Genomic DNA, 58,385 nt, shown 5'->3' with positions numbered 1-58,385 from the left:
GAACACTGTTTTTACTGGCTGCTTGTTGGTTATAGTAACACTCTGTATTGTTGGAAAATGTCAAATGTTAGAAGTTGGCAGAAAGCATAGCGGCCTTGAAGAGCGTGCAGAGAAGGCCAGCCCACATCAGCAGCAGTTAAGCTATGCTCTGATGAACGGCTTTCACCCACCCACTGCTGACTTCATTAGGAAACAAAATTTTAATCAAAACACAGACGGGTCTGTTGAATGCATGAATTGGGCCCGCCGTGTGCTACTCCGGAGGAGACGCCCTGATGTTGCATTGGCAATGATCTAACTAACCCTTTTCTTTAAGAAAGGAGCCTAGTTCTGATGAGTTGACTCATGGGAGTGTCGATGCGTCAAGAGGAGGAATTCCAGGTTTAACATGAAACAATGTTTTCTGTGTTTTCCATGACGATTTTTTCCACGGCTTTTTACTGTGACTTGTGGGATTAACATGTTATGGACAGGTATTAAACTTCTACAGGTGATACACCCATGTTCGGATGAGTGTTTGAAAACTTATAAGTGAAGTTCACAAAACTGAAAGGAAAATGTGGATTGATGTTGGTTGATATATTTTCCAAATGGTTAGAAGTTTTTCCTTCTAGTAGGGAGATACAGGTGCAGTGGCCAGAGTATTGCTGGAAGAAATCATCCCAAGGGTGGAATCTCCAGAGATTGAGACTGGGTGCTGATCAGAAGTATTTAGAGACCCAGCGAGAAGTAAGAAACAGTCATGGCAGAGCTGAAAGCCCAGGCAGTAGTTAAGATCAAAGGTCGTGCGGTTTGGGGCCCTACTAGTCATTATGAGAAGGTTCCAGAACCACAGCAATAACCATAAAGCTGCACTGGAACGAGAGGGTGAGGGGTGAAAAGAGCGCCCTCCTCCAAAAAGAGCATGCCAAGCTCCAACTCAGCGACTGCAGAGCAGACTCTGTGGCACCTAAGAGGGATCATGAATGCAGATGACACCTTATTAAACAATCAGGCAGTTGTGCCGGAAGTAGTTCCGTGTGGTTTTGTGTTAAGGGGGTCGTTGGTGTGACATTTCTAATCATCTTATAACTGCATTTACATGACTCTGTGAACATCACAAACTCTGTTAGAGTCCTGAGCCTGAGCAGAAGTGACTGGAGTAGTTTTAGCATGCACGTTTTACAGCAACCTAACTAATAATTATTTGTGTATATTTTGTAGACTGATTTTCTAGCATGTCAGTTCCTGATGTGTAAGTGCATTAGGCCCTCACTGTCCGAGTAAACATAGTAACAACAGTTGTGAGTTCTTTTGACATGTGTACTCAGCTTTGACATGTTGTTTGACACCCTAAAGTAGGATTTTGGGTTCATCACATTTCAGTGAGTGATTTTGATAGGTCTCAAACATGCTGGAAGCACCTAAAGAATGAGGTTGTTCTTCTAGAGTTAAATGTGGTTGTTTTGGTTTCCCCAATCACTGATGTGAGGACAGTAAAGATAATTGCAAATGCCTTTGAGAGGGTTTACACTGTTTAAATGGGTCTACAGTAGTAAAGAGTACAGCACAATGCATAGATAGAGAGGAAAGATCGATCTCTCTGTTGTAAATTTAGCTCAGAAGTGTTTGATATATGTTGGCTGTGTGGAAATTCATGGCTACTTCTGGGTTTTACCCCAGACTTTGGGAAGCACTAACTTTGAAGTTAGTTTATGTTTGTGGTATTCACTTAGGTACAAATATAGTCGCTGTCCTTTATGGCAAACATCTGGACAGAGCAAAGCAAATGGCACAAAGGAGTGTGTGTGATGTTTGGTGATGCATGTGTGCTTCAATTCCTAATAACACTGGGGATGAGGGTCTTTTACAGAAACCATTAATAAATTGGGAAACATGGGTTGATGGATTTAACCCGCAGAGTTGAGGGATGTCATCTCTACAGTTTTAAGAGTGTTCAGCTCCAAATTGTGCTGACTGCACCAGAGTACCAGCCGCTCAACTTCCTGCCGGTATGCAGACTCATCACCATCCTGAATGAGGCCAATGACAGTGGTGTCATCTGCAAACTTTAGGAGTTTAACAGCCGAGTTCTTGGAGGTGCAGTCGTTAGTGTAGAGGGAGAACAGTAGTGGTGAGAGGACACATCCTTGAGGGGCACCAATACTGAGGGACCGAGTTTCAGAGGTGATCTCCCCCAGCCTCACTTGCTGCTTTCTATCTGTCAGGAAGCTGGTGATCCACTGACAGGTAGCTGGTGACACGCTGAGCTGGGAGAGTTTGGAGGAGAGAAGTTCAGGCACAATGGTGTTAAAAGCCGAACTAAAGTCCACAAACAGGACCCTGGCATAAGTTACCGGGCGGTCGAGGTGTTGCAGAATGTAATGCAGCCCCATGTTCACTGCATCATCCACCGACCTGTTTGCCCGGTAGGCAAACTGCAGAGGGTCCAGCTGGTGGCCTGTAATGTCCTTCAGATGGGCTAACACCAGTCGTTCGAAGGATTTCATGACCACAGACGTCAAGGCGACGGGTCTGTAGTCATTCAGTCCTGTGATGGTGGGTTTCTTGGGAATAGGGATGATGGTTGAGCGTTTGAAGCAGGAGGGAACTTCACACAGCTCCAGAGATCTGTTGAAGATGCAAGAAAAGATGGGAGCCAGCTGTTCAGCACAGGTTTTGAGGCAGGAGGGTGAGACACCATCTGGTCCGGGGGCTTTCCTGGGCTTCTGTTTCTGAAATAGTCGGCTCACATCCTCAGTGTGTATTCTGAGTTTCAGGGAGGAGGAAAGGGGGGTGAGAGGTGTGATGGAGGTTGTTGAGTCTGGATTGGAGAGGGTGGTGGTGGTCGTTGAGACTCGAATGGGGAGGGTGGTGGTGGTCGTTGAGACTGGATTGGAGAGGGTGGTGGTGGTCGTTGAGACTGGATTGGAGAGGGTGAGGGTGAAGGGGGGAGAGGTGGAAGATGTGTTGGGGGTCAATGTCTGAAGCGGCCATCTGCTCTGGTCGCAGCAGATGGCCGCCCCTCCCTGAGCCTGGTTCTGCCGGAGGTTTCTTCCTGTTAAAAGGGAGTTTTTCCTTCCCACTGTTGCCAAAGTGCTTGCTCACAGGGGGTCATATGATTGTTGGGTTTTTCTCTGTATCTATGAAGCGCCTTGAGGCGACTTATGTTGTGATTTGGCGCTATATAAATAAAATTGAATTGAATTGGGGAAGGGAGGGTGAGGCGGGGAGTCTGTCCGTCTCAAACCTGCAGTAAAACACGTACCATGGTCACGCAGTCTATTCTTGAAAATATTTTGTGCATCTTCATTTTTATTTACGGTTCCACATGTGGCAAAAGTTTTGTGTTGCCTTAACTTACACCCTGTAAATTTAATAATCTATACTTCAAACGTGGGGATGGGGACTACTTTTTGTTTTTATTTGCTGACATAACCAACTGTTTAAAAAATAAACCTCTGACATGTTTAAACATATGAAGAATGGGATGTAGTATCCTCTAACTACTTGGTTAAAATAGTGTTAGAGAAATAAACATATTCTTATAGCAATGTGCATCACTGTAGTTATAAAACATGAACCATCTAAAATGGTCCCACCAATGTGTAGTCCTACTTAGAATAATCCTTTAATTGTCCCACAAGGGGAAATTTGGTTGTTACAGCAGCCACTTGCACAATCACTTCTGCGTTATACTTATCCCTGCCCCACTGTTTCCGCAGTGGTTAAACAGTGGCGATGTTCTACACCCGCTGCCTACAAGAGCTCCCAAAATTGAACAACTGCCAGAAAATTAGATAAAGGACTTACGTTATATGCTGCATCACAGATACACAACTACGAGGGTAAGAAAACAGAAATTAACCGACAAAAAATAACGTTGGCTAACGTCAAATTTAAACATTGCGTTACTCCTCTCTGCTTTATCACACCTAATTTGACTGGTCAGATAGTTTAATCAACATGTGTTTGGGTGATCAGAAGCAAATATACATCAAGTTAATACTGCAAACATACAACATCTAAATGTCTGTGAATGACTGAGAACCGTTCTCAGTCACCCAGGTCATTGTAGTCAAAGGAGCTTTCAAAGAAAAGCGTCTGGACTTCTTTAAGTTTCTACATTTAATGAATTTTTAAAAAACATTTTACTGTTGTGTGAAACCAATAAACTCTTATTTTAGCAAAAATATCAAAAACATTTTACACATTGAATGTTTGCAGAACTTATTTACATAGTAAGTATTTAAAGCTCCATGCCTAGCATAAGTTACTTGCACTGGTGTCTTGGGACAACTCCATCTCGTCTCACTTAATCCGTTTTTTAACTAATGCTGTGTTCTGGTAATTTGACAGCATACATGCTACTGCAAACAGTTGGTTGATATTGTAAACAGGTGACATGGTGATGATGCCATCAAAAAGTTTGTTCTGTTTGATCCTCCTAATGACTCGCTCCACATGCAGCCTGAGTCTGACTGTGGCCTGCATCTCCTTAACCTGGTTCTTCTTCTGCTTAGATACAAAAGGGGGGCGGTACACTTTGCATTTACAACAATCTGTGATCAGGAAGCCCTTATCCACCATCACTGCCATGTCTTCAGTCAACTTCTCAGCAATGCCTGATTGTTTGAATAGTTCCTTGTCACTAACCGAACCTGCGTACAGATCAGAGATGAATGTGACTGGACCATGTGGAGCTATGCCAACCAGGGCTTTCATCGTGCAGTGGGATTTGTATGAAGAGTACGTTTCACTCTGGAGAAGTGGTGAGGATGGTGTCTGACACCTCAGCTCTGCACAGTCAAGGATCACCTGGGTGTCTGAGAAATCTTTGAATTCCTTAGGGAGGTAAGCTTGCACTTCTGCACGTGTAAGCCAGATGCACTGAGACCCCAGTGCAGTGGCAAGAAAACTTGTCCATGTTGCAATGATGCTGCTCACTGTGGACTGGTGTATGTTGAATCGATGAGCCAGGTCCCTCTCCTTCAGACCAACAGACAGGAAAACCAGGAAAAGAAAAAACTCGTCGACTGGCTGGAGCAGCTGCCTCTGAAAGGTTGAAACAAAAGGGAAAAGGTTACTCCTTAATCTATGAACTAGTACGATCATGCTTTTCTTGGCTAAATGTTTTGTAAGATAAGACAGGATAGACCCTTATTAGTCCCACACGTGGGAAATTTGTTGAGTTACAGCAGAAAGTGGCAAAAATTCAGAAAAACAATGGGATAGGATAAGAATAAGACACTGTGTACAATAGAATAAAATGCTACGCTGTCAATGTAATTGGTTGTTGTAATGGTTATGCATATCATATCGTACATTTTTAATTTTTCTACAAAATAGTTGTTTTTATTATCTTTATATACACACTGCAAATGTGTTCATATGAGTTGGCACTCCATCTCTTGAAGGTCAAAAGCGAAGTTCAACGTGACTGTCTGGACTGATTATTGTAGGAATGATGTAGAGTGCACAGGGTTGCTTGCAACACGCTCACACACACATGATTACAGGGATATTCTCTGGTTCACAGGGCCAAATAATATGTCTGCAAGTAGCAGTGGGACAGAATTAAATAATCAAGAAATAATCAAAACTGGGCGGGGAGGTGTTTTTCTTTTCTCTCTTACAGAGGAGAGAGCAGATACCAGAGGAGGTCACAAATGTACAAGGAAGATTCGCAGGGAGACAGCAGGACTGCCATCTCTGTGTGAGAGCACGATAGCCATGACAATCTTTGTCATTGTCTCACTATATAAAGTTGTGGAGGGTTATCCTTTTTGTGAACCAGATGCTTGATCTCACATAGAGGTCCACAGCACTGTGTAAACTTGTAATTTGAATTGCTAACACAAATTAAATCTTTTTAAATGACAGAACGTTCTCCTGAAATTCCTTCTGAACACACACAACAGTACCATGGAGTATGGAGCCCCGCAAGGAACATAGGGGGGGAAAAAAAATTAAGATTAACTTTTGCAAGATCTCACAAAAGTAACTCGGGATCTCTCAAAAGTAGGTAGCATTTGAAGGCCAAGTTGGCGTATCCTTCGTGACCCAACCTATCCGAGAACTCATACCAGCCAATCCGTTTCCAACAATTGCAGCAGCTACTTAGTTTTAATATGACTCTTTCTGGGTCACAAAATAAACTTTTAAGATATTTTCAGACGTGAATGTAGCTGTGTAAACTTCAAGTATCTGCTCAGTTTATCAAGACATCACATATTTGCAAAAGTGGTAATTTTTTTGTTTTTGAAGATGTCTGTTACCCACCAGCTGAAAGCTAACAGCAGGTCGAGGCCCACTACAGCCGGGGGGAACACCGCACTCCAGGCACATAGTGCCTCGACCTCCCGGAGGATGCAGCCAAAACATTTGCCAGATCTCGCAAAAGTTCATCTTTATTTTTTTTCTCCCATGTCATGAACACAACAGAACGATGGGGAAAACAGGTTCTGTAGTACACAGATTTAAGTATGCAAAGGATGCTGAGCCGTTTAGGATCTACATAAACACAATGCCATCGCACCTCTAGTTCCAACTACCAACAAAGCCATAGCCTACCGTTTGTGTGCGTGCAGGTGTCAACACTTCTTCGTCCGTGTTGGCAGCTGACTTGGCTCTTGAAGCCCGGATCATTTTATAGATGCAAGGCTCAATCAAAACCCAGAATGCCATCAAATGATTATAGCTTGGAAATCTATTCACAAGAGAGACAAACATCGTGTCAATCATTAATTAACATCACTCATGAAACATACAGTCAGCAGATAAAAAGTAAATATCTATGTTGTTTTCATGAAGACTGGAAACACTTGAACTTCGATGTACCTGGTATAGAATTGGATGTCAGTGTCAGAGCCAGCAAACCGCTGTAACCCAAACTCTCGCTGGACACGTAACTCCTGTATTTCCTTCCTCAGACTCTCCACGTCTTTGGACAGGTCTTCTGCTGATGGCTCAGGGACTGAGCAGTAGTCATGATCTCTTGTAACGCTGTGCTGTTGAGAGATATTTTCAGGCAAGAATGTAGCTATATGAACTTCAAATAGCTGCTTGATTTATCAAGATGTCACATATTTGCAAAAGTACTCTGATGTTTTCTGAGACATCTGTTACCCACCAGCAATAGCTGACCGGGAGGTCAAGGATCACTACAGCAGGTGAGATGAGTGAAATCCCAGCATATCATTTTTAAACCACCCGTGGTCTTTTGCTACTCAGGTTAAACATGATATTTAAGTCTCTTAGGTAACTTCTAAATTTTAATGTTGGGTTTAATTTAGTGTTTTATTTGTTCCTGAGTCAGTTTGGCTGAGATTAAAGTTCAGCTTCATAACTGGACAGTTTTATTTAATACTGAAATCTTACTTAGAGAGCTGTGATTGTATTTTGAACTACACCCGTCATATCCCCTGATGTAAAATGTTCTGTTTTTGTTTAAACAGCTGACTCTGAATTAAATACACTAAAAACTCAAGAGGAATCATTTTCACTGGGAGCAAAAGCAGCATGCTAATGCATGGAGATCCTGACTGCTCCAGTCAGCAGATTATATTTTAAATACTTGATTATATTTTGATTATATTATAAATACTTATATTTATAATATTATATTTTAAATACTTGCGGGGGAGAAGGCTTACTACAGAGGAGCTGTCGGTTATATTAATGGCAGTCGCGTTCTGGCGGATGGTTGAAAAGTGTTCACTCTTACTTGTTCTCTGAACTCTACATAAAGAGGGACGTTTGACAGTTTTGAATGTGATGGGAGGTGCCAGCACCGCTGTTCTTTCACCTTTTTCTAAACAGGAAAGTAAACTAACTTTTTCTCTTTTTTCTATTCAAGTTTGATATTCTTAATATTTTGAACTCTATTTTTGTTTATTTTTAATGCTACGCACATGTTTATCCTTTGTGTCGTTGAATGTTAAAGGTCTCAGGGATAACGTTAAAAGAAAAGCAATGTTTATGTTTATCAAAGGGCTAAAAGCTAATTGCACCTTACTACAAGAAACTCATTCAAGTGACGCTGATGCCACCTTCTGGTCAAATGAGTGGGGTGAAAAATCCTCTTCGGCCACTGATCCAACCACTCTGCTGGAGTAGCTCTCTGTTTCTACCAATGTCCAGGGAAGGTCGTGACTTTTCAGGCTGATGATTCAGGACACTGGCTGGTAGTTTTATTGAATATTGATGGTTCATTTGTGATTCTAGTAAATGTTTATGTCTAGATCTGTGGTTGGGCTCGACTTTACTATATAGATATGTTTCACATGTTTCTATCTCAGCAGCCCCGTTGACAGATCACAGTATTATTATTCTTAAACACCAATTTAAAGGAAAGGAATGCAATAATACATTTAAGGACAATTTTCCCTTCGCAACTAAAAAGAAAAAAAATGGTTAGAGACTATTATTTGAAGTTTTTGACTAAATATCTTTCTTTTTCAAGTCCACCTAAAGCAAAAGAAAATCACTTTAAAATTGTAAATGCCATATATCTGTCCAATGACTATCTTCACAAGAAATTAAATATAGATACGAACGCATGCACTTTCTGTAATACTGATATTGAAACTACTGCATCTTTTTTATTCATGTGAAAGTTCCAGATCTTTTTGGGATGATTTTCTGTACTGGTTAACCTCTAAAAACATTGACTGCCCTTCTCTAACCTTTCAAGTAATTAGATTTGGATTACAAACCGAAAAACCCCCAAAACTTATTTATAGTAGCAAAATTTTTCATTCACAAATGTCGCTTCATGAAAATTACTCCGATTTTTGTTGGCTTTAAAAATGAAGTCCTGCTGTGGAAGGCTTCATTAGACAAGTGTAACTTAAAGCTCACACCTTACTTGAATTTTTGATGCAGCTTTTCAATTGATATAGCTAGATTGTATGTGCGTACTTTTGTTTTTACTTTTATATGATAGGTCACCTTACTGTACTTTTATGCTGCTTTATGGTATTTCTGACCTATAATATTCTTTAAATGCTCTTTTTTTTGACGACTGCTTTGTTTTTAACCACTTATAACTGTATATAACTTTTTGTTGACATGTAAAATAAGCGCTGTATTGTAATTTTTTGACAATAAAGGGAAAAATTGTACTGCTACATCGGACTTATCTCAGTCTGGGTTGATGCATCAGTTTCACTTGAAGAACACTGAACACTCACGGATACTTTAGTAGCTTCAGCTGCTTCATTGCTTGTCTCCTCCATAACTGACACGGTGTCTGATTGGTCACCATCATCCACGAACATGTTGGCTACTGTAGAAGCGGGTTGTTGTTTACAACCATCCCGGAAACTGTTTAGCATCTCTGGTCTTATGCGTTTCTTAGCGCGGTTTTTACTCGCTTTTCCCAGACCCGTGGTCTCCTCATAGCGAAAAATTGTCGGGACTGCATTTGATTTTAGTCTTCGCTTATAACCAGAAGCACCTGTGAGCTCTTTTATCAACCGTGGTCGACTAAATGCCTCAAACGCATCAGGGCTAAAATGGCTAGAGCACAGCCGCGGGTCTTTGGGGAGTTGTACTCGACCGCAAGCATCTTCCCATTGCTTTCTTCTTGTTTTCTCATGAGGAAAGCTGTGCAGACTTACATCTGTTCCTTTGTTGAACTTCGACTGGAAATTACAACCGAAAGCTGCACAATGCGGCATAGTAGTTCCTCTCCTGCAACAACAGGTTAGCTGAACAAAAGCGCCTGCCCACAACCAATATACATCATCGTCCCAGAATGCATTGCGTGAACAAAAACATGGCCGCTCCCATATGGAATCAGAACGATGCCACTTTGAAACGAAACCGAAAAAAATATTGAAACCGAAAAAAAAATATTGTAACTGAAATAAATGTACTGAAAAATCTTGTATTGAAACCGAAAAAAAAATTGATAGTGAAAAACAATTAATTGAAACTGTAATTTTTTTGTTTTCGCTTACAATTTTTTTTTTTCGGTTTCACTCCATTTTTTTTTTCGGTTTCAATCCATTTTTCGGTTTCAATCCACTTTTCAGCTGGCACTGTTTTGGCGTGCGGGGGCGCGCTGGGGGGCGGGGATTCCGACCCGCATGTATTTGCATATATTATAATGCTGACGACGAGGCTGCGGTCACGGACAAACTCGCACGTGTCTGTTCGGGAATGGCAGGTGCCGAGAGGTCCAGCGTTTACATTACCGACTATTTCAAAGTGACAGCCTGAGGTGTTCTTCAGTAAATTGGACTACCGGACAGGAGGACCTGAGGCCCCACCGCATTATTTTTGGTAAGTTAAATGTGTTTGTAAACTAATCCGTAATTTAGGTCCTTAGCTAGCTACCTAAGGACCTAGCTAGCTAAAATGAGCACTCGGCTGTCGGGGAAACTTGTTTTGTAAAGTTCGTTTAGCTAACCCGTGCAGGTGAATGAATTTACCCTGACTAAAGAAATCAAGAGAAACGCACCGGGCTGCTCAGTGACTAACCACGGTTACTGTACTTTTATTATGAGTATTATATAGGGCTGGGTATCGTCACTGATTTCTAGAATCGATTCAATTCCGATTCACAAGGTCCCAAATCGATTCGATCCACGATTCGATTTAATTCGATTCGATTTAAATCTGGGAAATTTTGACAGTCAGAAATATTATAATTCAGATCAGTACATTTACATATTTTTGTATCAATAAAAAGGAAGCTGACACACGCAAGACTTTATCACAGGTGTGAGCGTCACAGCAGATGCCTTTGTGTCAAAGTAGCTGAAGATAAAACACAGAAAAACATGAAGGTGATTTTCCTGGCCTGGGATTTTATAAAAATATTCTGCAGTACATCAAAAACGAAAGAAAACCATTAATCAACATATGAACATTACCTCTGACGTTACAGCGGTTTTATTAGAGACACGGTTAAGTGTTTTGCATTTTGAATAATTTTAAAAAGTTTAAATTTGTTCAGTATTGAACAGCAGAAATGAGGTTTTCGGAAGAATGTAAAAGGGAAAAAAACAGCGGCTGACAGCGCTGTAAACAACAGTAGGCTTGTGCGTAACAAGCAAGCGAATAATGAGAAAGGGAAACTGTTCTTGAAGTACAGAGAGAGAGGGAGAGCTGTGCATCACGGTGGAAGCAAAACAGTAAAAGTCAGAGTGAATTCATGACGATGTTTATGTGAAGCGTAGTTTGGATCTTCTTTTGCTGCTGGTACGGTCAATATTGTTTGGAGAGACATCAAACTAACAGCTTTAGAATCGGCTCATAAAGGGTGTGAACACAAAGCGCGGACCCGCCGACAGATCAGAATCAGCGAGCTGTCGGCTTTCAGCCCCGACCGTGAGAAAGGCGACATCTAATGCTGGGCTTACACTGTGCGATTTTTGGCCCATTTTTGAGCCGATTTTTGAGTCGTGCGACCGTTTTGGCGATCGGCCCGATTTTGGCCTTCATCGTGCGTCGTGCATCTTGTAGTATACCTGGGGTAACGAGAAGCGATTAACACCTCACGACCAGCTCCCGATCATCAATCGCTTGGTCGTGAGGGTGTCACCGCAGTTTCTCACACTGCGCACGCGCAAACACAAATGTCAGCGAAAAAGACGGCGCAGCACAGCAGTGTAGCGTGTGATGTGGACACAAGCGATGGAGGCACAATTTGTAGAACTTTGGAAAGTTCATCCGAGCCTTTTCGGTGTGGCCTCACAAAATTATCACGACCACAACAACCGTGAAAATAGTTGGATTTACACTACTGCTCAATCACAGCTGCCTGATCAATGTTTTTCATTAGCAATTTAGCAAAGTTGATGGTGGTGGTGTGCGTGTCTGTGTGAGTGAAAGACGGAGAGGGAGAGCGAGCGGCAGAATTTCTGTTATAACCTTCATTTTATGGACGCACAGTGTGAGCACTCGGGTCGCATCAGAGCATCGGGCCGTATAGTGTGAGACCCTGCATCGTGACCTACCAACTTCTAACCCCTGCGAGTCAATCGTGCAATTTGAGCAGGAGCTGAATCGCGCGACTGAAAAAATCGCACAGTGTAAGCCCAGCATAACTGATTCTGATCCGCGGGTCGCGCTGTGTATTTAAGTCTATGTGCAGAATCCCTGTACCTGCTCTCATTTACTGTCTTAACTATTTGGTGGTTCTTGAAATTTTGTGAGATGTCACCAGAGATTCTGGCATTTCGGGCAAAATAAATTTATATTAAAAAAATCGATTCAGGATTTTAATGAATCGATTTTACGTTATCCAAGCCAGAATCGATTTTAATCGATGAATCGATTATAAAAACCCACCCCTAGTATACTGTAAGAGCAACAGGCTGGACTCTGCTTCTGCTCCTGTGCAGAGCTGATTATTAAATATGTGCAAACAGCAGCATGTTTTGTGTCGCTTTCCACATGTGGAAGGACATTAACGCCAACTTTTAAATTCCCCTCATTAGTCAATAGCTACGGATTAAATAGCAAAGCCCGATACTTATGTACTGAAACCAACTACTTCCGCTTGTCAGCTTAAGTTAAAATGTTACATTTTTCCCCTGATTATTTTTTTAGCTTTTTTTTTTTTACTGAGTTTGTTACAAATATTCAGGTTAAAAAACTGTCCACATTATTTTTAATGAATTATGTTCACAAAGTCACATGTGCAGTACTCTGTACAGCTTGCATCCTTTAGGACAAATAATTTGAAACATTAATATTTCTTGTTCAATACTGAGCTGATAACACCTCTGTATGTTGTGACCAGGATGCAGCAGCAGACTGAACCTCGACTGAAACCTGCTCCATCATCTCATCTTTGCAGATGTCCATTTATAAAGCATCAACAACTCAAAGGTAAACATAATAGAAAATGTGTTAGTATATAAGGCCTTTAAAACAAATAAAAAAAATAAACAGCTGTCGGCAGAACTGTAGGACTGAACAACTTCAGATCCCGAGTGTGTGAGGACAGAGAAGGATCAGCTCTATTTCAGTTTTGAGAGATAAACTTTATATTTCAGTTTGTGATGATTCTGTTCTGTTTGTGATTACAGGAGCTGACCTCAGATTCAGACCTCAGCACCACCCAGTGACAGCAGACAGATCATCCTATATCTTCAATCTTTGTAGTAACTCCAAAATTAACTGAAGAAAACAGTACAAAGGTTAAAGCACCACATGTGCTGTCAGTGAAAGCTGCAGTTGTTTTATTGATAAATTTAAAGACAAAAAGTCAAAAGGATTAATCACCCCTGTAACTGTGTCACAATACATCAGCATTAACAGTACCTCAGTTTGGTGTTTCAGAAAACTGCTGATCTCAGACCTGCACAACTTCTGATTTAAACACTGAATGTAATCAGCTACATGAAGAGCACATGATGTTTTCTCTGACACAATTAAATAAAACCTGATTAAAGTCAAAGGTTGTTACTTGTATTTGAACTAAAAACTTGTGATCTGGAATTCTTTCACTGTTTTTTGACAATAGTGTTATTTATCATAAAGTAATTCAGAGTCATTCATACCAGAGTAACCAGTGAGCACAACATATATTTAACTTTCTACAGGACTTAAAGCTATTACTATAGCTTATAGCTATAGCTATTACTTAACTGCACTACTGTATAGTTCTGTGTAAATAATCATTCTGTACATATGATGATTTTTAATCCTACAACTGTTTATAACTTGCATAGTTCACATTTCTGTATAACTTTATATCTCAGATTTCTGTATAGTTTTTTTTATTTCATATTTATATCCTGTTCATAGCCTGTACATAGTTTGTACTCACTACAGCCTGTACATACTTATAGAATATTCTTAACATACTTCATACCATGTACATTGTAACATACCATAATAGACCCATTTCTGTAATATACTTACATATCTATACTATTGCTAATATATATTGTAATATATCTATATCATGGCTAAAGCACTTCTGGATGGATGCAAACTGCATTTCGTTGCCCTGTGCATGTGCAATGACAACAAAGTTGAATTCTATTCTATTATATTATGTAAAAGTCCAGACCCTCTGAGGATTATCTGAGTACTTCTAACATTACACAAAGCAAAGGTCTCCATCAGTGTTCATGAAATGCTGGGTTTATCCTTCTTGTGAGGGAGCTGCTGGTGAAGATCACGAGCCCTGCTTGATCCTGGCGACGAGTTTCAGTCTTCCTGGTGTTTCTGAAATGATGCCTCTCACTGTGGGTCAACAGAACTTCTGGCACAGGACAGCTGTAATGAAAGAAATTGAAGAAGTTTTGAAAAAAAAAAAATCTTGGAAATGCCCTAAATGTGAGAAGCAGATTTTGTATTTACTTTTCTTTTGCCAATCAAGATAACAAAGTATAATTTTCACCATACAATTACTAACCTTGTCATGTCTGTTTTGGGCTCTGGGCTCGTCCTTCCCAGCGCTCATGAGACTGCTTTGCTGCACTGTGGTATGAGGTGCTAACCTGTTGACAGTGTTGGGAAGGTTAATTTTAAAATGTATTCCACCAAAGATTATAGAAGTAATGTATTCTGAATACTTTACAACTACATGAATGTACTATTGCTGTGTGATTTATTACTATTACTGAAGGCTACTCGCCATACCAATACCAACTAGATGTTAAAATCTTAATATAAATGAGTAACAGTAGGTGGACATTAGGTAAGGCTGCACTTTTTGCAGCGATCTCGTGTAGAAAACTATTCAGCACGTATATAAAACAGGTCAGCGGCTCCGAACCGCAGTAAAGGGACCTCTGGCTAATACGTCCGGTTCGTGTCAGGCTCGTAGCTGAAAACTAGCTTTACTTTGTTGTCTGGGTCAAGTTTGCTAGGAGAGACAGAGAGAGGCGTTGAAAGGCTGCTTATTGTTTCGGAGAAAAACACGAACACTGTGTACAGTCGAGTCTTAACAGCTTACTTACAGCTGGGCTCGTCAGGCACTCTTTTTGGCTTTAGTGGTTATTATTATATTTACATGCTTCCAGCTCCCGTTTCTGCTCCGTGACAGCTCGTACTTTTCCTTTTTCTCCCTCCCTCGCTCACAGACACATAACGTGTATGGCAGTCCATTCTCCCTGCAGCACGGACTACACTGCCCATGAGGCTACATTGTTTAGGGCGATGCCTGTAACACTCTGCTATTGCCTTCATATTAAATACTTTTTGTATAATAATTTTTAGAGGCTCTTATTGCGTGTTTTGTTTGGGTTTCCACTGGCGTGGAATTACCAAAAATAGAGAGACCATAGCCTAACATATGAAACAGGAAAATACCGCCATGTAATCCATTTATTTCAACAAACTAACTGTATTCTCAGTATCACCTATTGAACAGTAACTGTAACGGATACATTTACTCATATTTTGTATTTTAAATACGTAACGCCGGTGCATGTATTATGTTACTGCCCAACACTGCCTGTTGAGATCCTGAGATCCGCTCCTAGGGCCTCCAACTCCTGAAGAGACACGGGTGTCCCTAAATTTAGCAAATATTAGCTTCAGGCTAGCTTGCTACGACGAATAGGCTAATACCAGCATTTTACCACAACTTCACCAGATGTAGCTAAAAAAACTAAACTAATGTCCAGCCCAGTGGGACAGCAAGAAAAGATGACAAAAAATTATTACTTACTTGCGGTTTGGAGGTTCAAGCTGAAATTGAAGCAGCCATTGAAAGACGGGAAGAGAGAAAGATGGCAGCTTGGTCAGCACTAGTGGCCTCTATCCGGTTGTTCAGTGATGACGCGACGAATCCTACTTCCGGGTCTAAAGTAGTCTGTGTTTAATATGGCTTTTGTGTTGTTAACATGTTTAATGTAATGTATTTTCTTCTATTTGATCTCAAAAAGCTCCTAAAACAGTCAGTGATCACTGTTGACCTCCCTCGGCTTTTATTACCACTAATCATTTATTTAAGCTCAGTTTTTAAAACCTTAGGATGTAACTACAGCCCAGCCCATGCAGCAGTATATGAACGACTAACCTCGTATTGTGGATGGATTATCTCAGTTGTTCTCCTGGCTGAAGTTTGGTCCTTTTACAGCATCCTGCCATGCGATTACATTTGTTCCTGACCACCGAGAACACTCACGTTAACTTTTATCGAGTGGAAAAAAAGTTAGCTTGTTTATATTATGCTAACATAGCTGTGTCGCTAGCGGTCACGTAGCACATCATTATATACCAGCTAGCCCAACTTCAGTAACCCTACAAACGTCACTGCCGTTTAGTTTTCTGTCTTCATTTATGCTGGAAGTGATAACAGAGCTGTACGTTTTAATTTGTTTCCAAAACCCCGCAGTCAGGACATGCCATATTGTATTTAGATAGAAGCTAGCGAGCTAACTCCCTGCTAACTTCTAACTCCGTTAAATGTCATAAATTCCGTTTTCATGGATGCCTGGATGTTAAACTCAATTGTTACACCTGGTAGAGCAGAACGCTGATCATTTTATTAAAGATGAAAGACTTTAGACAGTTTTTCAACTCTCAGTAATGCCATAGTGATCGTTTGATATATGGACCTGCAGCGGAGTTTAGGCCCAGACACGGCTAGTGACGTCAGACTGAACAATCGGATAATGTATGCAAATACATGCGGGCCGGAAACCGCGCGCCCCCGGACGCCAAAACAGTGCCAGCAGATTGAAACTGAAAAATGGTTTGAAAACGAAAAAAAAAAAAATTGTAAGCGAAAACAAAAAAATTACAGTTTCAATTAATTGTTTTTCACTATCAATTTTTTTTTCGGTTTCAATACAAGATTTTTCAGTACATTTATTTCAGTTACAATATTTTTTTTCGGTTTCAATATTTTTTTCGGTTTCGTTTCAAGGTGGCATCGTTCTGATTCCATACTCCCAAGGCTTCAAAATAGTTTTAAACAACAAAGATTTAATGGATAACGAAAACATTTTAGTTATTTTCAACAATGTTTATGTAGTGGAGATAATTTGTAACATATTTAGAGTAACTTGACATAATAGTCGGGGTTCCTTTTAAGAACAAAGAAGGAAAAACTGTAAATGTGAATATTATCAAAGAAATCCTGTTTCTGACCAGAGCTTTCCTCCTGACACTCAGACGACCACATTTTATTCATACCTGATTTCACTTCAAGTTTCTCTTTCTTTTGATTTATGCAACACAGTACACACAGAGGCCAGCCAAGTGAAATTAACTGTGTGTTGTGACCACATGGGGTAATTGGGATTATTATTATTTTTTGTATTATGTTTAGTTGTTGTCCCTGTGGTTTTCCCGTTAGTTTTTAAAATGGTTTTCTCAGTGTCTCTATAGGCTCGGCTGTCTGTCATTTGGGGAGTTTGTTGAGTGATGATATGATTTTGCGAAGCATTATTTTTGAAGGAGTTCTGTTTAGCTGACCTCTTTTATGGGTCCACTTATTTCTTAAAATAGCTTATTTTTCGGTGATTGTGTATATTGACATTATTTTTGTCATTTTGGGGGTATTGCAAAAGCCACATTTTATAAATTACACCCGTACCTGTGCATCCTTGGCTTCAGGGTCCCTGAAAAGTAAGGAAAAAAAAGTAAGAAAAAACAAAACAAAATCCCATGTCACATTAATCTTTTGTTCTTTTTGTTGATTGTTGTAGAAAATCATCAATGACTGGACATTCAAAGGTGTCTCACATAACAAGAAAAATAACAATGATAAAACTTTCAGATACTTCACCTTGTTTTCTTAACAAGTTGAATGTTTTAAGTCATGTTAATTTAAATTTGTTAGTTTCAACAAATCTCTAATATTAACCTCACTTTTTTAACCTTTAACGGCTCTAATAGACTGTGTGCGCCTTAGCATTTGCTACTTCCAGTGGGGAAACTCCCGTAGAGCACTTTGTTTCCGGTGTGATATTCACGCCTTGTTTATGGTCGAACTTTCCAAAACAAGTTAACCCAATGGATGAATCATGCGGTGATTTACATATCTCGAGATGTCTTGGGCATTTACCATTTATTTATCTGTAGATGATGCTCATCGACTTGAACTCAATTATTCTACACTAAGAGCAGAACAATTAAAACCATATATTGGATTTGTGAAATGTTTAAATAAAGGTTCATTTAATACATTTTCATGCATCTGGACCACAGTAGAACAGATCTCATACTACGGTCCAATTTTGCTTTATTAGCCGTTCTTGCAACTTTAAACTTTGTGGGGGTTTTTTCAGTTGTTCTCACTTCCAGCTACTGTACATCTGACCTGCATCCTGTGTAGATACCTTCATAGAGAGGACATTAAGTTAAACTCCTCTGAGATATTAAATTACACATTGTGTAGGGGGCACTGCATTGTTTAGGGGTTTGTTTGTTTTTTTGCATTAATGCAATTAATTAAATCTATGAATGAGATACTTGGAAATTGGTCATAAAACCTGTGCAGAAAGCAAAGAAACACAAGATTAATCCAGGTTAAAAAAAGCAGTACAGAGAGGGGGGAAAGCAGTGGCCAGGATTATAAGAGAATATGCATTTGCTGTTTTGGTCAGTATTTTAATATATAGTCAAAGTTAGCAGCCCTTTTGCTTTATATTATCTGCTCTTGATGGATTTAAGCTGTATTCCCTGGACCAGAGATCTGAGGTGACTTCAATCAACAGCTGACGGTTTGTGTTATTGTTGATAGTTAATATCATCAACTAATAGGGTTCATTTGCTTCAATAAAGTGTATTTCATGTAATCAAATGCTTTTCGTCTGCTTTAAGGTGATCAGAATTTGAAATTTGAGATGCTGTATCATTTAAAGCAAGTTCAAAGAAAGTGCTGAAATCTGTCTTTATTGAAGTTTCACAAATCACAGAAAGTTTTCATAAAATCGTTGTTTTGTTGTGCTTTTGTTCTGCTATCAGTGTGGAATAATCAAGTACAGGTTTGAAATGTCAGGGTTGTGTAGTTTTTGCTCTGCAGCAGATCAAACATGCTTTATCAATTTCCCTAATCGGAGGTTACAAAGGCAAACCAACTTCAGCCTCGTATTAAAATGCACATTTGTGTGGTAATGTTATAAAGCTGTTGTGAAATCTGTTTATGTTGTCCTAGTAAGGCTACCATGAGGGCAGCCACTAGAGGTCGCTAGAAGACCGGTGTGTATATGTGTTTTCCAGAAATTGATGTAGCCACGTACACTGCTGCTTCAATTCAATTAAAAAGCGGTTCGTGCTTGAGAACACTGTGTCTTATTGCCTCCGAACATGACAAAAGCCATGGGTCACTAGTTGAAAACTTGAGGATTTCTTACCTTGTATAGTCCCGACTGTCATCAGCTGATGTGGCAAATCGCTGCAGTCCCTGAGTCGACTGATAAGACCCGAGCTGCAGCCTGAGCTCGTCGAGCTCCCCTGATATGGTTTCATATTTAACGCGATGTTCCAAAACTCCAGGTCGCTCTGTCTTTTTCGAAAAATTATTCCAGTGGAATAACGACGGGACAACTTTGGGCTGAAGACAACGCTTCCCACAGGAAGACACGAAGATGTCTCCAGTCTCGAAATGCCGACTACACACTCTAGAGCTGGTGGTAACAATGAAGCCGTGCCTTCTGATTTTCATCAGCCATTGTGCGCGCAATTCAGGATCCTTGGGAAAGCAGTGGAAACTTAACATCTTGTTGAACCTCCCCCCAGCGGTGCACAGCGGGACACAGCAGTGGTGGGTGTTCCCGCCTTCTGCTCTTTGTAGCTTAACGCGATCTTTCCGTTTTCGTGTTTTGGACATGATTTTGGTGTCTATCTTCTTCGCAGTAGCGGCAGATCGCAATATAAAGCTGCCGGAAATGTACAACTCTACATCCGGTCTTAAAACAGGAAGTTAGCGTTTTCTCGTTCACAGGGTCATTTCCTTTCCTCACCGATCTCCCTGCACCGAGCAGCAACAGGAAAAAACAAACCCTGAAAGCTAGCTTTAGTTCTTCGTTGTATTTCAGGTTTACTGGAGGCATTTTAATCGACCAAAGCGAGCGCGTGGAACACCTGGGTCCCTCCACGGACGGCGGGAGATTAATGGAGAGGTAAGTTTACACTGTTTGTCAAGATCAGCGCGGAAGCTTCCAAGAAAACATGAATCCGTGACATCTGGTTAAAAAACGGAATTGTAGACTGGCCGATGGTTTCCACACAGCCTACAGCAGATCTACTGCTCTAAAGAAAACAATCTCCCTTTGGTTGTGGTCACTAAATGACTAAATGGCCAAAGGCAAACAGGCGACCACGTGTCGTGTTCTCCACATACACAGAATGTTATTATGAGCCTCTTTTCTTTTTCTTCACACCCAGCCATAAATCTTCCTGTCGGCTGGAGATCTTTTCATAAAAGCTCTTGAGGTTTCAGAGCTGAGACATGAAGCTGTTGTTCCTGTTCTGATAAGAACAGGTGGGTGTGTTCTGCCAGTCAGTTTGAGGTGGGAGGAGGGGGATCATCCTCCCTACCCTTTTTATGTGAGTACCTAGAGAGCTGGTAGTTTAAATGACTTGGATGTTAACAGAGAGCGTCTGTCCTGATAGCCGGTGTCTTCGGACTTTGGATTTATATTTTCATTGTGCCATCTGCACACAGACAGCCCGACTATGTTGCAGTTGTGTTGTAGTACAGTCCTCTACATGCTGCTGCTGGTCTGTGTTCTGGTCAATGCCCATGAAGGTAAGCTGTGTAGCTGCATGCTTGTTGTAATGTATGGAGTAGTTTGGGTGCATTTCTCTAAGGGATGGTCATGTGTCATATGTGCTTACATTTGAGTGATATGGGAACAAATTCCAGATGTTATAGTTTCAGATTTCATATCCATTAAAAATTAAATTGACTTCTAGACCAGGCATAAAGACAATATGAGCCCTCAGTGAGAATTTCAGGCAAGAAAAAGTAAATAAAGTTCAAGTTTCCTTAAATGGGACTGTGCTGTTTATCAAAACTTCTGTCAGCTTATTATTATTAAGTAGTTAAAAACATTGGCACAATTTCTGGAGATTCTGGCTGTGAAACAAAAAGAACAGTGCTGATGTGAACTCAAGAAAACTTCCCCCCTTTTCCCCAGAGAGAGAGAGGAGAGGAGAAACAAAGAACTGCTGCTCTGCTGCAAATACAGCAGCCGCACAGAACTTAGGGGTTATGAATGTTCCACAGGAAGGCACATGAACACAAAACTGTAGCCTGACAAATTTGACCACAGAGCAAAAAAAACCCCAAAACACTGTCTCACAACATGATCACTGTTGAGAATTTTTTTCACTGTGCTGTGATAACTACTGTGAATCTGGAATTTTAAATATTATAAATATATATTTACACCATGTGTGTTCAAGTTTTGACACACTCAGAGTGAAACAGATCACCTGTTAGCTCATCCTGCACTCTTACAACCTGTTGAAGACAAACTATTGATCAACTCTGGCCTGTTTCTATTTTCATACTGATCCTTTTAAATAATGTGTACATTTTTGTGTTCTGGTTAAAATGCATGTAAGCTTTTGTGACCTGTAACTTACTAATAAAGATAAAAGATGTTTGTTTGTTTGTTTGTTTGTTTTTTAAGTGAGATAAAACAATTCTGCATCATCATCTTTTATTGAGCAGACACCCGTGTTTATTGTGATGAATGGCGTGTGTATTGAGTTGACAAGTGGCATCTAGGGAAAGAGTCACCTTGTAATTTATATCACAAAACCGCACTGTGTTAAATTTCAGCATCCTGTGTGAGCTGTACTGCCTGTGGCTCTGCAGGAATCAGTGGTTTCTGCTCCAGAAGTGAGCGATGCTGTCGATGTTGTTAACTTCTCATTTTGTTTCCTCTTTTTCAGACAAAAACACCACAGCTGGACAGAACGTCATTCTGCCATGTCAAGCTCCAAACTACAACATCATAGTTGCAGATTGGAGCAGAGCTGACCTGGGATCAGAATATGTCCTTTTGTACAGGGATGATCTGTTTGTTCCAGACAACCAGCATCCATCTTTTAAGAACCGGGTGGATCTGCAGGACAGACAGATGAAGGATGGAGACGTGTCTCTGATTCTGAAGGATGTGACGATTAATGATAGTGGAACATACGAGTGTCGTGTCCTCCAGAGAGGAAACAACCGTGGGAAAAGAGCTGTGTTGAAGAACAACCCCATCAACATCATCTACCTTCATGTTGTTCCTCCAGGTGAGTGAGTAGAGTTGAGTGTGTGTGTGATCAGAGGTGAAGCTGCTTCCTGGTTGTTGATGTTTGTTTCTAAAGATGTTGTTGATGAGACTTTGTAGAAAGCAGCTGGTCTGAGTGATGTGATCAGAGTGCAGTAGATAATGTCTGACAGCAGTTTGAAGAGGAAATGGATTCTGTTCTGTTCTTCACTCATCACCTACCTGACAGCTGACACCTCACACCTGTTTCTCACCTGCAGATCAGCCAGGAGGACTCACAGAGGATGGAGGGAAGGAGGATGGAGGGAAGGAGGATGGAGGGAAGGAGGACAGAGTCAATAGAGGACGTCCTGGTCTGTCAGCTTTTGGTGTGTTTTGTGTTCTTATAGCTGCTTTTGCGATCTCTGGAAAATTGAAAAACAAGAATTCCTCACTTGCTCCGCCTGAACAACAGCAAGCCTAAAAAGAAGAAGCTCTTCGCTTTTTTCTCTTTGTCTTCAGACAAACCAGTTTACTGTAGCAGTACACACATGTCATGGCATCCCTGCAGATTCAGCTTTAAATATGACCACAACAAAGCGTTTCATTATTGCTACATAAGGGCTCTCATACAGGACATCAGTTTCAGTCACGTGTCTCTGAAATTTGCTCTGACTAAATGAACATGTGAATTTTGTCAGATTCTGTTACTGTGTAATCTCAGAGGTTAAACTGAGGTCCAGAAGTGTCTGATGTGGTTGTAGAGCACTCTGAGAGAACATACAATTATGTTACATGATTTATTTATTGGACACAGAAGCACTGATTATTTTTCTCTGCTGTTATGAAGTGTTTAATGTTAAAGGTGAAATCAGAAGTTTCCACCTTTAAGATTGTGTGATCCTCTGATTACTCTGAAGTGCTGAGCTAAGCCATGCTGTGGTTTTACTCTGTGAAAGGAAAAGTTTGTTAACTCATGTTCATGTTTTGAAAGTATTTGAAGGTATCCTGTAACCCGAGCTGTCAGATTCATGCAGATGAATGCTGAGAGTAAAATTGCTTCTTGCATGGATGTGACCATCTTTTATGTCATACCTTTCTTTCGTCTTTCTCAGTCAATCTGGGCCTTATTTTTCCTCTGCTGCACCTATCTTCTGCGGCGTGCCTCAAGGATCTGTCCTTGGTCCCCTGCTCTTCTCACTGTATATGCTTCTCTTTGAGAAGTACAACATCATTGTTATGCCAGTGACATACAGATCTATTTTGAATTAACTGATGATCGTTCCATGTCTGTGCACTGTTTTTGTGAGTGTATGTGTGAGGTCAAAGATTGGCTCTCTGGTAACTCCCTTAGCTTAAATAACAGGAAAACCAAAATGACAGTAATATCCCTCGCGGCCAACTCCGTGAGCCTTTGGTTCCTTGTTAGTGACCTAGGTGTGTTTTTTGGATAGCTCATTTAAATTTGACAAACAAGTGTCTTCTGTTGTCAAATTCTGCTTCCATCAATTGCGTCTTATTTGCAAGGCCAGACATTATGTCCCTCATAGGGACCTGGAGGGGCCTTTGTGACATCTAGGTTGGATTACTGCAACTCCCTTTACTTTGGTCTTAACTCTGCTCTTCTCCATAGACTGAAAATTGTTCAGAATGCGGCGGCTCGTCTCCTTACTGGTACCGGGCAGCGTGTCTCTATTACCCCCATCCTTGCTGACCTGCATTGGCTTCCCGTTAAGTATCGCATTCAATTCAAAATCCTGCTGCTCACCTTTAGAACTATTAACAATATAGCGCCAAGTTACCTCAATGAACTACGTAGATCATACACCCCTGCTAGGGTACTAAGATCTTCTTCCCAGTCACTTTTGTACCGTCGAGATCCCGACTGAAGACTAGAGGTGACCACATGTTTACCTTGGCTGCACCCGATCCGTAATGGGGAGGTTTTATTTTTTTAAATTTTAAATATTATTTATTTTGTTTTGGTGTTTTTAACGGCATCAACCTGCGAGCATGTTTGGTACTTTTCCATGGCCTTCATCTGTCTCTATTATTATATCTGACCCTCTTGTATGTTCAGCACTTTGGCATACCCCTGGTTGTTAAATGTGCTATATCAATAAAGTTTGTTGTTGCTGTTGTAATAAATGTTGAGCTAACGTTCATTATTTTTTGTGCTAACAGGAGCCAAATGAACTTCCCTCAGTGGATAACCAGGCGTCTTATAGTAAACTGGTCTACATTTGCATTTGTGACATTTGACTTGATAAACTGACGCTGTCAGAAGTTTTGAATGTGTTTAATTTTTAAGGTCAGTTTTAGCGCTGATACATATGTTTAGTCTAAACTGAATTCTTGTCTTCTTGCTGTAATGGAGCTGAACAAGCGTTAAAGAACAAACACACAAATGGAAACAATCATTCACAGAGAAATCGGTGAGGACAGTCTGATGTGTATCTCTTCATATCTGATAAAAGCTTTTAAATCAGGCATCTTATCAGTTGTTTGTGAGTTTTCAACAATAAATAAAGATTTTTGACAGTAAACTTTATTTTTCTGTGACATAGATGAACTCCTAAAGTTCAGTCTATGCTTGTAGGACAAGAAAGGCAACCACAGCCTGAACCAGGTTTACTTATCTGTTTACTTTATTAGTGGAGACTGAACATGTGGCTGTTTCACTGTTAAAAGTCTACAAATCTAGAAGAGGGCGCCACCATCCATAAACATTACCTTTATTATTATGTCTATAGCATTACCATATTATCTTATATTAGAATAAAATTTAAACCAAAGGCTGGACTGTGATCACTGAAGTGGGACTTTTATTGTTCATAAACGTTCTCAGTAGATTGTTTGTGCTCAATTTCAAGTTAGGTTTTTCACACCTAATTTGAGTGTGTAGTTTTCATTATCTATAGTAAACTTCACAAGTACATCCTAAATGTAAACATGATATTGTTGTTATTCATGACATATAATTAACTTTGGTCCACATGACAGTTTCAGTCATGTGACCTTGAATTTCACTCTCTTCTCAGTGGAGGATTGTGAGCTCAGAGCTAACCGGAGCTTTGTCTTCTGATGCACTGAAGATAATAACAAGGACAGAGGAGGCAAGGATAGAAGAGACAAGGAAACATACTTTTTAGTTATTGTTGCAGATGTTTCTTGTTATTGTCTGTGTTGCTTTATTTATTCAAAACCGTAATCATCAAAACACAGTGACTCTTATGAACATTAAAGAGCTGATCTGAAATGTATTCTGTGCACTTTTCTGCAGAGCCTGATTTTACGATGAGAACAGGCGGCAGGTGGAGAACAGCAGGTGAGCGTAGTGGAGCTTTTAGCAAGTAGAGAGGTGGAGGACACAGACGTAGAGTAAATCAGTTCAGACAGTGCATTAAAATAGGGGTCACAGTTAACAGGGTCTCACAGCTAATTAAGCACTTTATTAACTCCTTTAAGCTTTTATTTTGCACTTTTAAATCTAATTTGTGATCATAGTGTAGCCATAATATTTATTTAAAACACATACAAATCTTTATTATAATGGTTATATTCCATTATTATATGAGTTGTGAAAAGTTCTGAACTGGATATGTAAAGATCAGAAACCTTCTCGGCTCATCTCGCATTCAAGATCATCACCTCGGCCACCTCTGGACTGTTTTCAGATCTCAGCAGACTTCCTGCCGTGTTCTCTTATACATTCAATGTGTCAGTTTTTTATTTATACAGCATCAAATCATAACAACAGTCACCTCAAGGTGTGTTATATTGAAAAGTAGACCCTACAATAATACATACAGAGAAAAAAAATCGTATTCCTTATTAAAAGAAGCTTTGCAGCACCCACAGGCTCAGATTCAGCCTTCACAGCATCACGTGGCACCACTAGCTCTGAATCAAAGAAACTTGGATGCTGGTTTTCTGGATCCAAATGCTCATCTCATATACAAGGACACATCCATCCTGTTGTTTTGAGCTCAACGTGTTAAAGTGGTATCCACACTCAGCTGTGATGGTTTTCTGGTCTGAAAGACGTTAAAACAAAATTCAGAACAGACTGATGGAGGTGGAGCACTCTGTGATGGAGTAGCAGAAGAACAGTTGGAGGCTGTTAAATCTGTATTTGGTCCTCTGTGTTTTTTAAACAACTGAGCAAACAGAAACAGGTCTTAAAGTGGAGTATTGGCCTTTTTGTGGCTGTTATCGTGGGGTATTACTGAGGAGAAAGGTGGTGTGCTGCCACCTGTTGGTTGTGGTTTTTTAACTGATAGATTTAACTTCTAAAGGCTGCTTATGTAGAGGAGAGCAGTGTGTCAGAAGGAGGCCTGGAAGTAGGAGGACTCTTTGAAGAACTCATCCCTTTTATTTATAGGCTTATTTATCAGGCTTAAACAGGCTAATATGTTTCCTGCTTCTGTTTGATTGGCTCTTGTTGCTCAGGGGCGAGACTCTTTCTAATTTGTGCCTCCTGGTCTCCTCCGTCTTCCTGCCTGTTACCTGAAAATCAATCTCAGTGCTTCATGCTGAAGAATTTCTCATTTATATGATGGTTCTGGAGCACTGTTTGTATTCTAGTTGTAATTTAATGTTATTTAATTACCAGAGTTTAAAATGAAGCTCTGAGACGCTGATGTCTCGTTCTGTTGAGACTGTTTCCTTGACTCCTCTCTCCTTGTGTCCTTTCTGATCTCCTCAGTGGGCCTTAGACACACTGGAGGGGTTTGTGTTATCAGAATGATCCTCTGATAACAAACCTCACAGTGTGATAAATGTCAGCATCCAGCGTGTGCTATACGCACTCTGGTTTAGAAGATGTACATAAGTGAGGAGAAGCCTTTTACTGAGTTTAAGTAAACACACATCAGATTGTTCTCACTGATCGCTCTGATTATGAATAACATGATGACCTGAAGCAAAGCTCGGAGGGTTTGCTGTGTGTTCTTTGGTGCTGATTCAGCAGGAATCAGTGAGAAAGTGCAAAAATAAATCTCTGTTAAACAGTCAACAGTCCAGTTTTTTATTTCTTTGCTTCTCCACTTCAGTGGCTCAGTGCATCAGATTCACGGGGAGATTAAAATCAAACAAATAACAGAATTAAACCAGGGAACAAATGAGGGGAAAGTTCTGCACCAGGCTGAACCCCATAAGTCGGGCAGTGGTTGATGTATCGTTCACAGAAAATGTAAACAGGTGAACACAGACAGTACATGAGAGAAACTGCTGTAAGTGATCAAATCAACACATGTCGCACAACATTCCTCCTTCCTTGCACAATTTCCTCCAGAACACTGAGCAGAAAAAAGACACCTGGACTGTTTCAGCAGCTCCTGGAGGAGAGGTGAGAAACAAACTAAATCTAAACCAGCTTTTTTTACTCTGATACCTTCAGGATTTCGTGGCTGACTTGGCACATGCACAGACAGCAACAGTATTTTTTAATACAGATCACAGCATTTATGCATTCATAATCTTGCAAAACACTAAACCCAGAGAAAAAAAAAGCATAAATTACTTAGTTTGTTTAAATTGTTGATTTACACCAAAAAACAATGTTTCACAAATAGGAAACGTAAAACACAAGTTTTTGTAACACTGTTTCAATTTTCCACTGAAGGAAGTTCAAGTACCTGCTGAAGGAAATAAATAAATTTGAAAACTACCATAAAGTCAGTGGTACTGAGATGGTCTAGTTTGTAGAACAGGTCATTTCCCAGTCACTGCTGCATTAACTTCAGTTTTCATAAAACAAAATTTGTCATTTTTAGCTGCACAAAATTCCATTTTGCAGTCTAAAATCCCTGTTTGTGTAAATTTAGGAAACATTACATAGTAAAGACAGTTATAAAGAGGGAGTTATAAAAATGACACTTTAGTTACAGTCAACATGACTGTAACTAAAGTGTTTCACTCTGAGATATTTTTCATGTCTGTAACATTGCCAGGATGCATCACCATGACAACTAAGAAACAGAGCTTAAAGAGTGTAAACAATTTTATCCCAAACCGTCATCCTCATCTAATGTAATAGATTTAATTCTTAAAGTGATGCATTTTTAATGCATAAATGTAGAAACCTGCGAGCTGTTAAATGATTCCCTCCATCACCAACCCCACAGATGTCCAAATGTAACATTTTTCACTCTTTAAAAATGGGAAATATAAAGTTTGTGTCCTGGGACCTAAATTTGAAGATATGAACCTGAGGTATGTTCATGTGTACGAGTTCATATCCACAAACACATCAGTCAGTATTGCACCATTAGTACCTGTTTCCCTGCTCCAAACAGTGTGAAACCCTCCCAATGTCTTTAGACTTTAACAGGATCTCTGAGAAGCAGGAATCACATATTCAGCACCATTCCCTTTTCTTTTTTTACAGATCAAATCATTAGGTACAAGAACAAACACACCAAAACTGACAGACTCACTACCAGTGCCACAAACCCTCCAAGTCCTCTAGGACCTGCAGGTGAGAAGGTGTGAGCTGGTGGTGAGTGAAGAACAGAATCCAGGATTTCAGTCAGTTTTTCATTCACAGAAATAAATCCCCTTTATAAAAACCCTGAAAACCAAATGTTGGGCTCTTTTCATGACAAACACGTCCTCAGATCTGTTTTTGACTGTGCTGAGTGACAACGATGGGAAATTGACGCATAACCAGGAGACTGAGAGCTCATTTGGAAAAGCTCTGAGACATTTCAAACATGGTGCATTTCAACAGGAGGCTGGTATGAATCCTGATCCTGCTTCTTATGTTTTCTGTAGATCAAAAATCCAGAAACAGCAGCAACAAGAAGCACAGCGGAAACTACCAGACCAGCTATTAGTCCAACAGATCCACTCTTCTCTCCTCCATCCTCCTTCCTTCCATCCTTCTTCCCTCCATCCTCCTTCCCTCCATCCTCTGTGTGTCCTCCTGTCTGACCTGCAGGTGAGAAACAGGTGTGAGGTGTCAGCTGTCAGGTAGGTGATGAGTGAAGAACAGAACAGAATCCATTTCCTCTTCAAACTGCTGTCAGACATTATCTACTGCACTCTGATCACATCACTCAGACCAGCTGCTTTCTACAAAGTCTCATCAACAACATCTTTAGAAACAAACATCAACAACCAGGAAGCAGCTTCACCTCTGATCACACACACACTCAATTCTACTCACTCACCTGGAGGATCAACAACACTCAGGTAGATGATGGTGGTTTCACATGAGCGTGTGTCTTCCATAAAGACACGACACTCGTATTTTCCAGCATCAGCAGTCATCACATTCTTTAGAATCAGAGACACGTCTCCATCCTTCATCTGTCTGTCCTGCAGATCCACCCGATCCTTAAAAGATGGATCCTGCTCATCTGGAACAAACTGACCGTTCCGGTGCACAAAAACATATTTATCTCTCAGGTCAGTTCTGTTCAACTCTACAATAATGTTGTTGTTTGGAGCTCGACATGTCAGAGTGACGTCCTGTCCAGACTTAGCTGTGATGTTTTTCTGGTCTGAAAGAGGAAACAACACAGAGCAGAGAGGTTAAAGGGATCCAAGTATAACTCTTCAATTCTACAGCAGCCAATCAGAAGACACTGGAGTTATGCACACTGGTCAAACCATCACACAAGTATTAAATGTTATTCATTATCATAGTTTTACATCTAGTTCCTATTCTTAATGCATGTGTTAATAAACTGAACAATAGAGGCTAGTCTAGTTTGACAGTGTTTTCCAATCATGGCAAATGGTAAATTAGTGCTGTTTGCATAAAACAGTTCAATTAAAAATAAATTCTTTTTTCAATATAACTTTATAGGCCTTCTTAAAGTCACAGATACAAATGAATGTAATACACCCCATTTCCATAACTATGCTGACAGCAAGGTTAAGTAAAGCTCATGTTTAGTATAACTCATGAAGTTCTCAGACGACGACACCATTGGGTGTCGGAGGGAAGCAAACTGGAGTAGGGGGGTCATCAATGACTTCGTCAGCTGGTGCGAACAGAACCATGCATGTTCGCATCAATGCCAGCAAGACGAAGGAGCTGGTGATTGACATCAGCAAGAAGCCACCCGCTATTACATCAGTGAACATCCAGGGTTTGGACACTGGAACAGTGGAGGAGTACAAATACCTGGGTGTTCACCTCAATAACAAACTGGACTGGTCCACGAACACAAATACACTTTACAAAAAGGGTCTAAGTTGTCTCCACCTGCTACGGCAGCTGAGATCCTTCAGAGTGAACAGGACACTCCTAAGAGCGTTTTATGACACTGTGGTGGTGTCCGCTATTTTCTATGCTGTGGTCTGCTGGAGTGGTGGAATGACAGAGAGGGACCGGGGGAAACTCAACAAACTGGTCAGGAGGGCCAGCTCTGTGCTGGACTGTCCGCTGATGTCCATCGAGCCGGTTTGGGAGGAAAGGATGTTGTCTAAGCTAACATCCATCATGGACAATAGTGATGGGATTTCCGGCTCTTTTTAGAGAACTGGCTCTTTCGGCTCCGAACCGGCTCTTCAGGTTGTTTTGTTGCTTTAATTAATTTATTATTAAAAATAATATAAAATTATGCACAAAAGTAATTACTAATGTAAAAAAAAGTGGTTTTATTTATATATGTTTATATATAAATATATGCGGTGGCCCCTAGAGACGAAACACGTACAAACTCCAAAAAGCACGTACAAACTACGAAACACATTTCTAGCATGAACTGAACTTCCAAAACAGAGCTACCTAGATCACTTAAATTACACAATTGAAAGCATGAAAGCATATGTGTATTGTTTGTGTATTTATACACAAGCATTCATATATAGTCAAGTAATTAAAAAAAAGTTCATTTACCTGTTATTACCACACACCAAATCAGGTCGTTGGTACTTGCTGGCTTGTGTAGCCACTAGGTAACAAAACTTCAACACTGACACTAGCATCCTGGAGCACTTCTGTTGTCTTTTGTACGTGTCTTGAGTTTTTTTGTGCTTCTGAGTTTTTCCGTGTTTTGGAGTTCGTACGTGATTTGAAGTTTGTACGTGCTTTGTCTGTAGGGGCCACCGTAAATATACTTTTATTTATTCACTCCACATAAAAATGTAATAAATAAATCATATAATACAAAAATCAACTATTCACATTTAAACTTTTAACTATTTACATTTTCAGCTTTTTCCTTTTACAAATTTAAAGTGAAAACACAAAACACTGCAAAACACAATTAAATATAAATTATAATATGAAAACATATTCTCTGTCATATGGACCTGCATGAATAAACTTTCTGAATCCTTTATCATCTGGAACTGAAAATAGTTGTGGATGATTACTATACCTTTCTAATGTGACGTTGATGTCCCTGGTTCTCTTTCTCTCTCTCTCCCTCTGGCTCTGTTCCTGTGCTACTGAGTGTAACTACCACCCCTCCCCCCTCTGCCCAGCATAAAGCACAAGATTGCGTGCTGAGTGAAGCGGAAAAAGGTGCAAGAGAGAGAGAGAGAGAGGGTGAGAGAAAGAAAAAAAAAACCCACGTGACGGCTCGCAATAAGGAGCCGGCTCGCGTCGTTCATGTCAAAGACCCGGCTCTAAGAGCCATCACTACTTTCTGGCACAACACCGGCTACGAGCCAGTCACGGAACCTTCAAGTAACTGCCAGAGGTTTCCTTACTACGGTTCGGGCCGCGGATCTGGCGCGGTAACACTGTGCTAAACTGCGCAATAAAGAAATAATGAAGTTCCCTAAGGAGAAAAGAACAGCCACGGAATGCTCACTAATAAAAGCAGCAGAAAACTCATGAAAAAAAACATGTCACCAAGTAAGAACTCGCTCAGCATAATTGAAAGCATTATTAGCACATCTCACCTGCAGAAGTACACTCCAGGGTGAAGACCGCAAACAAAATCCACAAGTGTGGCTTAGTTATCAAAACACCCATTCCAGCGCATAGATTTGCCGATCAAGCCGTTGTTTTTCTGTTTTCTATAAATGATGTTCAAAATTAGTTTTTAATCGGCTAATCTACTGATAAATTCAGATTTTTAGATAAACTTGCATCTAGAGCTAATGTTTGAATGAATGCAGGGAGGAAAGTGCGTGTTTCTTTTTCTTTCAGCCCATATAAAGGGAGGGGGGGTGGGACTATCATCTGTCTGGAATTGGGTGTCACAGAATTCATAGCGCGGCCCAGCCAATCCGGTTGTTCAGTGATGACACGACGAATCCTACTTCCGGGTCTAAAGTAGTCTGCGTTTAATATGGCTTTTGTGTTGTTAACATGTTTAATGTAATGTATTTTCTTCTATTTGATCTCAAAAGCTCCTAAAACAGTCAGTGATCACTGTTGACCTCCCTCGGCTTTTATTACCACTAATCATTTATTTAAGCTCAGTTTTTAAAACCTTAGGATGTAACTACAGCCAAGCCCATGCAGCAGTATATGAATGACTAACCTCGTACTGTGGATGGATTATCTCAGTTGTTCTCCTGGCTGAAGTTTGGTCCTTTTACAGCATCCTGCCATGCGATTACATTTGTTCCTGACCACCGAGAACACTCACGTTAACTTTTATCGAGTAGAAAAAAAGTTAGCTTGTTTATATTATGCTAACATAGCTGTGTCGCTAGCGGTCACGTAGCACATCATTATATACCAGCTAGCCCAACTTCAGTAACCCTGCAAACGTCACTGCCGTTTAGTTTTCTGTCTTCATTTATGCTGGAAGTGATAACAAAGCTGTACGTTTTAATTTGTTTCCAAAACCCCGCAGTCAGGACATGCTATATTGTATTTAGATAGAAGCTAGCGAGCTAACTCCCTGCTAACTTCTAACTTCATTAAATGTCATAAATTCCGTTTTCATGGATGCCTGGATGTTAAACTCAATTGTTACACCTGGTAGAGCAGAACGCTGATCATTTTATTAAAGATGAAAGACTTTAGACAGTTTTTCTACTCTCAGTAATGCCATAGTGATCGTTTGATATATGGACCTGCAGCCAGACACGGCTAGTGACGTCAGACTGAACAACCGGATTCCAGTTTCCAACAATGGCGGCAGCTGCTTAGTTTTAATATCACTCTTATTTCTCTTTCTGGGTCGCAAAAAAACTTTTGACATGTTTTCAGGTGAGAATGTAGCTGTGTAAACTTCAAATATCTGAGCCGACGCATCGTCTTCAAACCCCCGGGGGCTTTCGCTACTCGGGTTAAACATGATGTATAAGTCACTTTGATAATTTAAAAATGTTATTGTTTGGCTTTTTCAGTGTTTTGTTTGTTCGTGAGTAAATCGGTTTGGCTGAGATTAAAGTTATTAGATTAGATTAAATTAAATTTAACTTTATTAATCCCTAGGGTGGGTTCCTCCGGGGTTTTCACACAGCTGAATAAACGTCAAACAGAAAACTAATTAAAGAAAGTGTGAGACGGTCGAGAGTTTACGCCAGCGCCCGGTTATATTTTGGATAGCAAGGAGCAGACGGCAGTTTCACTCCACTGAGGGAGCTCGTGACGTACTACCCGGCTTTCTTTAGACCGCAAAGGCCGGGTCCTCAGGTGGAAGCAGTGTCTGAATTTGGACACCCCAGCTGTTTCCAGGCCGGCCAATAATAACGGTGACATTTAACGTATTTTATCCGATAAATAAACACTGTAATATGTGCCCTTTTGATTGTCTCCCTAATTCTGAGGTCTCAAGGTTGGGAAAGTATAGCCACAACACCTCACTCTTGGAGCACTTTTTTGCCACATGTATCGCAAACCACGTCTCAGCTGTTTGTGGAGGTAAAATACGTCCGCACAATTAGGCTCAGCCATTGTTGTGAGTGCGCACGCCAGCGGCTGCGAGACATTTATACAGCCGTATTTCGCACATGACTATGAAAGGCGGAAGAGGAAGTAGCTCCTTTGAATGTAGACAATCCGAATGTTATAGTTTCTTTCCACTGTGTTCCTGTTAATGATAAACTACAAATTAACCCTAAATTACTAAAAAATATCAATATTTTAATGTGAGAATCGATTCTAGAACATAAATGATTGGTATCGGAGGAATCGATATTTCAGGATCGATCCGCACATCACTAACTTTCAGGAGGAAAGGGGGGGCAGGGGGACTGGAGCCTTCCACATTGGGAGAGGTGGAGTAAAAACAGGACAGACCAGTATGACATGCTTTGGAATGTGGGAAATAATCCAGGCTGGCAGGAGAGGAGACTTGATTACCTGATTAACTGGCAGTCCTAACCCTGTCTTATTTCATGAAAACAACCTAAAAGAAACAAGGATATCATTATCATTTGCTGCACACAGCTGCACTTGCAAGCGTGAGGGAAAGTAAAATGCTTTTCCGGTGAGTCACATCATAACACATCATATCTGCTAAAAAGGAAGTTGTCTATTATTTTTGAAGTCACAGTGATGGTGGAGTGTAGCAGAGTTAAGCGTGACTGCAAACTATAAATACTTCACTCTGTACTGAACCGTCCATGTTGTTCTTCTAGAGGAAAAGTGAACTTAAGGAGCCAAACTGTCAGGGTCCTGCGTCTCTAGACCCAGTGTTTTGAGTTCCTTGTGAGTTTGAGTTCCTATGTATTTAATAGGGTTCCCTCGTGTAGTTGCCCTCTGTGTCTCCCTTTGTGTAACTGTGTTTATATTGTGATGTTAGTTCTGGTGCCCTGCGTTCCGTGATTTCCTCATGTTCCCTACCAGCCAATAAAGCTGTGGCTTGTGGCTTTTTGAGTTTATCTGTCTCCACGTTGGGTGAGTGTTGAGTAATTGCATATGAGAGCATGAGGGTGGGAATGGATGTCTGTATCTGTGTGTGCCTGTATGCAATGTTCCCTCTAATTTTTCATGTGTCTGAGTGAACACACAAACTCCCTGAGCGGTCCCTTTGACCACTGTGAGCGACATCAGACGTGTGCACTGTGGTCACGCCAGCATGTTATCCATCCAAGTTACATGGTTTATTAAAATAATCAAATTACAGCGTTTACATTTATGTTAGACTACTTTTAATTAACTGCTTTAGCCCACTTACAATAAAAATTAATAAATAAATCTTGTTCATGACCTGTGTAGAGCTCCTCTCTTATACCCCCACACACTTACGTACAACAGGTTTCTGTCCCACGGGCTGTGGCTGGCCAGAGAGCAGCTCCCACTGTCTTTTCCCAGGAAGCTCCTGGCACTGGTCATCTTGGGAGTTTTGTCCTTCTGAGTAAAACAGTTAGCGGATAACATAGTGAAACGTTGTTACGCCAAGCTAAGCAGTTTTCACAGGGTCATACTGACACACACACATACTTCCTCTAAGCAAACAAAGGTTATGCCAAATCCTACAGTGAGATTGTAAACACATAAATCTAGATGTGAGGATAAACTAAAATTTCTATAACACTAAAGCAGCCAATGAAATGTGATTGGAGTTATTCAGACAGATTAAACCACCACACACTGGTCACCTGAAATGTTGCTGACACACAGCTTCTGTATGTCTGCAGTGAACACAACAAAATGTAAAGTACTGTTTGGTTTGGTGAGGATGAAACTTATGCATAAAGCTGATCATACACAGACATCTCCGCCTGCCTGCACACAGAGCCCTGACAGCCTGAGCTTTAGCAGCCAAACAACTTTATCTTTGATTCTGAGTTAGAGTTAAAGAAGTTTTACTGCCAGATGTTATCAAATATTTTAGTTTTCTTACTTATTTATAAGTCAGCATATAACTAAGAAAAAGCCTGATTTGTAAGCCTGTCTTTAAACAAAGTTGAAGGAAGCACACATCGCTTATGAATAATGTGGCCACCACCTAAAACAAAGCTCCGCTGTTGGCTGTTTGCTCTTTGGCAGCCGTTCATCAGGTTTTCCATGAGAAGAGACATGCAGCAGCTGAGAGGTGGAGGTCTAATTTCCGTTAAAAAGTCAATTGCCTCACATTCCTGTGGTTCTTCAAAGAAGTGGATTATTGCAACATATTTACAGCACAGACTGAAGACTTCTTATAAGCGTGAACACAGAGGACAAAAGAAAAACAACCAGGTGCCCAACTTGAAAATAATAACTAAATCTAAAAGTTTTTTATCATGATCAGAGTCTGTGCCTGTGTAGCAGTAAACTTTATGTCCCCTTACTCCTCTTTGACCTGTATTGGTCGTCTGCTGCTGTTCTTGTCACTGATGAGTAGAAGGCAGCTGCTGGAGGAGCTCTCTCTTTTAAACCAAATCCAAAGATTTCACTTATAACAGAACTGATGCTGGTGCAATTCCAACATTTGGAACATTAAGATTTATGAATCAGCTATAATGTCCTATATCAATACAAATAGTAACACCATGTAACAGGTTTTTTTCTTTTTTAAGTAAAAAAACAGGAAACTAGACGGCGGCACATGTTCTTCACATCAAAACTCTTTGACCACAAAGTCTCATATGTAGCATCACAGTTCACACACAGGAAAACAAGAAAAAATGTGTATACATTTCTAATGTATTAAACGTATATTATATTTAAATATATAATGTTTAATGTGAAATGCTGAAGTACAGAATAGTTTAGTTGTTAATTTAATGTAACTTTCAATTTGAAATGCAAAGGTCCTCACACAGACAACAATGCTTCCTGTGCATCATGTGACTGTTTTTGTTGTTGTTGTTTTAACAGGTCACCTCAGCATCACCTCTACATGTGTTTGTTTTGTATCCACTTTTGATGATTTTAGTTTGAAATGTTCAATGTTTGATATGTCAGCTTTGTGGCACTCAGGAGCCAAAAACTGTAGATTTGATTTTGAAGTAAAATTTCCCTTTAAAACTGGTTTTATAACCGTTACCCAGAGAGACTGAGCAGAATGTTTGTCTCACCTTCCTCTGAACACATCGTCTCACCAGTACAACCAGTACAACCAGCAGAACTCCAAATATGGAGGAAATAGACATCATCACAGAAAGAGCAGGAGAGTATCGCTGAGGGGGAGGAGGAGGAGGAGAGGAACCTGCAACTACAGAGAAAAAACAGTCTTTCTAAAAAGTTTGAGTCACTTTGGTTTTAAAATCTGCAAAATAAACAGAAGCCTCACCTGTGACAGTGATCCAGCTGGATGGAGACTCTCCATGACCGCTGATGTCACACTTGTAGAGGCCTTCATCAGACCTGGAAACATGCTGGATGGTCATGTGACCTGTAGGCTGCTTCCTGATGAGGGAGCCATCTTTATAGAAAGCAGCTGGGAGGTTGGAGGGAGTGGTCTTTGTTTTACAGAGCAGAGTGACGTCATCTCCCTCCATCACAGGGAGGACAGGACTCTGCAGGATCACTGATCCACCTCAACACAGAGACAAACTACAGCATTTCATCCATTTACACACAGCTTCATCAACACTAACTCCACACACTCAGCTTACCAGTGACTGTCAGGTTAACCATGTTACTGATGGGACCCTCTCTGGACTCACACCAGTAAACTCCACTGTCCAGTGGGGAAAAAATTAATGTCACAGGAAGAACCAGCTGGTCTTCCCCACCCATCTCCACACTGAGTCCTCTGTTGTTTGCTTGTGTTTCTCCTCAGAGTCCATCCACCTCCTCACAGCTCAGAGACACAAAGTCTCCTTTAAAGGACTCGTCTTTCCGCTTACCAAGAAGCTGTAAAAACTGCAAAGACGCAGTTTGTCTCAAACTTAGTGTCAGTAAACAGTCACAGGCCTCAGGTACTTTTTAACGTTCTTAACCGCTTTCTTAGTTTATGTGATAATTCTGGAGTCACTTCTTCACCAAGTATGTACGATGATTTTTTTAGCATTTTTTAATGACAAGATCCTATAGATTAGGGCCCTTGTCTCGTTGTCTGCTGCCTCAGATCAGAGTCCTTCTCCTGTGTGCTCAGCTGTCTTAGAGTAGTTTGATTCCGTCTCCCTTAAGGACTTGACTGCGGTAGTTAGTAACCTAAGATCATCACACTGCCCCTCTGATTGTCTCCCCCCGAGCTTGCTTAAAAGCACTTTTAATACTGTTGGGCCTTTTATCCTGAGATTAATTAATACGTCCCTTGCTTCAGGCTGCGTCCCATCATGCTTTAAACAAGCTGTAGTTCAACCTCTTCTTAAAAAACAAAACCTGGACCCAACTGTTCTGTCCAACTACAGGCTTATCTCAAAGCTTCCTTTTCTATCTAAAGTCTTTGAGAAAGTGGTCTGCCTACAGTTGCAGGCACACCTTGATTTTAATATGATCTCTGAAAAATTTCAATCTGGTTTTAAATCACTACATAGCACTGAGACGGCACTTTTAAGGATTTTTAACGATATTCTTTTAACTCTGGACTCTGGCAGCCCTGCTGCCCTTTTATTGTTGGACTTGTCAGCAGCTTTTGACACGGTCGACCATGACATCTTGTTATCGCGGGCTAGAATTTCATGCTGGCCTAAAAGGATCTGCCCCCACAACTGGGCCCCCACAACTCCAAAATAGCCCCTCTTAAATACGGTGTACCTCAAGGCTCTATTTTGGGTCCTGCCCTGTTCGCACTCTATTTGTTGCCATTGGGCTCCATCTTCTCGCAGTACAGCATTTCATTTCATTGTTTTGCTGATGATTTGCAGATTTATCTACCTTTAAAAGCAGGGTCAGACCATCCGCAGCTCTTATTATGCTGCCTTGACAATGTCAAACAGTGGTTGTCATTAAAATTTTTAAAGCTAAATGAAAATAAAACTGAGGTTGTCATTTTTGGCAACTTTAATCATATCGACAGCACTCTGGGCGCCCTTTCCTCTTATTGTAAAACACATGTAAAAAACCTCGGTGTCTACTTTGATGGTTCTTTTAAATTGAATAAGCAGGTGAGTGCAGTAGTTCAGTCCTGTTTTTTTCAGTTAAGACAGCTAGCCAAGGTAAAGCCATACCTTCCGGCTTTGAGCGTGTTATTCACCTTTTTCTTACTTGCAGATTGGACTACTGCAATTCATTGTATTATGGTCTAGATCATCCATCGTCTTCAGATGGTTCAAAATGCAGCTGCTCGCCTGCTAACTGGTAGCAAACGGAGAGAGCATATAACCCCAGTTTTAGCTTCTTTACACTGGCTTCCTGTCTCCTACAGGATCCAATTTAAACTTCTACTTTTTGTTTTTAAGTCACTTAATGCCCGAGCCCCTCCTTACCTGTCTGAGCTCCTCTCTGCCTATGCTCCAGGAAAAACCACGAGGTCTAGCTTAAAACTAATGCTGTCCATCCCACGGACTAACCTCAAATCCCGTGGTGATAGATCCTTCTCTGTGGCAGGTCCCAGACTTTGGAATAGTCTCCCCTTAAATATTAGATCTGCACAAACACTTGAGCAATTTAAATCTTTACTAAAGACACATTTCTATGCCCTAGCTTTTAACACACTATGACCCAAGCATTTTGGTCTTATTTGAATTAGTTTAGTTATTGTTTTAATTCTTTTATAAAAAAAAAACAACTGTCCTTTTATTGTTTTTTATTGTTATTATTGTATTACATTGTTGCTTTTTAATACCATTTTTATATTGTTAAGCACTTTGTGCAGCATCGGCTGTTTGAAATGTGATATATAAATGAATTTGACCTTGACCTTGACCTTAAAGAACAGAGAGCTGCTGGGACTCACAGTCAGACGAGCTGGGGGAGAATTTATTGTATCTTGAACAAAAAGGGACACATAGAAATGTTTAATTAATTTAGCACTGAGACACCCCTTACAAACACTAAATTCCTCAAATCAGCCATTCTTGAGTATTGGATGTTTAAAAGAAAAAAATTTATTTCTTAAAATTGTCTGATCATCAACAACAGGATTTGTATTATGTTTACAGGAAGTGGGAAATGAAAACCTTTGGATTGCGAGGAGGATAGATATCGCTGATGTGACTGAAGGCAAGTCTGTCTGCAGTTAGCTGCACCCTGTTCTTAATAAATGTGTCCCACAGTCTCCTTGAAGAGTCAGGTTTACAGTGGGACAGTGGAAAGTTACTGACCTTGGTTTGTGGTGCAGCTCAGCAGTGAGATCAGAACTAAAGAGAAATTAAACTCAGGTTAGTCCAGAGTAGAGCTGTATGTGGGAGTATTTCTAATCCAACTCCTGCAATATTTGTGTTCAATCCTGCCCACAGTTAAACTGTGTTTAACTAAAGTGCCAGATGTTTGCTCTCAGATGCACTAATCAGTTTTTATTTACAGCTGTCAGAAGAATGTAGAGTATGACACCAACATGTGAGCACACCTCTCCTAACCCTGCCTTACAGACTAATGTCTGATAAAATATGTTTATATGCATTGAATGTGCAATTTCATTAGAATAAGAACAGAATAAATAAAAACAAATTCAACAAGAATCTCTGCTTTGAATTAAAAACAGATGCAAACCCTGAGACACAGTTCAAAGAAATACATTCAAACACACTGGTTCTTGGGACCAGTAAGAACATACATTTATTAAAATTATCTAAACATTTGACGGATATCGCAGATGTAATCACTTTGTAGAGAATTTCTAAATCTGAAAAATATGTTCCATGTAATGTGAAATTTTTCTTTCCTACGCAGAACCCTTCCTGCACTGCAACGGCACATCTGGACGCTTTAGCTGTTTTCTGCAGCATTCTTAACAGAAATAAAGGCAATAAATCTTCCTTTTATCTCATTTTTACTTTTACTGATGTATGTGATCCGAGGCCGTAAAATATGGAATAAAGTTAAGTAGAAAGGACAGGTGCAGAGTTGAGATGAGCTCTTCTATGAGGACGTTCAGGTAATGGCAAACTTTTACTGTTTTAAATTATACAATGAAGGAGGCGTACGGGGTCGAGGGCAGACTTTCAGGAATCTTACATGCTACACAACCTCCACAGCAGTGTCCTTGAGTCATATCGGGGTGTGCATGGGCTGCTTTCCTCTGAAGTCGAATACCAGTTTTGTTTGGGGTCTTTTCTGCATCCAGGAACAAGTTTCTGTTACTGCACCATCCTGCAAAAGTCTCACACCCTCCCTGTAGTCCTCCTACATGCTGCTAGTGTCTGCATCATGTTGTTTGTGTCTGTATTGTCTGTCCACTCTGTTAACACTAGAACCACCACTGGAACCTCAAAGCTTTAAGAAAAAACAACCCCCCCAAAGATCTCACATTACATGACTTTTCCTAAGATGGGGTTAATCATCAAATACTGCATGTTTGAGTGAGTGGGATCAAACGGAAAAAAGCAAATCATTTCACCTCATAGAAATTAATATAGAGCCACTTCTGGTGCCAGGTTATTGTTTACACAGATTTTAACATGAAGGCTCGAGCAGAGCTGGTCAGAGTGGGGAGTGTGTGACCGACTGTCTGGAAACTGGGCAGGTTCCTGGCTGTGTGCAGGCAGGAGAGGACTCAAATGCAGACTCATGGAGGCGAAGACAACACAGCTTTATTTGCTGGCTGGTAAAACAATACAAACTACTCTGGGAAATAATATAAACTAGACACACAGAAAGGCACTCAGGGAAACACACAACCATGAGGGTACAGAAAAAAAAACACAGGACTAAAATCCACTAAGGGGGTACATGTAGATGAGTAGAAAGCTAAGAAGAAAGGAGATGTGCTGCCACCTCCTGGCTGCAGTTAAAGGGTGGAAATTTTCTCTTATTCTTATGAATTAATCAACATTAGTTATATTCTGCAAAAAAGTATTTTGACATGATTTTCCTTTCTACACTTAAACTTTCATTTGAGTTCTCCTAACTTTCCTATTTATCGTTTTTGAATACTCTTCTGTTGAAAATTGAGCAACATTTAACATTTTTCTCCAAGATATATGAACACAACAAAAAATTACATATGCAAATAACACATTTTATGATTTAGAAGCTAAGAGATAAAATACATATTGTAAAAGATGAATTCCATCCTGCTCTCTCTGAGTGTATCACTCCCAAAACAAAATTAAAATACCTTTTGGCTCCTTGTAAGATTGTAAGTTAGTTATAGCCAGTTTTTGCAGTGATCCTGATTAATCAGAGGATGATCCCTGCAGCTCCAGGCGCAGCTCGCACAGAGCAGACAGGTACTCTTCATTGTCCTTGTCACAGTTCAGAGCTTTCTCATAAAAAAAAGCAGCTCTCTTCCTGTCGCCCTCAGCTCTGGCCACCTGACCCAGCAGAGCGAGAGCTTCACCATCACCCCGATTCTTTGCCAGACGCCTGTCAGCGATCTGCTTCAGTTTCTGCAGGAAAAAATAGAGGAACAATGAAAGATTAATTTATGTTCCAAAGAAGTAGATTCTGTTCATCTGGGTGTAACGTTTTTAGTGGGAGAAAACATTACATTATGCTTTAATTAAAAAAAGCGACATTTTGAAATTTGAACTCTGGAGGCTAAAGGATCTACCTCCCATCCTACATTTAAATAGTATAGGCACCACAGGTAAGCCCACAATCTGAGGTTGAATTGCTCTAATGGGGTGATATGGTACTATAAGGTCTTTAAGATAAGATGGGGCCTGATTACCAGCTTAAAATGTTTCTAAGAGTTTTCGGGGGACAACAGAAGGAGAAAAGCTATAGAGAGGTGTGTAAGACTGCAACTCTGGATAGTGACTTGGGGGGTTTTCATAAATTTGGCCAGACTTTTTGAAATGAAAGGAGTTCCATCCAAAGTGGGATGGATGCCACATCTCCTCACAAGACCTAGTGAAAGACAGTACCACTGACAGTCACCAGTAGTTTTCAAAACGTAAGTTGAAAACAGTCCTCAGGAGCACAAGTAGGTGGTATTGAACAAATCATTTACATCATGGGAGCTTTGATATGAGGTTTTGCTCACATCCCATGAGTTAGTATTAACACTGAGTTTATATAACACGTAACCTTTGTTATGTCTCTAGTGCTCACCTTAGCACACTGTCTCCAATTATATTTTTTCAGTGGTATCAGCAGCCCCTGCAGAGAGAAAACAGCAGAAAACTATCAGGAAGATAAATCCATCCATACTAAGGTCATGTGGTGGATGTAAGCGGTGAAATGTTTCACATTACTGCCCCGACACCTCCACCCTCCAAACAAGGCCTGTTAGTTTTTCTTCTTTCATTTGTTCTTCTTGGGTTGAAACGTGGGACATTAAGAGGCAGCTGCATGTCTAACACTGTACATGCAGCTGCCTCACCTTGGTGTAATTTGCCCTCTGATGAATCAGCTACCTGTCACCTTCATTTTTTCTTCAGATAGGACCAATCAGAGTCTGGCACCTAGAAACTTACCTTGGTATAGTGAGCGATGGCTTGAGCCTCATTTTTTTTGTGATAATGAAGAAAGTCACCGCAGCGCTGATGGATAGTCTGACAATCCTTTTCCTCCTCCACCTCTGGTAACTTCTCCAAGCACTTCTGGAAAGCCTCCTCAGCCCTGAGAAACAAAGAGATGATGAGGAATCTACAGCCAGAGGAAAGAAAGAAGGAAACCCTGCAGCTTTGTTTAGACAAGTACCTGCTCATATCCCCTGCCTCTGCACACAGCAGTGCCAGTTCAGCCCACGCCAGGACAAAAGGTCTCTTCCTCTTCACAGATTCTTCAAGGTGACTGATACAAATACGCCTCCACTTACGCACCTCTTCTGTGGAGCATTAAAGGGTGATTTGAGTGGTGTTTATTTAAGGACAACATGCAGTATATTTCTGTGTACCTCTGTTGCTGAAGCGCCTGCGACGCTCCTCAGCAATTATTTTCTGCTTGTAGCACAGAGCCAGCTGGTAGTTGAAGGAAGATAATTGATCGCCCCTTTTCAGTCCTCGCTCAAACACAACAATAGCCTCATCCAGTCGATTCTGGAACACATTAAAAAACACTTATCAGATACAAATATTCAGATCAATTTGAGGATAGAAGAAGAAGAAAAATAACAGAAAAATGGTTCAAACTCTCTTAACAGCTATAAATGCAAACACTGAAAAGGTAATGAATTTGTAAGGAAATTCTCTCTTGTTCACACCAACAACTTATATAAATGCATGAAAGTCTATAAAAAAGGGAAAAGGAGGAAAAGGGGAAAAAAGACGAATGGAATCACTCAGACGAACCCAGACTCCTAGCTCAGGAGACAATCAGGAGACAGACACTATCTCTACTATTAAGATTAGGCTTAAAACTTTCCTTTTTGCTAAAGCATATAGTTAGGGCTGGATCAGGATTTCGGCTCTGCTTTTGTAAGTGTAAGTTCTATAAGCTTCATAAGGTTTTGGCCTCCAACTTGCACTGGAGCGGTTTGCAGGCAAGTGTGAAGTGGCAGCAATTAGAATCTGCACCTCTAAATGAGAGGCCGTGGTCCTCAGCCAGAAAAGGGTGGAGTGCCCACTCTGATTCAGGGACAAATTACCGTATTTTCGCAACTATAAGGCACACATAAAAGCCTTAGATTTTCTTTAAAAAGTGCGGCGCGCCCTATAGTGCAGTGCGCCCTGTGTGTTGTAAGGAGGACGTAGTAGAGAACACCATGAGAACGTTAAAGGGTGAAGTGTGGGCGTTGATCGTATATACCGGGACAATCGCACATACCTGTATAAAAGAACAGGCATGTGCATTATGTGGAACATCGTTGTTTTAACAACCCTGAAAATGGCAAAGAGACATGCTTATGAAGCACAGTTTAAACTGAAGGCCATCAGCTACGCGGAGGAACATGGAAATCGAGCAGCGGCGAGAGAATTTAAGATTAATGAATCGATGGTTCGCAAATGGAGGAAGCTGGAAAACAAGCTCCGGCAGGTCAAGAAAACGCAGCTGAGTTTCCGCGGACATAAGGCGAGGTGGCCCGAGTTGGAGGAAAGACTCGAGCGGTGGATCATCGAGCAAAGAACGAGTGGGAGAAGCGTTTCGACGGTCACCATTCGACTAAAAGCCGTTTCGCTAGCAGAAGAAATGAAAATTGAACATTTCCGAGGAGGTCCGTCTTGGTGCTTTCGTTTCATGAAACGGTGCCATTTTTCCATCCGGACCAGGACTACGGTAGCGCAGCAACTTCCAGCGGATTATAAGGAAAAGCTGGCCATCTTCCGCTCCTACTGCAGCAAACACATCGGCGACAAAAACATCCAGCCCAGCCACATCACAAACATGGACGAGGTCCCGCTCACTTTTGACATCCCGGTGAGTCACACTGTGGAGAAGAAGGGGACCAGCACGGTAGCGATACGCACAACGGGGCACGAAAAGTCTTCTTTTACTGTTGTGCTTGGCTGCCATGCTAATGGACAGAAACTGCCACCTATGGTGATTTTTAAGAGAAAGACTTTGCCTAAAGAGAAGTTTCCAGCAGAAATCATCATTAAGGCAAATGAGAAGGGCTGGATGGATGAGGAAATGATGAAAGAGTGGCTGAGGGAGGTGTATGTAAGGAGACCAGGTGGTTTTTTCCACGCATCACCATCGCTGTTGATCTGTGACTCTATGCGTGCCCATCTCACAGCCGATGTGAAAAAACAAATGAACTGTGAGCTTGCTGTCATTCCGGGAGGCCTGACAAAGGAACTCCAACCGCTGGACATCGGTGTGAACCGGCCGTTCAAAGTAAGGCTGCGAGCGGCGTGGGAGCGATGGATGACCGATGGAGACCACAGTTTCACTAAGAGTGGAAGGCAGCGCCGGCCGAGTTACGCCACAATTTGCGAATGGATTGTAGATGCTTGGGCTAACATGTCTGCTGGCACTGTTGTTCGAGCTTTCGCAAAAGCCGGCATCATTTCCGAGGAGCCGCACGGCACGGAAAGTGACTCTGACAGTGAAGAAAGTGAACCTGGAATGTTTGATGGAGATTTAGCGCAGCTGTTCAATTCAGACACAGAGGATGAGGACTTCGATGGGTTTGATTGATGACAATTACCGGTAATAAAAATGTGAGTACCAAACTCAGTTTTGCTCCCGCTTTATTTTTAAACACACATACTTGTATGCGCCCTATAATCAGGTGTGCCTTATGTGTGTGTTAAATACAGTAATGGCACACATAACTGAGACTGCGCCTTTTAGTACGGTGCGTCTTATGGTCGTGAAAATACGGTACTGCCCCAAGTGGAGGAATTGAAGTGTCTCAGGGTCTTGTTCACGAGTGAGGGGAGATTGGCAGATGGATTGGTCCTGCAGCTGCTGTGATGCAGATGCTGCCCCGGTCAGATGCGGTGAAGAGAGAGCATAAAAGCGAAGCTCTTTATTTACCAGTTGATCTACGTCTCTACCCTCACCTATGGTCGCAAACTTTGACTAGTGACCAAATCTGATTGCAGATACAAGGGGCAGAAATTAGGTTTGTCCAAAGGGTGGCTGGCCTCTCACTTTAAGATAGGGTGAGGAGTTTGGCCGTCCAAAAGGGGCTCAGAGTAGAGCCGCTGCTCCTCCACATTGAAATAAGTGGAAGAAGATGAATGGATGGATGGATATTCATAAATTTGAAATGTAATCAGTGTGTCTGTACTTACTATGGGAAATTTATGAAACTTCCTGTAAAACATTAATACAAATTTGCAGCAGTGGACGCCACAGTTGACTGTCTACCTCAGGTTTAATGGCTGGTTGTTCTCGTCCCTGAATCAGTACAGTATCAGGATTAAGGAGAGCAAAAACACCCAAGCTGTTCAGGATTACAAAATAGGAAAGGAAATGAAGGCCTAAAGCAAGCCAGCATCCCCAGAGATCACAGAGTTGTTCTAAAAATTCCCAGGAGCCAAAAATGAACACCAAACTTTTGGAGTCATATGAGGACAGGTTTTATAACCTTTAAATAAAGTGTCTTTATTGACCTGGCTGCTGTTGATGATGCTCTATTAAGGCTTGTATGGTTGAGGAGGCCTTAAAGTGGATGGTGAATGTGCTTTCATTTATAGACAGAAGCTAATGGCATGAATGGTGGGCCCAGGAAGATTTCCAGACTAGAATCTTGGACTTCGATCATCTGGTACCTTTACCCTCGGTTCAAGCAGAGTTGGAGTCTGTTGGCGTTCTCTTCTCCCCACTGTCACCAAGTTGTTAACATTGAATTCATTTCTAAGTATAACACTGCAGGTGCCTTGACATACTGTAAATAATGTTAGAATAGTTTCTATGAAGAAAACGTTTTTAAAAAACTGAGGATGAGTCTCTACAGACAGATTTCCTAACTTTTGTTTGGTCTGCTGTTACTAAGCCAAAGACCCAGTGAGCAGAAGTAAGAATTTATAAGACCAAAGTTGCAGACTTACCCGATCACGTAAGTATTTTCCTGAGTGGCGGATGATATGAGGGTTATCAGGATCATTTTCTAGTGCTTTCTTCACCAGACTCTCAGCCTCTTCGTATTTCTTATAGGCTGCCAGCTTTGCGCCCAGCGTGCACTGCAGAGCAGCGTTATTTGGGTTGATCTCCAATGCAAAGCGAAGCTGTTTGATGGCCTGGGATTCCTCATCTTCCTGTAAGTTTTCTAAAACCCACTGCAGATGAGAAACTGGTTAGTCCACAGTTTCTTTTGCTTGAATAAATATTAGTCATTGAAACTTCTAAAAAATATACTGACGCTGAAGTAACTGAGGCCACTGAAGGAGCCCTAAAGTTTACTCTCATCATTTGGTGCTGTCTCAATTTTAGGAAGTCCTCTTATAGCTCATCACCTACTGTCATTAAAGCTGCTGATTGACTTGACCATAAACTGTGTTTTGAATCTCATGCTGATGCCACTACTAAAAAGGTTCAACAAAGACTGTTCTTTTTAAGTAAAATGAGATCTTTTAATGTCTAATCTCAGATGTTTCTTTGTTTTATTGAAGTTTTATCGAATCTGTGATGTCTTTTTGTATCACTGCCTGGTTTGGTAACCTGACGGTGAGGAATAAGAATCGGTTGGGACTTCTGGTAAAAACTGCTCGCAAAATTTCAGGGCATTGGCACGATGGACTTTTGGCCATTTACAATAGAAATGTGCTGAGTAAGGCTCATTCTATTATTAATTGTGTGAACCATCCACTTCACAGTGAGTTTGAGTTGTTGTCTTCTGGGCGCTGTTTTAGAGCACCTCAGAGGAAGACCAAAAGACTCCAGGTTTCTTTTATCCCCACTGCATCTTGTCTCCTTAATGGCAAATAACTGTCCTTGGACTTTCTATCACTATTGTCATTATTATTTCATATTATTGTTCTGTTTACTTTTATCCTGCTGCTAAACTAATTTCCCCTTGTGGAACAATAAAGAATTTGAATTGAATTGAGGAGGACCCATATAAGATAATAAACTCTTCATCCTTAGTGTTAAGATGTTGATACTATACCAGTATCCTTTAAAAGCACAATAAACTTTTTTGCCTTCCAGTAAAAGCTAAATTAAACTATGACTTACTTTTATTTGTAAAGAAAGCAATACTGTTAAATACACCACATTTCTTCTGTGCTCAGCTGCAGTATCCAGATAAACTACATAATTATGCTACATCATTTTTAGCAATTTAGTGATTCCTGGAGCAAAAAGTAACTTTTTGAAAAACTCTGTTACATTCAGAGCATCTTTTAAGTGGAATAAACTGCCTTATGCAATTAGAGAACTAGTGACTATTCATAATTAAAAAAACATTTAAAAGCCTATTTATACAGTTTTAATAAATATTGTAAATATTGTAAGTGGGTAATGTTGTGACCTGTTTTCCACATGTATTGTGCCTCAATGCTTATATTTTTACGATTATTGTGGATGTAAGAGCCAAATTATGTGGATGTTTTGCATCTGTATTACAATCATCTTTATTTTATAATGTTTTATTATATTATACTTGATGGCTTGGGCCCCAGGAAGATTAGCAACCACTATTGTTCAAGTTGATGGGGTTCCTTATGAATAAATAAAGAATTCTTATCATAAAACTGACCTGTTCTCCGCAAAAGAGGACAACAGCGTAGCAGGTGTTCCACTCAACATCATGAGGCTGTACCTCAAGTGCTTTACGAAAACAGTCGATGGCTTTTGATATAGAAGACCTCGACACCTTGAAATAGGCCCAGCCTTGTTCCCCATACACCTCTGGGAGGAGACTTCCTGATGAACCAGTGGGATACTTCACCTGCAGAGGGAGAAGGAAGCGTCAGAGGTTCAACAGCAGTGATCATCATGTTTGATCTGATTGGTTTACATACCAGCATGTCCTCGACTTTCTTACAGTAGCTTTGTGACTGTGCAAAGTCTCCATCGTGATATTTCAGCCAGGCCATGTCTCCATACGTCACAATCAGCCGCCTCTCACTCTCATCACCGTAACTCTCCCTGATAGTCTCCTCTGATTGGTTTAAAAGTGACAGCGCTTCCTCTCGTTGATCCTGAAGATACCTGAGGACCAACAGGTCATCAACAGCTGTTCCACATCTGGTGTTTACAACACCTGACAAGAAACTGACTTGAGGGTTCAACTAACACTTGTTGATGATTCATTAAGGTTTTTATCTGAGGTTCTTGACTCCAGGGTTAGATAATTACTGCATTTCCACCAGAAAAAACAAGAGTCAAAACAAACTTCAGGTATCAGATTTATATCAAGCTTCTTAAAGAATCAGAAACTTCAGTCCAATACTCCAATAAGTTTTCTCTTTCTATCAGGTGTATCTATTGTGCTGTGCTTTTTGGAAATCGAATTTCCCAGAGGAACCCACCCGAGGGATTAATAAAGTTCTATCTTATCTTATTAAGGTTGAAATAATGAAGTAAACGTAAAGCAAGCTAAAGTTTTTCTTCTAGCTGTATTTGCTAAGCTGCATAAATCTGGTGATGGCTCATTTATATTGTTAACTTATGAAGTGAGTTGAATGTGAGCCAGCCATATCTACTCCAGACAAAATGTTGTAATGTGAAATAAAATTCATCTGTGTTAGCAGCAGGAGCACTGCTGGTAGGTAACATTAGCAGAAGAAACACAGCTCAGGGTTGGATCTGATCCTGAAAACAAAACTATCTCTCTATCATTCAAATATAAATCCTGCTGATGCTGACCACTGTTTCCTTTGACAGTCAAATTTCTCTTTGGTCAGACAGACTTCAGTGAGAAAAACTGTCTTTCTTCTGGCTAATGTTAGCTCTTCTCTTCTGTAGCAGAGTCCCAGAAATAAAAATGTTGAGATTTGAATGAGCAGAATAAATCCACTTTAGCTTTTCCTTCATCAGACAGCTACAGAAACTGTACCTGAAATAAGCCAAGAGGCTGTAGAAGCAACCTGCTCCTTTATACGGACTCTGATGAAACTCTATGTCGATCTCTGTTCGGGTGATCAGTTTTTTCGGGGATACGTCCAGCTTCAGATCCCAGGTGAAGTGACACTGCAACTGCTGCAGCCTGCTGAGCAGAGCGCTGCTATCTTCACTGTAAGAGAGTCACAAAGAAAACGCTGTGAGGAGCATCAGAGGGAGAGCATCAAACCAGGACTGGCTGAACCGAGGCTCACTCAGTGCTCTGACACACTACAACCAGCACATGATCAAACATCCTCACTCAGAAACTCTCATGCCAGTTCACCCACACTTCCCAGCTCCTCTCCTTGATAAAAATTCAGTTTGTGTGATCAACCAATGAAATCAGTGATGTGAAGTAGACCTGTGGTTTGAATTTCACACTGAGGAACCAGAAGAAACCTTAGATTTGGAGTGAGACACAAACACAGGGGGACAGCTAATGTTGTGATACAATGTTTAATTCATTTGATCACATGCCAGTGTTAAAATGTCTAGTTATTGATGTAAGATGTGTCATGTTTCAGCTGTGTTCAGGCAGGAGAGGACCCAAACACAAACTCACGGGGACACGGGAAATAAACTCAAAAGCACCGCTTTATTTCAGACTCGAGGAAAGGATACAAAACTAAACTTCACAGTGAGGCACACAAGTAACACACAGCATGAGGGACGACACGACACTGACTCAGAGAAACACAGGGCTTAAATACACTGTGAAGTAACGAGGGGAATGAGACAGAAGGAGGGCACAGCTGGGAGAAATCAGAACTGACGAGACAAGGAAGCAAAGCAGGATGCACGCACATGAGACAGACCTTCAAAGTAAAACAGGAAGTACAACACTGAGACGTGAACTTGACACCGTGGAGACAGAGCAACTAAGAAACACAGAGATATAAACCATAAGGCAGAGCACTCTAAGGACCAAAATACACAGACGGAAATACTAGGCATGGAGCACAAGAAAACTAAATTTAAGGGAGTAACTAAAGACCAACAATGAGGACATAACTTACAACACAAAGTGACAAAAAACACAGGAAACTCAAAACACTTCATCAAAAAAACCCAGGACCCTGACAAGATGCATCAGTTGCCCGTGTTTTTTTAGTTACCAGTGTTCATGATGTGGAATTAATATTGTTGAAGAGTTAAGCACTGAAGTAGGCAAGCAGGGACACGGACTCGAACATGCATGCAAGGTAGTGGTGAGCAATCAGGGCTAAATTGTGTGGATTTTGATACCCAAGTGGGAGGTTATTAATTTTATTTTATTTCTTATTTGACTGATAGAATATTTGATTACTAAAATAATCGATACCTGCAGCACAGATTATTATTATTACATAACAGGTTTATAATTTTATAACCTCCACTTTTTCCTCTTCCTCTGATTCACAGACTCCTGGACTGTGTTACTTTGTATCCCTCTGTGTGCACCTGAGCGCCAGGTAAACTAAACTACTGCTGGATTTAAAGTCCATCAGGTGGACAATTTGTGATAAATGACCGATTATTTATCAAAGGTTTGGCAGACTGACCTCATGTTGGAGCACACAGAGACCTCCTCCTCCTCAGACTCAGCAAAGTGATGACTGAACACAAAGAGTGCGTGGACCGATCTGTGAAGCTGTCACCTCAGTTACACAAACCACACACCCCTTCTCCTGCTGCCTTCAGGGCCCCGCTGAAAACAAGTAAAAGTGAGAATCCATCTGCTCGTGTCTCTCCTCTCCTCTCCTCTCGTGAATTTAATGGCCATAAATATAAAGGATGTTAGGAGACGGGAGTCACACATTTGAGACAGGAGGAAAGCGTACCGACGAGAAGGCTGGGCTTTCTGTTTTACATCACCTCAGGAGGGGTCTTTGAAGGCACCACGAGGGAACGTTAGGTTTCGTTTCTGCATCTCAGCTGAGAGCGTCACCAAAGATCACTGATCAGCCATTGGTCTGTAAATAAGCGATTTATCTGTATTTTTTCTGAGGAAGAGAGGAGCTGTTTCTTGTAGCATGACGTGAGTCCACATTAGCTTCACAGCAACTTTCTAGTTCCTGAAAACCACCACAAATAATACAGACACTAACGGAGGTGGCAAAAGTACAGACAATCTGTAGTTCAGCAGTAAAAATACTCAAGTAAAAGCTGAAGTACAGATTCAACTTCTTTGCTCAAGTAAAAAATAAGTTTTTTTAAAAGGTAGAAAAAGAGGGCCAGGAGTTTCAAAATGAATGAATAAAATATGATAATAATTAACTGAAACTGGAATTAATTAATAAATAGATAAACAATTAAATGTCTATTTATTTTATTGAAAACATGCAATAAAGTATTTATTTCCAGTTTTAATAAATTACATCAACATTTAATTATTTTTTCTTCTCATTTTTTCCACAAGTGGTCCTTTTGCTATACTTGTCCACTTGATTGTCATAGTTTATTCAAGCTTTATTATTTATTCTTATTTCAAGTTATTACAATCAGAACGGACGGACTCGGGGAGAGGAAAGAGAAATAAGAAGAAAAGTTGGGAGTAAAGTAAACAGAAGGAGAGAGAAAGAACAAGAGGGGAGAAGAGGGATAGAGAGAAAATCACTAAAAATCTGCTTCGCCAACAGCTGAAAAACAAACAAGCAAAATGAAAAGAGCACAGTAGGAAAACTACAGCAACAAACAACATAAGCACAGGTAACAGTAAACCCACCCAGTCTACCCATCACTGGGCAGAGTCACCACACCCCCTCGTTTGTGGCACCTGCAATCAGCTGGCCGACTCTTAAGACCATTCCGGCGAACGTTGCTCGCCGGAATGTCAGCTAACCCACGTTAGTGAGAGTCATAGCTCAGTAAATACTCTTTCAGTGTTTTTTCTTTCTTTCTTTTCAATCCGATCCTGTCTAGTCTCCACTGCAGCTTCTCTGAGGGTTGGATCTTGTTGTCAGTAACCATAACAATTTCCTGTCGCTGGTTTGTTTTCTGTTCTTGGCGCTATACGACTGCCTGCCTCCCTGCCCAACACTTCACAGTGAGTGTACGCGAACTGGCTAAGCCTCACCTAGACCTCTACTCACCTCCAAGACTCGCCTTCCTATGGGGATAGTTATAAAGCTTTCTTCGTTATGAATGAGCATTTTAGTTAGCATCTCCAAAAGTTGATTCTGTTCATCTGGGCATAGCATTTTGTGGGACAAACGTTTCATCACTCATCCAAGTGACTTCTTTAGTCTCAGCTGACTGCAGGTTTCCCCAAATCTTATAAACAGTACATTTGCATAATGACTGAAACCAGCCCACTGAAGGAACAATGGGCTGGGAGGTCAGTTCCTTAATCATAACGATGCAAATTCTCATGACCATTGATCAACAACCACTGACCAAAACCCACTGATCAATGGCCATGAGTACCATTCACAGAGAGGTGGGGAATGGCTGCAATCACAGCATTGTCAGATGGCGAAAGATGTACCCTTAGGCCCCCTCCTCGATTCAGTGATGGTTTTTTCCTTTTCATGTAAATAGCCTCTTTGACTCCGCGCTCAAACCAGCGTTCCTCCCTGTCCAGGATGTGTACATCCTCATCATAGAAAGAGTGTCCACTGGCCTGTAGGTGTAAACAGACTGCAGAGTCCTGGCCTGACGAGGTAGCTCTTCTGTGTTGTGCCATCTGCTTCGCCAGAGGTTGTTTGGTTTCCCCGATGTACAGTGGGGCAAAAAAGTATTTAGTCAGCCACCGATTGTGCAAGTTCCCCCACTTAAAATGATGACAGAGGTCAGTAATTTGCACCAGAGGTACACTTCAACTGTGAGAGACAGAATGTGAAAAAAAAATCCATGAATCCACATGGTAGGATTTGTAAAGAATTTATTCGTAAATCAGGGTGGAAAATAAGTATTTGGTCACCTCAAACAAGGAAAATCTCTGGCTCTCACAGACCTGTAACGTCTTCTGTAAGAAGCTTTTCTGTCCCCCACTCGTTACCTGTATGAATGGCACCTGTTTGAACTCATCATCTGTATAAAAGACACCTGTCCACAGCCTCAAACAGTCAGACTCCAAACTCCGCCATGGCCAAGACCAAAGAGCTTTCGAAGGACACCAGGAAAAGTATTGTAGACCTGCACCAGACTGGGAAGAGTGAATCTACAATAGGCAAGCAGCTTGGTGTGAAAAATCAACTGTGGGAGCAATCATCAGAAATTGTGGAATCAGACTGACTAAGAAATGGTTGAACTGCATTCCAGACATGATGAGACAGGACATACTGTGTGTGTCTGTGTGTGTGTGTAGCAGTGCTGATGAATGCTGAGAGATGTGCCTCCTCTGATTCACCACTCTGTTTTTATTAAATATGATTGAAGAGCGTTTCTCACATAAATAGTAGAAGTCCATAAATAAACATCTCTCCTCTTCAAAAGAGAGCTAGAGATAACTTACAATCACCAATCCCCTCAATCTGAAACAGCCTCAGTTAAACTTCTTTGGTTTATTTGCTCTGACTGTGCAGAGCCATCACACAAAGGAGAGAGTACACAGATAAGATGAGAGATAACAGCAGAGGAAAAACTTTGTTTGCACATTTGAAATTCAAATCAGGCCACAGTACAGGGTCTGTTTTAATCAGAGATCTGTGGTTCTGATCCACTGCCTGCTGAGTCCACTCTCCTCATACACTTAGCCTCCGAGTATTTAAGATCATAATATTTATATGGTTTTTTTTAATGGCAACAGCAGATCTCTGTTGTTTACTGTCCTGTCCTGCTGAATGGTAGGAGCAAACAGTTTTAAGTTTGAAAGAAGTATAATTTGAAACAATTTCATGGCATGAAACAGCAGTAAAACACAGCAGGAGACGCTGATGACAAGACACAGAGACCAGAGTAAGAAAAGACTGAACACAAAACAAACATAATAAAACAAAAAACAGGAACTAGAAATAACAAACTCAGACTAAACTAAACTCAAGAACTGCATCAAAGACCCTGACAAGGAGACCAGATGTGGGGAAATAACGAGATACAAATACTCCATTACTGTACTTAAGTAGAACTTCAAGTATGGTAAATTATGTTGCACGTTTCTACTCTATCTGAGCACTCAAAGCACTTTATAACCAATTCATTCACCCAAGCACTTTTGCTAAGCTGTTAGTGCCTATCTAACATTCACACACAGATGGATGTATTGGGAATCGAACCACCAACCTTACAATCAGTCGATGAGCTGCTCTACCGCCTGAGCTACAGCCATGCTGAAATCAAATTCAGGTATCTGAATTTGAGTTGACTAGTTTTTGTTTTTTTTGTTCTGCTTGATTTTTACTTTTCCTCCCTACATTTTAAAACCAATATCGGTTCTCTCCACTCAAACAGACTCATTACTTTTGCTTTCACTTGTGTTGGTCGAGTTATTATTTCAGCTGCCAAAAATCAAACTGATTTCAGAAAAATGGAGGAAGAAGAAAGGTTAGATTTAAAGGTAAGAACTCCTAGTGGTGTTCATCTGATGAATAAACAAAGTTGAAGATAACAGCCAGCTTGTTATCTTCAATTTTGTTTAAAATTTTATCAGACAAATACTGTATTTTATGCCTATGTGGATTGCAGCATTTTGTCATGTCATTCAGAAACAAAGTGACAGCAGTTTCAATATGAGTCTGCTCGCAGGGCAGCTGTGTCATTATGAAGACTGAAGACTCCAGATTATATGCAAAAATATGTGAATGTGTTTGTACAAACACAGGGAGGACGTATACATAGAGATCTGATGTAGGTTGAATGGAAGTGAAGCTTTAACCAGTCTATTCCATGAAACACTGATCGTGATCATTCTCTTCACACAGCAGCTGAACTGCATTCCAGTCAAGTACAGATGTGTTTACTGTGTGCGTATCAGGACTATGAACAAATGTTTGCGTGTTTCTCCTTACTCTCCACACCGTGTGTTTTTAAGAGATTAGGAATCTGGAGAACTGGTGCCAGAGGAACAACCTCCTTCTAAACGTCAGTAAGACAAAGGAGCTGATAGTGGACTTCAGCACTAAGCAGGAGAGAAACTACCAGACCCCCGTCATCAACGAGTGCCCAGTGGAGAGAGTGGACAGCTTCAAATACCTCGGAGTTCACATCACGCAGGACCTGTCATGGTCCTGTCACATCAACTCCGTGGTGAAAAAGGCCCGACAGCGTCTCTACCACCTCAGACGCTTGAGAGACTTCCAACTGCCCTCCAAGGTGCTCAGGAACTTTTACTCGTGCACCATAGAGAGCATCCTGGCGGGAAACATCTTAACCTGGTTCGGGAACAGCACCATGCAGGACAGACGAGCTCTACAGAGGGTTGTGCGATCAGCTGAGCGCACCATCCGCTCCGAGCTCCCTGACCTGCACTCAATCTACAGCAGGCGGTGCTGGACCAAGGCCAGGAAGATCGTGAAGGACCTCAGCCATCCCAACAACGACTGTTCTCTCTGTTGAGGTCAGGAAAGCGATTCCGCTCCCTGAAGACCAACACAGAGAGACTGAGGAGGAGCTTCTTCCCGCAGGCGATACGGTCTCTCAATCACACCACCACACAGTACTGACCCACACATATGGTTCTTACACACACACTGGACATTCTGGACTTTGTTTTCACTTCATCACTTAAATCACTGCTGCTGTTATTGTGTATATATTTATTTATACTTCTTGTGTATTTTGTTCATACATTCTTATATAGTTCTATATTGTGTATTTTGTTGTACAGTTATTTCATTTTTAACCTTAATTTATATTTTATTCCTTCCTAGTTAAATTTACCCTTTTTAATTTTTCATATTTATTTCCTATCTTATTCATAGCCTTTTCTTTTTTTGTTTTCTTTAGGTCACGAGCAGTTGTCCAAGCATTTCACTACATATCGTACTGTGTATGACTGTGTACGTGACAAATAAAAATTTGAATTTGAATTTGAGATGGATGAGGATACTGTAAGAGAGCGTGGTTAAGAGAGGGAAAATGAATGAGTAAATAATAAGCTAGGCTTGGCTTCAAATAACATCAGTCTAAATATTGTTTTCCCTGAGACACGCTGGCTCAATTAAATTAGCAAATAAATAAAAAAGAAAAAAAATCATTTCAATTCAATGTTATTTATATAGCACCAAATCAAAACAGCAGCTGCCTCAAGGTGCTTTATATTGTAAGGTAAAGACTGCACAACAATACTGGGAAAACAGAGAAAACTCCAACTATCATATGATCCCCTATGAGCAAGCACTTTGGCAAGAGTGGGAAGGAAAAACTCCCTTTTAACAGGAAGAAACCTCCAGCGTAACCAGGCTCATGGAGGGAAAACCATCTAACAGTCAAATGTTTGATCATTTCTGAGACAGTCCTACACTTGTACGGACAAATTCAGGTATGAAAGTATGAATGTTTTGTGTGTGAAATTCACTGTTCATGAACGAGGCACTTAGACTGTAAACAGCATTTTAATGTCACAGCTATTTGAGCTGAGGGTAACTCTATCAGATGGAAGCAAATACTATTTTTATAATGGGTCTATGTGATGATTATTTATTAATCTTTCAACAGTCCAATACTAGAAAACATTAAAACTATTACAAATACACAACGAAAATGGTGATCACAGTTGTGGAGATAGAATCGTGTGAATGGGGGAAATTTTGGTTGTGTTGTTATGGATGTTCTTCAGTTTATTTCATATAAAGGATGAATAATGAAGAAAAACATTCTAGATTTTTGCATTTTTATTGTTAAAAACTGCTCAAGATGTTGCTCAGTCACATTTCCATAGCAGATGGTGTAAGATCTTTATGCAGTGTCGGTGAGACGATCTTGCAGCAGATCAGTCAGGCAAAACACTCCTGCGGACACTCCTCTGTAGAAGGAAAAATGGAAAGTGTACGGTAATCAGTGCACATCAATTTGTATTTCAGGCTATTTTTATATAGAACTTCACCACCAATGTAAAAGTACCGGTTTTAGGAAGATGAACAATATTTTCAGGAAGGATGCCGGACTGCAAGCAGAGCTGGTTG

General features: G+C 40.7%; 4 protein-coding genes and 2 long non-coding RNA genes across 8 annotated transcripts in view; 2 read left to right on the top strand and 4 right to left on the bottom strand.

Annotated features, from left to right (window-relative positions):
• Nucleotides 1-3,773: 3,773 nt before the first annotated feature.
• Nucleotides 3,774-19,777, bottom strand: LOC146673496 (uncharacterized). 2 transcript variants are annotated; one of them, XM_085401729.1, is made up of 5 exons: nt 19,260-19,777; nt 17,498-17,522; nt 6,820-6,989; nt 6,553-6,688; nt 3,794-5,034 (listed from the first exon to the last, which is right to left on the bottom strand). In XM_085401729.1, the coding sequence occupies exons 1-5, from the start codon at nt 19,733-19,735 to the stop codon at nt 4,291-4,293; spliced, it is 1,551 nt and encodes a 516-aa protein (XP_085257855.1). In that variant the 5' UTR covers nt 19,736-19,777; the 3' UTR covers nt 3,794-4,290. The 2 variants fall into 2 exon arrangements, with proteins under 2 accessions (XP_085257856.1, XP_085257855.1); XM_085401730.1 differs by lacking the exons at nt 17,498-17,522; nt 19,260-19,777 and adding an exon at nt 9,174-9,677 and having other exon boundaries at nt 3,774-5,034.
• On the top strand, nt 10,135-13,127 carry LOC146673497 (uncharacterized). The gene is made up of 3 exons (XR_014910500.1): nt 10,135-10,269; nt 12,737-12,825; nt 13,026-13,127. It is a non-coding gene; the product is annotated as an uncharacterized LOC146673497 (long non-coding RNA).
• A 134-nt stretch (nt 19,778-19,911) lies between the features above and the next one.
• Nucleotides 19,912-24,039, top strand: LOC146673495 (uncharacterized). The gene is made up of 3 exons (XR_014910482.1): nt 19,912-20,027; nt 21,811-22,166; nt 22,402-24,039. It is a non-coding gene; the product is annotated as an uncharacterized LOC146673495 (long non-coding RNA).
• Nucleotides 24,040-24,169: 130 nt separating this feature from the next.
• On the bottom strand, nt 24,170-32,228 carry LOC146673494 (butyrophilin subfamily 1 member A1-like). Its single transcript, XM_085402056.1, has 2 exons — nt 31,983-32,228; nt 24,170-29,623 (listed from the first exon to the last, which is right to left on the bottom strand). Exons 1-2 carry the CDS (start codon nt 32,053-32,055, stop codon nt 29,283-29,285), a joined length of 414 nt encoding a protein of 137 aa, XP_085258182.1. The 5' UTR covers nt 32,056-32,228; the 3' UTR covers nt 24,170-29,282.
• A 9,164-nt stretch (nt 32,229-41,392) lies between these two features.
• LOC146673493 (antiviral innate immune response effector IFIT1-like) lies at nt 41,393-51,962 on the bottom strand. 2 transcript variants are annotated; one of them, XM_085401750.1, is made up of 10 exons: nt 51,885-51,962; nt 50,297-50,473; nt 49,260-49,449; nt 48,995-49,186; nt 47,346-47,573; nt 43,802-43,943; nt 43,606-43,729; nt 43,380-43,524; nt 43,015-43,062; nt 41,393-42,347 (listed from the first exon to the last, which is right to left on the bottom strand). In XM_085401750.1, exons 1-10 carry the CDS (start codon nt 51,887-51,889, stop codon nt 42,135-42,137), a joined length of 1,464 nt encoding a protein of 487 aa, XP_085257876.1. In that variant the 5' UTR covers nt 51,890-51,962; the 3' UTR covers nt 41,393-42,134. The 2 variants fall into 2 exon arrangements, with proteins under 2 accessions (XP_085257876.1, XP_085257875.1); XM_085401749.1 differs by having other exon boundaries at nt 41,396-42,347; nt 43,606-43,732.
• Nucleotides 51,963-58,096: 6,134 nt separating this feature from the next.
• Nucleotides 58,097-58,385, bottom strand: part of LOC146673492 (lipocalin-like) — a 1,910-nt gene continuing 1,621 nt past the window's right edge. Inside the window, exons 5-6 of the mRNA XM_085402095.1 lie at nt 58,324-58,385; nt 58,097-58,225 (exon numbers count right to left, since the gene is read on the bottom strand). The exon at nt 58,324-58,385 is cut by the window's right edge and continues 40 nt beyond it. Of these exons, the coding sequence (XP_085258221.1) occupies nt 58,197-58,225; nt 58,324-58,385 (91 nt within the window). The 3' untranslated portion in view covers nt 58,097-58,196. The remainder of the gene's footprint in view (nt 58,226-58,323) is intronic.

Source organism: Rhamphochromis longiceps, linkage group LG3 (assembly GCF_057381845.1).
Source record: "Rhamphochromis longiceps isolate RC_006_pf linkage group LG3, R_longiceps_female_GT1.1, whole genome shotgun sequence".
Classification (NCBI taxonomy): Eukaryota; Metazoa; Chordata; class Actinopteri; order Cichliformes; family Cichlidae; genus Rhamphochromis; species Rhamphochromis longiceps.
Note: the sequence above shows the minus strand (reverse complement) of the source record. Positions and strands in the feature narration are given on the sequence as shown.

Coding starts and splice junctions, on each gene's coding strand:
- LOC146673496 (XM_085401729.1), bottom strand. CDS start 19,735: ATGTCCAAAACACGAAAACGGAAAGATCGCGTTAAGCTACAAAGAGCA. Junction 17,523..19,259: donor GACAGTCGGGACTATACAAG/GTAAGAAATCCT, acceptor CTTACTTTTCAG/GGACCCTGAAGCCAAGGATG. Junction 6,990..17,497: donor CTGAAGCCAAGGATGCACAG/GTACGGGTGTAA, acceptor ATCTCTCAACAG/CACAGCGTTACAAGAGATCA.
- LOC146673493 (XM_085401749.1), bottom strand. Junction 43,944..47,345: donor GAAAATACTTACGTGATCGG/GTAAGTCTGCAA, acceptor AATGTGTTCCAG/AATCGACTGGATGAGGCTAT. Junction 43,733..43,801: donor CAGGCGCTTCAGCAACAGAG/GTACACAGAAAT, acceptor AATGCTCCACAG/AAGAGGTGCGTAAGTGGAGG.
- LOC146673494 (XM_085402056.1), bottom strand. CDS start 32,055: ATGGGTGTTTTGATAACTAAGCCACACTTGTGGATTTTGTTTGCGGTC. Junction 29,624..31,982: donor CCTGGAGTGTACTTCTGCAG/GTGAGATGTGCT, acceptor TTCCTCTTTCAG/ACCAGAAAAACATCACAGCT.